Below are 72,089 nucleotides of genomic sequence, written 5' to 3' on the forward strand. Positions count from 1 at the left end.
GGGCTACATCATTTAACCTATTCAATATTATTTATTAGTCAAGATCTTTGCATGTTTGTAGCATACAAATGTGTTCTAGACAATTTCATAGTGTCCTCTTATTTTAGTAATAATAAAAAGGGCTTTACTAGTAGGTAGACGTGGTGTGACCCCCTAGTAGCATCATGGGATATGCCCATGTTAGGATCTACTTCCTTACACTAGGTTATGGTGATTGCCCTCCATTAGAACTCACTCCTCTCAAAGCCTCTTCACTATTTTTGGCATAATTTCTTTGTACTTTTCAAACTATAACATCAAAGGTACATGATTAATTATTCACTAGTTGATGGAAGAAGTGACAAGGAATAATGTGATGGTGTATCGTAAGGCAATGATATTATCCTATTTATATAGAGTTAAGGGAAGGGATTTGATAGTTGTACATTTTAGTTTTATATATTTTTATATTATAAATGTTATGTTGGATTCCATAAATTTTTTTGAATGTCTTTATATGTGAGTTAATTGTCTATAGATAAGGTTAATGGGTATTCGTGGGTCTCATTATAAAGGCAATCAAACATGTAGTAGTCAAAAAATGGTCATTTCAAAGTGTCACTCGATACCTGCAATGTTCTTGCACCAATAGTCAATCACTCAAAAATGTCACTACTTGTGGTCAAATGTCCCAATAGTGGTGCATGAATGGGGGAATTATTAACCAAAAAAGCTAAAAAATGATTAGCTATTAGTATGTGTGACTGACTATTGTAGATATATTATTATTTTTGGAGGGCATCATTGGTATTAGTAATTGTGGGGTCAATGTGACAAATAGGTCACAGTTATGGGACCTCCTAACAGTTACTCACTCCTTTCCCATAATCAATCTTCATGGATAGGGTTAACTTGTTATAGGCATTAATAACAATTATTTATGTTAGTTGATGTCTTCCAATGTATGGGAAAGATTAAATAGTTGAGCACCCTAACTTCATGCTTCTTAAAATCTTATGTGGTAATTTCAAATTATTGTCATTGTTTTACAATAGCTTATGTGGCAATTCCCCTACTTGTACTTAAGATTTCAAGGCCACATCATCAATATGATGACATATCAACATGATTTTTTTGGAAATATATATGAAGGCTAAGTTACTGAGAGGGGAGGGGTGAATCAGTAACTAATAAAACTTAATCCTTAATTACCAATCAATCCTTTATGTGTCTTATGATCTCATTGCATGAATGAATAAATAAAAGCATTAAATCATTCACAACACTTTAACACACTCATTCGCAACACTTTAAGACAAATTTTTAATCTCAAGGTAAGTTTTTCTTCATTCTTCTTAATGGAATATTTTACCTCCTTTTCATTCAAGCTTGACATTAGTTTCTTTAGGGTCTACTCATATATGTCTTTAGTAGTTTTCATAACATTCTTCCATCTTGGCCTAACCTTCTCCATTAAGTCACTCAAAGTCTACTAAACAAGTTGATCTGGGGAATACTTCCAGTTACCCATCTTAGACATTATCATGTCTTCTACTTGCTTCTGCTCCTACAATCCTAGTCTCATACTTTAGTGATCTAAATTTTGTTATGCCAACTCCTGAATCTATTTATTTCAACCTTTCTTGGAAGGTGGGTGGAGGCCATTTAAAGACCTCATCTCCTCCTTTATCAAGTGTCTTCCTAGATGTCCTCCTTATGAACATAGCAGTAGATGGTTTGCTAGGTTTGGTTATAATAACCATACCTCTCTTCTTTATAGGTTCTTCTTCTTTTGACTTATCTTCATCTTCTTCTTTATCATCCTCAATGCCATCACCTTTTCCTTCAGTCAATAGAAGAGTCGAGTTAATCTTCAAATTTGTAATTCTCTCCTTTCCATTGTTGACCACTTGAGAGAGTTTTATTTCGAGTTCTATTGTTGCCTTTGGTTTATCATAGGCGCCAAAGTATGTATCTTTTGGGTCAATAAGCTCATTAATCAATATTTCAATGATGTCCTTGGTTTCATCTATGTTAATCACATAACCTAGAGGCTTTACCCATACAATTCTTGGTCTTACTGCTTGTATATATGTACTTTGTTACTATCAACAATGAAACAAATATCATCTTTGTAATCATCAACAAGTGTCTTAAGGATCCTGAATCTATTATTCATCTTATCCTTGAATGCATCAAACTAATTTTCCATAATACTAACATAGTTTTCTCCCATTTTAGCTATATATTCATTGATTTGATAAAGATTAGGTACCTCCTTCCTCCATACTATTGTACCTTTTGATGGGAAAAAATTTTGCATATCAAAAAATAAAAAAAGTTAAGAGTGAACCAAACTTGCAAGGATTGTTCTTTGAAGTTCTTATACTCTCAATATTCTAGTTGAACTGATTCAACATCAACTCAACCAGGTCAAGTGACAGGTTATTCTTGAACACTTTGTATGCGAAATCCACTGCTTCACATTATGCATTGTTGAGTCTACTTGAGCTATATATTTTGTTCATGATGACATGTATCTCATACTTCAATTCCATATATGTGAAACAATTGATCTTCATTCTCCTTCCATCCCACTGAGCAAGGGTTTCTTTTCTAGTTTGACCTGACTTAGGGTTTTAGTCATTTTAGGTTTTGCCAACATTGGAAGACTAGTGATCCTATGGATCATATTCTTGGTTATCAAAATGGGTTGCTCCAACCACAACTGACCATTATGCATATGGATAAGGATAAATCTTATCCATTTGATTTGAAAATCTCATGGCATGTGTGGAATGTGAGTCAAATCCTTCACTTCAAGATGTTGATGCTCCAATTTTAACACACCATTCACACATAATTCTCTCAGCAACTAATCTATTTCCAATGTTCTAATATCTTGAATAGCACAATGGAAATTCAAAAAAATATTATTAATCAATATTACTTTTGGTGGAATTTGAGATTGAGCTCCGCTCAAATCTATGGTTTTTGCAATAGCCAAACTCAGCTTGAAGTTTAGTGCCTTCCATTCAATGCCTCAAACCAACATATCAGATCCTTTCTTTGATTTGCTACTAGTGGATATCATTTTTCTCAGTAGGGTTTGAGAGAACACAAAAATATTTAATAGTAATTCACAAGTTGCTCGAATGCATTAAGAATTTTTTGTACAAATAGCTCTTGAACATTCATGGTGAGAAATGAATTCAATTTCATCTTGTAATCAATTTTAGTAGCTCCTAACCTTTCTTGGTAGGATCTTGCAACCTGACCTCACTTAGTAACATCTAAATCTAATCTCATTCGATAATGATTGGAATCCTCTTGATTTCTCAATGATCCTTTAGATCTTGAATGTTGATATGGATCCTTCATTCTACTTACTAGAAGTTATTTGAGATGTCTTCTTCATAATCCTAGTTCTAGTACTTCTTTTGAGAGATCAAGTAGAAATACTTGAGTCACCCAATTAGTGAGTGACATGTTCATCATTGCTCAGACTTGCATTCTTAGAAGATTTTGGAATCCCTTGTTGTCTCATTTTTTTTCTAATGTTTTCAGCCTTGGCTTTCTTTTCATCTTCAATTCTTCCAATATTCATACAGTTCTTGGAAAGATGAGCAAGTTTTGTACAAATAAAACAGCTTCTAGTAGCTTCTCTTGTCCTCGTGATGTTTTGCACAATTCATTCCAATGTGTCCAAATTCTCCACAGTAGTAACATCTTTACCAAGTTTTATACTCCCAACCAAATATAGGTTTTAAAATCCATTCTACTAGGTTCAATATCTTAGTTTTCCATTATTAATATTTGTGCCCATTCTTCTTACATTTCTAACATTTTCCTTCAAATTTAGGTTTCTATTTGCATTCATTAGCTCTATGACCATGCTGATTGCAATTGTATCATTTTTCATTGGATTTAGCTCTCTGATTGCTCCAACATTTGTTTGATGTATGACCTATCTTACCATAATGATTGCGAGTAGATCTTTGATTCTTTTGAGTTCCTTGCTTGGATGATTCAATATATATATCCAATTCCTAGTTTTCCTTTTTATCTGTAATGGCTTTTCTCATTCAATTGATTCATGTCTGCTTGAGATTTCATCATTCTATCATTGATTTGTCTTTCTATATTTAGATCATTCTACAATCTTTCATTTTCTAATCATAGATTCATGATTTCTTCATTTACATTGCTGATCTGATCAATGAAATCTGCTTGAAGAAGGGATAGGTGTTGAATTTCATTATTCTTTTATTCTATCTCTTTTCTTATCTTGTTTTTTCTCATGCATGACTTCACACAATCTTACTCATTGAATTTTTTTTTTCTCTTTTCAACTTTCTTACTTCTTTTTGAAGTGTACTATTCTTTTCTAATAGTTATTTGATTGCTTCATTAGCTTTATCTGAATTGCTTTCTGAATGAATGTCTTCAATTATCTTTTTAATGTAGAGATGGTCATTCATTTGGATTGCATGATCTTTTCTCCTTTTTAGTGATTGAGAGAGTTTCTCCTTTTCTTTCTTGAGTTGTCCAATAGCCAATTCCAAATCCAACTTTTCATTTTCAATAACCTTATCAAGTCTGAATACCTCCATAGCCTTTGATCTTTGCTCAAGTTGCTAAACTTCTTTCCTGAGATACACAAAGCTCTAATTCCAACTGTTGGAAATATATATGATAGGCTAAGTTACTGAGAGGGGAGGGGTGAATCAGTAACTAATAAAACTTAATCCTTAATTACCAATTAATCCTTCATGTGTATTTTGATCTTATTGCATGCATGAATAACTAAAATAATTAAAACATTCACAAAACTTTGACACACAATATGGTGACCTAGAAACCTTCCAAATAGAAAGTAAAACTACGGTGGGCATGATACCCAAAAGCTTTAGTACTACAGTATAAAGTTGGCCTATTAAGGCTTACAATGATCACTTCTAATGATCTTCCCTATTAGGAGCAATAAGGACTGCTAAGACAACCTTGCAAAAGGATTTACAAACATAAAATGAAGTATGAACTTGATAAAGACATTTAAAAAAGAGTGTTAAGCATACCTTGTGAAAGGATTTAACTGATCCACCTATTAGGATGAAATAGTGGTTGATCTCTGATCTATAATTTGGTTTACTAAATGAGATTCCTTTGAGTGTGATGATCACCTTCTTGTGATAGATAAATCTTTGCTACTCTTTATACTATTGTAACCTTTGTATTTCACACCTTTGCTCTTCTCTTCTAATTTTATTCCATATATATGTGTGTGTGTGTGTGTGTGTGTGTGTGTGTGTGTGTGTGTGTGTGTGTGTGTGTGTGTGTGTATCTTATTGGATGTGATACAATATGTTACATATATACCAATCCAATTTACAAATCAATAAAGTCGGCTACAATACAAGCTTACAAAAAAATGCACAAGGTCGGTTCAACTACAGGAACTTAGGTTCTATAGAATAGCTCAATGAGGTTCTGATGCTCGCCATCTATTATCAATGCTTGGCATTTTCATGTATTCGGTAGACATAGAAACTTGGTCCATATTGATCACTTCTAACTAATTTGAACTCGGTTTGCACTAGTGACTTAATGAATACTATGAAACTTGGCATATAAATTGAATCACTTGATTCACACTTCATAGCTCGGTCAATATTATCACAATGAGCTTGGTATAAACTGAGTCACTTGGTTAATATTGAGTGGTTCGGTCAACATTAGATTCCCATCACTATAATTGCAAACTCAAGAAACATTGCACAACTTGGTTTGTAATGAGGAACTTGATAAACCTTATGAAGCTTAGTTTACACCGTTGATTATCATCATGGTAGAAATTACTCAGTGCAAACTGAATATTGTCCCTTGAATTTGGTAGTAGCTGTAGAACTCATTAGAGTCTCAAATGCTTGGTTAACTCGATTAACTATATAATATTCTTGGTAGATACTTACAATATGAATAAGTCTATGTCACTAATAACAAACCTAACTACAATGTCAATAGGTTTTTGCAATGGCATCCAAAAATTGAGACTAATACTTATGTAATGTTTTTTTGTGTGTTGATGTGGCATCACATGATTTTTTTATTTTAGATATGAGGAATGAATTTCATTCAATTATGGGTAGTCATAGTCAACAATAAAAACTTTAGAATCACAACTATTGGTCTAATATTATTAAAAATATTGTTGCATTAAATCAACAAGTGTCTCCTCAAGTATTAGGTCATCTCCTCTAGATGGTGATTTGATAACCATGAAGCATTTGTGTGTCATAGTGTTATAAAGTTTGTATAGTTTAGGAATGAAGAGTAACATATGAGTACATTATAGTTAAAATTTATCATAGTTCAAGCACCTAACACCTCATTCAGGGTCAAGGATGAGGTTTGTCAATCGTAGTATCCCCAAATGATCAACACAAAAAATGTAAATAAGTATTTCAAATGCATTGTTTATGGGACTTTCATGGAGTTATAAGTTGTAGTGTCTATTTTGAATTAATAAAGGCTCAAAATTTTTGGAAGCCCTTAGTCCATGTGACAATTTCTTGCAAGGTTTCTTGTAGACACCTAAAATTATCTTATGCTTATAGATGTTTTCTAACTATTATTTTTCTTTATTATTTGAATATTTATTTCATTATTTAATTGATCAACATTATTATTTTTATTCTTCCTAAAATCAATCATGAGATTAGTTAGTCATTTTCATGTTGCATTAATTAAATAATTAATATTAATCAATTAATTATTCTTTAAATAATTGATAATTATATTAAATGTGTATAGCTCTAAAATTTAAATATTTATTCCAAATTATTTTCATTAACTAATTAATTCATTTAACTATACATTAATTTTTAAAAATAAACTTAATTTCAATTTCATCTCATTTTAATTAATTTTATTGAGATTCTATTTCTCTTCAAAATTTTAATTTTAATTGAATTTCATTCAAAAATCAAATATTAGACTTATGAGTTCATTTAAATCATAGAAATATTAAAATCCTTTTCAAATCTAAAATTTGATTTTATCTCAAAATCCCATTTTTGGAAATTCATAGTCTCAAATATCTTAAAAATCTTCTTATTTTTATCTTCTCATCTTGTTTCCCAATTCAACTCACCCTTTTTGAGCTGAAAATGGAAATAAATCTTACTATCTCAAGAAAAATTCCAAACTCAACCTGTCTCTCTAATTCTCAACCATTTATCCTAATTTTCTCATATAGTCTCGGTCCTCCATGCGATCTCAAAAATCTATATAAATTCACCTTATAACACATTTTAAGGATCCTAAGTTTTATGCAAGTTATCCAAGTTATCAATATTATCAATGAATCAAATTCTCAAATCTCTATTTCAAGACACTACAAAAGTTATCTCTAAGTGGGTCACATATATGAGTCCCAAAAAAGTGCAAAGAAGCAATAGATAAGCTAGATAGGAGCTATAACTTTGATTTGATTATTTTGTTTCAATTTATCTCTCTCTCTATGATTATGATCTATCATTTGTAAGGTTTTATGATGGTTAGTGGTTTTACTAATCTTCTTTCTAAGCCTTGTGCATATGAAGTCGATAGATTGAGGAATTTTTCTTACTTATGCAAGAGGAGTTCCTCCTTGTCATTGAGTTAGTTATAGAGGGAATTTGAGTCTTTGATCAGTGGTTGATCCCTTCATCGAGTCACTATAGATCATCTAGATGTCATTTGTTGGGAGAATGCTCTTACATCAAAATTTTGACTACTTGGAAATTTATGCTTTAATAAACTCTAGTAACATGATTATCCATATTTAAAATGCAATAAAATATAATAGTCAAATTTTAATTTTTTTTAAATGGTAAATGATCCATTTTTATTAATACATAAATTTAAACAAGTACAATGATAAATTTAAGCTTGATAAACTAACCACGTTAACCCTACTAGCATCAATTTATATGCTCCATCAACATATATAAAAAGCTTAATCTAACCAAGTTGCTAACCTTACAAGTCTTGTTGGCATTAAGGAAGGTAATTGGTGTTGTTAATATCTTTCAAACCAAAGTATTTTCATTGATTAGTACCCAATCGCGTATGAAGCATGTCATCAATGCCATGATAATGAAAAACATCTACACTAGTCACTGTAAAGGTGAAGACATGACAAGATAGTGTGTTATAGTTACCATGATGATTCATCATTGTAACATGAAAAAGTGGACATGGTCTGCATTGCAATGGAATTAGCATTCTAACAACAAAATAACAAAAAGATGAAAGGATAGGGAAGCTAAGGCTATACCTATCATAGATTGGTAGTGTTACCAGTCTAAACCCTATGACATATCTATCACAAGTTCTTCATGAACTACTTAGATATGCAATTCAAATTTTCAATTCATTGTTTTGGACAAGATGTTTTTTAAAGGTTTTGACACTCAAAAAAGAAAGATAAGCTCCCAGAAATATATTGTTTTGCCGAAAAAATTGTAAGACTATGTTGATTTCTTAATTTTTTGATTAATTTTCTGATGTGATATAAAAACCCATTTAAAAAAAATTCTAAAAATGAATTATTTTTTTTTATACTTTCCTTTTAACATTGCAATTTATCTCATTTAAAAATCTTTCCAAAACTTCAAGTATATATTTTTGTAGATTTTTTTGAAAATATTGTAAGATAGAAACTCTATTAATATTATATTTTGAGTAACTTTAAATATTAAATTTTAGATTAAACATTAAATATGATAGAGTTATTTAAATGTGATAAGAAATACATCATATAATTAAAATTTTAATTTGAATGTTAATTTTTCTTTTATGATAATTATATATTTAAAAAATTTATGTTCCTTTTCAAAGAGTTTTGAACTCTAATTTTTCTTAGAATGAATTTGCTAAACACTAATTTTGATCGCTTTATAGAATGACATATTTAAAACAACCTTGATTTTCTTTGATAAACTGGGTAAATGCAATAATCTTTAAGGGTATGGTTTGCAATGAGAATATCCTTGGAATAGGCATTTGTGTATCCCTATTCTTTTTTTGGGTGCAATAACTTTGAAATGGAAATAGGAACAGGACTGGAATAAGTATTCCAATTTTACCCAAAAAATGAACTTATACAATCCACGAAAATAGATGGAATAGGAATACTTAATCCTATTCCATATATTACTTTGTTAGAAAATATATAATTTCAAGTCTATGCCCTCAACTTTCCCTTTCACTTCCATTTTCTGCTCATTTTTCGACTCACATTCGTTGTAATTGATCCTCCATTTTTATCAGGTATGGAGTAGTGTTTTATTTTTCATTTTCATGATTTTTTGCACTTTGATTTTGGGTAGTGCTTTTTCTATGCTGAATTTGGTGTGTTTGAATGGCTGTGTTTAGGGTTTTCTCTTACGACATTGGCGACAAGATGCTTCTACAAACTTTTCATGGCATTGTATTTCATACGGGGTTTGGTCTCATGGCATTGGCAACAAGAAGCTTGTACAAACTTTTCACGGCATTATGTTTCACAGGTATGTAAACAATGGATTTCCTGAGTCTAGTCATTTTACCTTTTTTATACATGGGATTTTTGTATAAGAGTTTGAATCTCTTAGGTGACGATGTTCAAAAATGAAAACAAATTTAGTTTTTACAAATCTTGAGTGATGTAGGAGCATCCAGAGGTATAAGGGCAATCCTGTGTCACCAGAAAAAAATGTACTTAGACTTAGTTTCTGTTTCATGTCTTTACATTTCTGGATACCAATTTGGCTCAAATAAAGGTTCCAACTCTCATAGTTCAACTATCAGTGCGTTTGAAAATCTCAAAAAAATAGGAGCATGTATTTGGGCCATCATTTTAGTAAACTAGAAGGTGTGAATTGGCCAGATGAATGTAATCATGATTTAGAGCATTCTAGAAAAAGAATCAGGTCAATAGGCCCCACGGTTTGAAAGTTATTGCAGTCTTTCGAGTTTTTGAGACCTAAGAATTCTTCAAAGTTAGGTTTGGGGCATTAAATGATCTTGAAAAGGGTCAAAAAATGGGGGACAAGCTAAGATCATCCATAGGGCTATAGAGCGCTTCAAGACCTTTTTGAAATTGTAAACGGTTCGTCAATCGAAGCTACGGTTCAAAAGTTATGCCTCCCGAAAGTTCGGTTACCATTTTTGGATTCTTCTAGATTTGCACCGACTTCTAACGTAGCTTCTAGAACCTTCTATTTCATCGGTGGATGCCTACTAGCACTTTCTAGAATGTACTCCTAGTCCTTAACCCTCTGAGGTCTATTTAAGGAGATTTCTGGCATTGTAAAAGGTAGTTCGGAGTGGAGTTTGAGAGGAGGTGCTAAAAGAAGAAATATTCTCCAGATTTATGCTATTGTAAGCCCTTAGGGCATGTTTTGAAGTTTATTTTCTCTATACTATTTATACTAGCTTATTTTCTTAGTTAATATAATTTCCCTTTTCGGTTGTTTCCATTCTGTTCTTAGGTTGTGTCTCCATCAAGTGGTATCAGAGAGAATTTTCTTGAGTGTGTAGACAAAGCACCGATTGTGAGGTAGTTTGCACCAGGACTGTGTGGTTGTGGGTTTGAGTTAGAAGATGCCTCCACGAAGAGAGTGTGGCAGAAGGGCTAGAGCTATTGATCCTGAGGAGGTTAGAGCCCTCTAGAGGTAGGTACAAGCATTGCAAGAGGAGCTTCGTAGAGGAGAAAATGTTGCCGTAGGTGACAATAGTGAGGATGACAATGAAGAGGAAGTAATGGGACCTGAAGAGGAAGTTGACAGGGAAGTTCTGAATGCTGTAGAGGAAAGGATTTTAAGGGCCATTACTAAGTTTGGGAAAAGACCTACAATTGATGTATGAGGATATAAGGGACCTAGATAAGGTTAAGTTTGCAAAGGCCAAACTGAAAGGCCATGCCAAAATCTAGTGGCAAGAGATTCAACTAGAAAGACTTAGAAGAGGAAAGGAGAAGATCACAAGATGGGATCGCATGGTGGAAAAATTGAAGAAGCAGTTCATTCCTGTGGACTACGAGCTTGATCTGTTTAAGAAGATGCATGGGTTAAAGCAAGTAGGAAGATCAGTTCAAGAATATAAAGAGGAGTTTTACCAACTCTTGATTAGAGTGGGGCATGCAGAAGCAAATACGGAGAAGGTTGCTCGTTATATTAGTGGGTTGTGACCTATAATCCAGGAGGAATTAAGTCTGGTAAGAATGACCAGCATTGAAGAGGCATAATAGTTTTCCCTACGAGTTGAAGAGAAACTGAATAAAAGGTTTGAAGGAAGACAATGAGGGTGAGGTCAAGGAGGAAGGGGAAGCAGTTGATCATCTGGAGGCCGCAATGAAACCCAAAAGAAAAATGAAGATGTGGGTACTAGCAGGAACAAGAGGAATGAGGGTTTCAACCGCTCCCATGATCAAGAATTTGAAAATTAAAGAGGAAGAGGTAGAAGACATGGACAAGGAAGAGGAGGCTTTTGTGGTACCTATTTCCATTGCAATGAAGAAGGTCATCATGCCTTTGAATGCCCTCAACGACAAGGAAGGACAGATAGGAGAGCTGAGGGGCAAGCTAGGGTTGCTTATGTGGATGAGGATGCACAATCATCACATTCAGAGGATGCAGAAAGAGGAGAGCCCTTGGTAAATTGAAGAGTCCTACTAAGTGGTGAGAATGAACCAGGACAACAGAGGAGTTTGTTCTGTACCAAATGCAAGTGTGAGGATAAATGTTGTGATGTGATCATTGATGGTGGTAGCACTGATAACTTGGTATTAGAAGAGATGGTCTCTAAGCTGAAGCTCAAGAGGGAGAAACATCCCCAGCCCTATCGGATTTCTTGGGTAAAAGATGATCATAAGGTCCTGGTAAGTGAACAATGTTTAGTAAAATTCAAAATTGGGAGTTACCATGATGAAGTTCTCTGTGATGTTATTTTGATGGATGTTTGCCATCTATTGTTGGGTAGACCATGGCAGTTTGATAGACATGCAATACATGATGGACATGCAAACACATACTCTCTGACAAAGGATGGAGTTTTCCACAAATTGAAGCCCATGAAAAAGGAAGGTGAAAAGGTCTGTAGCAGTGCTAGGATTTGTCTTGTTGATGGAAGGAAGTTTTTAGATGGCATGAAACATCAGCATATGTGCTAAGCTTTGATTCCTAGGAAAGATGAAGAAGGTAGTAGTGAAATACCATTTGAAGTTTCAAATTTACTAGGGGAATTTGGAGATATCATCTCTGATAATGTTCCAAATGGATTGCCACCAGTAAGGAAAATTAGTCATCAGATAGATCTAATTCCAAGAGCTAGTGTGCCTAACAAGGCTGCTCACAGGATGACTCCTACTAAAATAGAGGAGCTAAATAGACAGGTTCAGGAGTTGCTGAGGAAGGGCTTGATTCGAGAGAGCCTGAGTCTATGTGCAGTACCTGCAGTAATTGCACCATGGGGGATGTGTACAAATTCTTGAGTTATAAATAGGATAACCATCAAGTACCGGTTTCCTTTACCAAGGATGGATGATCTTATGGACTGCTTGAGTGGAGCTCAGTACTTCACAAAGATAGATCTGAAGAGTGGCTATCATCATATATGGATTTGAGAAGGAGATGAGTGGAAAATAGCCTTCAAGACCAAGGAGTGTCTTTATGAGTGGTTAGTCATGACCTTTGGATTGACGAACGCCCCAAGCACCTTCATGCGGCTCATGAATGAGGTACTTAAGAAGTTCTTGGGAAAATTTGTTATTGTCTATTTGGATGATATTTTAATTTTCAGCAAGACTTTGGAAGAACATTTACTGCATATTCGTAGTGTCCTTGAAAGGCTAAGGGAAGAGAAACTGTTAATTAATCTAAAGAAGTGTGTCTTTGCAAAAAGGGAGTTAGTCTATTTGGGATTTGTTATATCACCTGAAGGTCTCAAAATGGATCTAGAGAAGGTAAAAGGCATCTTCAAATGGCCTACTCCAAGGTCTGCTACTGAGGTAAGATCATTTCATGGTCTAGTTAGTTTTTACAGGAAGTTTATTAAGAATTTCAGTGGTATATGTGCACCCCTAACTGATACAATAAGAGGGGATAGAAAAGAGTTCAAATAGACTGCAGCAGCTGCGAGAAGTTTTGAATTGCTGAAGAAGAAGGCGACTGAACAACCTATGTTGGCACTTCTAGATTTTAGAAAAGTATTCCAAGTGGATTGTGATGCTAGTGGTAGCGCTATTAGGGCTGTATTAAGCCAAGAAGGTAAGCCTATTGCATATTTTAGTGAAAAATTGAATGATGCAAAGAAGAAGTATTCTGTTTATGATCAAGAGTTCTATGCAATAGTTCAGGCCTTAAAGAAATGGAGGCATTATTTATTGCCAAACGAATTTTTTTTGTATACTGATCATCAGGCATTATAGTACCTAAATAGCAAAGGTAAATTGAATCAGAGGCATATGAAGTGGTTAGAATTCTTGCAGAGTTATACATTTGTGTTGAAGCATAGAAGTGGAAAATCTAACAGGGTTGTAGATGCACTAAGTAGGAGATAGTTGTTGCTTACAACAATGCAGGTTGAAGTGGTTGGGTTTGATGAGCTCAAGAATTTGTACCCCGAGGATCCTAATTTTGCTGTAGATAGAACCAAGTGGTTAGACTATTTGATTCAGGATGGCATGTTTTTCAAAGGTAGTCAATTGTGCATTCCAAGGAGTTCCATGAGGGAAAATCTGATTAAGGAGAAACACAGTGGAGGGATGGTAGGACATTTTGGTAGGGATAAGACCATTGCCATTCTTAGAGAACATTATTTTTGGGATCAAATTACACAGGATGTGAAGAAGTTTGTATAGAGTTGCCAGGTTTGTCAAGTTGCCAAGGGGTTTAGTCAAAATACTGGCCTATATCAGCCATTGCCTGTTCCATCAAGGCCATGGGAGGACATAAGTATGGATTTTGTTCTTGGATTGCCAAGGACACAAAGGGGTAATGACTTAGTATTCATGGTGGTTGATAGGTTCTCCAAAATGGCACATTTCATTCCATGCCACAAAACTCATGATGTTGTCCATATTGTAGAATCATTTTTCAAAGAGCTGGTAAGACTACATGGTCTTCCAAGGAGTATAGTTTCTGACAGAGATACTAAATTTGTGGGGTATTTCTGGAGGACATTGTGGAAGAAGTTGATAACAGACTTGAAATTCAATTCCATGCATCACCCATAGACTGATGGCCAAACAGAAGTGGTAAATAGAAGTCTGGGAAATTTGCTGAGATGTTTAGTTGGAGATAAGCCCAAGGGATGGGATTTGATTCTACCACAGGAAGAGTTTTCTTATAATAACTCTGTAAATAGGAGTACTAGAAAATCACCATTTCAAATTGTATATGGGAATAGCCCAAGGACTACACCAGAATTGAGGAAGATAGACCAAGGGGAGAGGACAAGTGCTGAAGCTGAGGAATTTGCTGAACACATCAAGTGTCTACATGAGGAGGTTCAAGCACACATTATCAAGATGAATCAAGAGTATAAAGCTAGGGCTAATGAAAGGAGAAGACATAAGGAATTCCAAGTAGGGGATCTAGTCATGGTGCACTTATGAAAAGAAAGATTTACAGTTGGAACTTACAACAAGCTAAAAATGAAGAAATTTGGCCCTTGCAAAGTTTTGAAGAAACATAACTCAGGCAATGCATATGAGGTGGAGCATCCAGATGGTATTCACATTTCTCCCATTTTCAACATTGCAAATTTAATAGAGTATCGTGATGATGGTGCAGATGAGGAGCTGGTTTTAGAGCCATGTCCAATTCCTGCTTCTAAGAAGGAGGAGATAGAAGACATTCTAGATCATCATGTTGGTAGGAGTACCAAAAACAGGCAGTATGAAGAGTATTTGGTCAAATGGAAAGGATGGCCGATCGAGGACTCAACTTGGATTTCACCAGCTAAGGTTTCCCATTTGGGATTTCCTCTACCATCCATAAAGTGACAGGGTCACTTTTCAATCTACCCTGGGTGTCTGATGCAGGAGCATCCAGAGGTATAAGAGCAATCCTATGTCACCAAAAAAAATGTACTTAAACTTATTTTCTATTTCATGTCTTTACATTTTTGGATACCCATTTGGCTCAAATAAAGGTTCCAACTCTCATAGTTCAACTATCAGTGCGTTTGAAAATCTCAAAAAAATAGGAGCATGTATTTGGGCCATCATTTCGGTAAACTAGAAGGTGTGAATTGGCCAGATAAATGTAATCATGATTTAGAGCATTCCAAAAAAAAAAATCTGGTCAATAGGCCCCACGGTTTGAAAGTTATTGCAATTTTTTGGGTTTTGGAGACCTCCTAAGAATGCTTCAAAGTCAGGTTTGGGGCATTAAATGACCTCAAAAAGGGTTAAAAAATGGGGGACGAGTGAAGCTCATCCATAGGGCTAGAGAGCGCTTTGATATCTTTCCAAAAATGTAAACGGTTCGTCAATCGGAGCTACGATTCAAAAGTTATGCCTCCCGAAAGTTCGGTTACCTTTTCTGGATTCTTCTAGATTTGCACCGACTTCTAATGCAGCTTCCGGGACCTTCTATTTCATCGGTGGATACCTACTACCACTTTCTAGAATGTACTCCTAGTCCTTAACCCTTCGGGGTCTATTTAAGGAGATTTCTAGCATTGTAAAAGGCAGTTCGGAGTGGAGTTTGAGAGGAGGTGCTAAAAGAAGAAATATTCTCCAGATTTATGCTATTGTAAGCCCTTAGGGCATGTTTTGAAGTTTATTGTCTCTGTACTATTTGTAATAGCTTATTTTCTCAGTTAATATAATTTCCCTTTTTAGTTGTGTCCGTTCTGTTCTTGGGTTGTGTCTCCATCATTAAGGTTTCAAGCTAGCATGATCAACCACAATTGAAAAGATTCTGGTGACCCCTGAATATTGTTTGGGAGGTTTAGGAGCAACTTGTTTTATGGGGGATTTTGTAGGAGTGAGATGGGTTTGGCTTGAAATCTCACACTAATGTAGCTTATTAGCTAAAAAATTTTAGAAAAAAGGGGGAAATTAGGATAGCCATCATCATTTGCGGTTAAATTCCCAACATTGCAGTCATCAACGCAAAAACAAAATTGAATGCACATAAATAGAACATTATTGACTTTTATTAAGTACACATTTAATTATTATCACCATTCTAAATTTAATTTCAACTTTTTTCTCAAGTAGAAGATAATATAGATCAAATTTTATGTCAAAGAGCATGTGCTTTCATCACAACAAGCGAATTGTAGTTTACATCAAACTGTCAAAAAAATCTTTTTAATGATTTTCTCCCCTATATATATATCTGTAGTTGTGATATTACTAATAGTATTCAAGTGTGTTGTTTTCTTTCTTACTATAATTTAGAGTTTTTTGATCATTTTGTTAAACATCTGGGCTATCAGCTATAATTTTTCTACAAAATATTTTAATACAACATTGATCTATGTTTATTTGAAAAAAATAGCTTTCTAGAGTGAGGCAACAAGTGTTTTAAAGATCTCATTGGCATTGCATGATTAAGAAAAAAAAGACTAAGTTGGAGAGTGGAGAAATAGAACTTTTCTTTGGAAACATTGTACGATAATTTATGTTCCTTTGTCTTTTAAAAGTAAGGATTTCATCATTAGTTGATTAGCTCATTTTTTCAATTAAAATGGTGAATTTGAGGAACTGAACAACTATGCAATGGGCTGATTAGGTGGCTTTACATCTTTTTTCCTCAAAACTCAACAGCTATGATAAATAGAGGATTTTGTTCAATTTTTCCAAATGACATTGAGTAAAACATTATATATATAAATGTGTAGTTGTTTAATGTATACCTTGGGAAGTTACTTAGAAATATGCTTTTGTTTTATCTCTTGAACATCCCACTTAAAAGAAGCATTTAATCCAAAATGCACTTCATATTTGTGTAAAAGGCATGGAAGCTTTGGAACCTCAATAGGAAATTATGATTGTTCTTCCACCTAAGGGTGTTGGGCTTTTACACTCTACTTTAATGGTTATGTTTGCCTTCATTTGCATTTTTATTGGTAATATATAGTAACTATCAAAATTGAAGTCTTCAAAAACCACTTGCCATCCTAATCATATATTTATGAATCACATAATTTGATTTTGTCCCTATAAATTTTTTATCTTATTTTTACCATAATTACTTATTGCTAAGTTTATGCTTCTTATGGTAATTTTCGTAATTAATGTCTTCAAAAATCCTCACATATCATATGAGATGTTTACTATATCAACTTAATATGATCTACTAAAATGATGAATAGTTTCAAATTTAATTTGGTGATTTAGATTTTTTAGATTAGTTTCATTTTTATTAATGATTGAACTAGATAAAGTATAGGGGATAATTGTGCACTGCAACCTTGTTGCCCTCTCTGAATGTGTGCTATAACCTTTCTTTGAAGTCTTCTCATAGGGGATAATTGTGTTGCCTCCCATTTCCACATTCCACAAACCTTCCATGTATCTATCCCAACTTAAATCAAAATATAATAGCTGAGTGACCTATTTCCTCTACCAAAATCATGCTCCAGCATTCCTTTGATGAACTCAATTCTTGACACTCCCAATTTAGCTACCCCTATATCATATTCAGTCCTCTAACTTGTTTAGGGTAATAATTGTAAGGATAAATAGGTTACATATGGGGAAAATGTGTTTTTATGTTTTTATCTCAAACAATAACTCCTTTATGTGATTATAGGTAATTCAATGGATCCTACTAATGATTTAAAATTTCAAGGAAGTATCATTAGGAAGATCACACTCTTGATTGTTCTTACATTGTTTTGCTTGCCACCCAAGCAATATTCATAGTAGCATCTTATGAAGATGCTAAAATACATAGGCGTAAGCAAAGAAGAGCTACTTGTCCTTTCTATAAACATATTATATATTCCAATGACGCGGATTGTCATGAACAACTACAAATGAGTAGAGGAGCTTTCTTCAAGCTTTCCAATATTCTAAGGGAGAAAGGGAGCATTCAAGATATAGTAAAATAAAATTGGAAGAACAATTGGTCATGTTCCTTCATACCCTTGGCCACAATCTAAGGAATTATAAAATTGGCCATAACTTTGGTCACTCACGGGAGACTATAAGTTGCTACTTTCATAAGGTATTGAAGGCTATCATATCACTCCATAGCATTTACTTTTTGCCCTCTTCTCTAGCTAATCCTCTAGAAATTGTTGGGAAAGAGTGTTTTGGTCCGTACTTCAAGGTACATCTCCTACTGACATGTATTTTATTGATTGAGTCTTAAGTATATTCATATATATTTGAAAATAATATTTTATACACTAGGATTGTATTGGAGCAATCGATGGAACCCATATACTAGTTACCATTGATGTGGAGAAGTAGACAAAATATTGTGATAGAAAAGGAAACTTCTCACACAATGTACTAGGTGTGTTCTTTTGACTACAAGTTTCAATATCTTCATGCTGGTTGGGAAGGGTCAACTATAGATAGTTGTGTTCTTGCTTCAACTCTATCAAGAGCAAATCCCCTACTAGTTCCCCCAGGTATCTTAAATCCTATAATTAAGGATTATATTGTCATTATTGTAATACATAGTTTTTATGTGATTTCTAATCTATAACTTTTCTATCCCTTTGTATAGGAAAATTTTATTTAGTTGATGTCAGCTATACAAATGTTCTTGGATTTATCAACCCTTATCAATGTATGCGGTATCACCTAAAACATTTTTCCAAGGCAAACCCAATCAACAATGCACATGAGTTGTTTAACCACTGACACTTCTCTCTTAGGAATGTGATTGAGTGCACATTTGGTATTTTGAAGCAATGGTTCCCTATCCTAAGGCATGCAACTTCCTATAATATTGTGACTTAAATAAAGATCACGTTATCATATTGCATACTACACAATTTTATTACGATAGAGGATGGGGTTTCAGCCGATGTGGAAATTGAAGATGAAGATGATCGTGATGGGATAAATGGGCCAATCCTTGACACTTATGGGATGACTCCATGAGATAGAGATGACTAGGGAAAATTTTGACATGAAATAGCATGAAGGATGGGGGAGGGTTATAGATCTCAATTTTAGTTTTATTTTACTCATATTGACACTTTTAAATTCAATTTTGAAGAAATAAAATACTTGCATTGACAGTTTATATAGACTGTTAATTCATTAACACTATCACCATTGATTCACCATGTACATTACTCTGATATGCATTATTGTTATACTCTATTTTATTTCTGAAATGACTCTGATATTCATTATAACATGATGTATTCTAGACCATTCCACTGGTGAATAAGTATAATATGATGGAATAGTGGAATATGTGCATCAAACCATCGAATTTTTGTTTCCTTGGTCCACAAAACTCATTCCAATGAACAATTTGTGTATAAGTGTAAAACTAGCCACACATACATGACAATATTAGAATTATTCAAATTACATTAATTATTTTAGTTTTTTAAATTATGTAATATGAAGGTGTATTGAATTCCAAGCAAGTGACTACTAAGGGTGACATGTACTCCATTATGGAATGCTCTTCTTATTTATTATTTCAAAATTCAAACCATTCACTCTGTCGAATGTAATCTTCCAAAACAAAAATATTAATTTAATCTGTGGCTCTGTCCATATATTTCATATTTTTTTTTAGGACTTTAGTCCTTGGATCCTAAAAAATTTAATATCTTATAATGTGGAAAGGAGACCATGGTTATCTCAAAGCTATTTCAATCATTTATAAATTCTTGATTGGGTAAAAGCAGTTCTAAAACCCTTGACATACACTGCAACATTCCCTATGTGTTGGATAACAATGGAGATGTGTGGAGAAAGATTGAGAAGTGTGGAGAAAATTTAGGTCGTAAAACTCCTTTCTTCTTAACACGTTTTATATGCAATGAAACAAAGATGGACATTTGTCTGACAAGTTGAATTTGGGGTAAAACATCTCAGAAGTTACTAGATGTTTAAATCAATTCTCTTGTTAGTTCTAATTTTATAAATTGTTTGAAAGAGGGAAAACCCAATTCAAATTGGGGGTTTAAAGTTTTACTGAGAAGAGCAGCAATTTAAATAGATTTTTTGAGCTCTATGTTTGAAGAGATGAAAATGCCTGTGATTTCAGCTCACTATTTTGCAAACCATAGAGGTGGAGTGGGGAATACCACTTTAGCTTATCAGGTGTCTTTTTCTTATGCAACTGCTCATCCTAGTCACAAAGTGCTTGTTATTGATAGAACTGAGGTAAGTATTTTTAAGCGATTGCTCTTTTTATGTTCACTGATTTGTGAATTGGGCAATATTTGTTGTTTTATATTGAGTTATGATTATTGTTGATAGTATTTTGTGGCTCTTACATATTCTTGGCTAAGTTAGTGACTTCTTAATTGGACATTATGGCTATAGTAGTAGTAGTATATTGATTTATTATGATTGCTATTGATAGTGTTTAATGGCTTTTTTCTGTTGGTATATTGAGTTAACATGATTTTTATTGATGATATTTTATGGTTCTTTTATGTTCTTGGCTAAGTTAATAACTTGTTAATTGGGCAGTTTGGTTATAGTAGTAGATTTATATTGATTTATTATGTTGGTACTGGTAAGTGTTTAATGGCTCTTTTATGTTCTTAGCTAAGTTTGATGTTTTCTAAATTGGGCATACCTTTTTTCGTTGTATTAGTCTATTGAGTTATTTGATTGTTGTTGATGGTGCTTCATGGTTGTGCTATGCTTTTATTAGTGACTCTAGACCTTTGCACATACACTTCTAAATTTTAGTGGCTATATTGTCCATGTGAATGATTTGTTATTGTGCACTCTCTCTTTTGTCTTACAATATGGCATGATTTTTGAATATCCTTTATGCGTTATGCTCGCGATCAGGCATAATATTGAAATCTACATGCTTTGTTGTATAATGGAATTTTGTATAATGCTACTTATTGAAAGTGTACATATTTGAATCTGAATCTGAAATCTACATGCTTTCATATATAATGGAAATCTATATAATGTTGCTTACATGAAAAATGGAATCTATATAATGTTGCTTACTAAAACCTTATGCTTGTGAATAGGCAAAATTTTTGAATCTACATGCTTTCCTACATTGTTATAAATAGGTGATGATAGTGAGACTGATGACTTATGTGCCAATCCTTGCACCAATGGACTTGTTCATATTCATTTTTTTGCAACAATATAATAGCTTCTTATCTTTGAGGAAAAAATGTCTTTCACTAATCTATTGACAACCATACATGAGGAGGTTCATATACCCCTTATTGCCACCCCCACTTCTACCCCTATAGGTACCCTTTTTGTTAGTTCATATAGAATTTCAAAAGTGGTGTGGAGTAGAGAGATGGAGAGAAAACTATTAAACTTTCTCTGTGAGCAAGTTACTCTAGGAAGGAAAGCTGAAGATGGTTTTCATAAAGAAGTGTAGAAAGTCATAGAAAGGAGATTCAATGAAGAGCTAAAGTTAAATCTTGGAAGAGATAGCTTCAAAAAGAAGTTGAAAACATGGAAGTCGGTGTATAGAATAATGAAAGAGTTGCATAATACAAGTGGGTTTGCTTGGAATGAAACAACTCAATGCTTGGATGTCGAGGATAGTGTATGGGATGACCTTTTGAAGGTGATGTTCTCTTCAAAGTTTTTTTCAATTCTAATATCAAATATTTCTCTAATTATTTAATTCTTCCAATGTGTAGAGAAATAAATTTAGGATTGCAAAAGTTTATAGGAGGCAGCCATTCACCTATTTTAATGATCTAGTAGTCATTGTCAGGAATGACATTGCAAAAGGAAATGAAGAGGCAACATCACAAGATATTGAAGATGGTAAACTTTTTAATGATGCTATTGATTTGGATGATGATGAGGGTTTTAATACACCTATGAACATTGTTGTTGATTTAGATGAAGATTTCCTTCAGTCAAATCAATTCACTACATTTGCTAGAAACAATTGTTCGACGTCTACAACTAGAGGGCCAAAGAGGAGGAAGAGAAGCATGGCCACTTCTTTGCATGTGATTTCTGAAAGCATCCATATCATATACGTGTGAGTGAAAATGCCTCACACTATAAGAGTTGATAAAGAGGATATTAAGATAGATGCTTCCAATTTGTTTGCTTCCTTGAAAGAAATCCCTAAACTTAGCTAGGAGGCTATGACTAGGGAATCTGACAGTTTTATACATGAACCAACAATACCTATTTGGTTCTTAGAGATGGATGTAGAGGCGAGAGATGATTATATCATATATAAATTTGGACAATTATAATATTTTTACTAAAACCAACATTTATGCTAATGTGACTCTTTAACATTTATGCTTATATTTGATGGATCTCCATACAAACAACATTGTCGAATATTTGTTGACTCACTTGCTGCTATTATTATGTTTGCATATCCAATCCAATCAATGGTTCCCATGAGTTTTCATCTCTACATTCTATAGTATGCGACGATGATCCTCAATGCACACAATATAATCTTTACTATATCTCATTATTGTGGGTTGAAAACCATTGAAATATTTTACTGTTCATTGGAAATGTTTTGCATTAGCAACATTTCAATATAATTTAGAAAACAATGAATGGATAAGTATTTTTTTTAAAACCTCAAGGATTAAATTGAGCTTAATGGCTTTTGATTTAATAATTTGCAGTGGTATTGGATTCTATTATGTTATATCAATACTTGTGATTGCTTTCAACTAAAGATGTATATGTTTATCATTATTCTCTAAGTTGTTTGATTCTATATTTCATTTTATAATTATAACCAATAAAAACTCATTTTAAAAATATGCTCAACTACATATTTTAAAGTTTTGATCAAGTAAAGTTTGAAGGGCCCAAACCCATTACATCAAAATAACATCAAATCCTTAGCAAACAAAAATAAGGTCATGAGAAGTGACACCTACAAAATAGAACCTGAACTAGAACAAACAACTACAACCAAACAAAAAATTAAAACTAAAAATAAACTAACTGGGCTAGGACCTAAGCATAAACCAGCTACCAAAAAAAATGCCCAAACTCAGACCAAGCCTCTACTAATAGAAACAAAAATAATAATTTATAACAACCACCTCCTACACCAAACATAGAAATTGTAACAACCACACTGAAGCAAACCATCTAGTAGCATCATCATGAACCAACACACAACAAGAACCTAGCATAGACATGCCAGAGGCAACAAAACATCGCCCAAACCATCACCTTTTCAACTCCTTGAGTTGATCTGGTATAGAAAACTTGGGGGACAAGGAAGGGTTAGTCTAACTTCCTCTTCGTAGATTTTTCTTGGATTGAGTCTTCGGATTGCTAATATCCTTCTCCAATTTGTGCTTAACCAAATTATTTTATTAGACCAAATTTTTAGTTTTTTCCCCAAGCTGATTCTAAGTTTTCTTTATGGAAACCATAGCCTTTGACATTTCATCTCTCTCTTCATCCAAAAGAAATTTGTTTTTGATGTCCTCCAGATGTTCCTACTTCTAAAGCTTGTCACCCAACTCCCTACCAACATTCCACAACACTTCATCCCTATGGCTTGATGCCCATTCTACTGATTTTACCTCTACCTCCTCAATGGATTCTAGCCTATTGATCTTCCTATAGTGCATTTGGAAAAGGGTCCACCTGACCACCACTTTCAACCTATTGTAACAAGAGGCCATCTCAACTGAATGTAGGGTAAGACAATCTTGATCAATTGTACCACACTTTTAAAAGTTTAAAGTGTCATTTTAGTAATTGATATTATTTTAAAATATCCTATTTAATTTTTATAGATATTTTTAATAGTTTATATTTTAATGTATATCTTTTACAAATATTGAAGATTGTCTTTTTTTTATAGAGGTCCTTAAAGACCTTTCAACCTTACGAGTAGACCAACACCCCATTGACAAAGATTTTCTAATTTAAAAATATTTAAATGCACATTTTTTTCATCTTTCCAATTTAATGTCTTTAAAAATTAACATAATGCATTTTCCTATTGAGATATTTAAAGCTTATCTATTTATATCCTTTAAAGTAGTTTAAAGTAAATCTAATGGAAAATATTTAGAATACAATGAAAGATTTTATAACAATAAATAAATTTTATTTTTTATAAATTTTTCTAAGTCAAATTCTATGTGTTAATTAGATACCTTTTCGAAAGATGTATTCTTGTAATGAATAATGCATACATTTTTCTTTAAAATAAAATCATTTTAAACTTCGAGATGATAGTTTTTTTCTTAGACATGAGAATTATCATTGCACTATTTTCTTATCATCCCAAAAAATGTAAGGAGATATCCAGAGTAAGTATTTATACTTATGTTTGGAAAAAGAGGGGTAAAAAATTATTAAGACAAAAAGAATTACAACAAGGATAGCTCAACAAGGAACTCTATCCTAATCAACAAGATCATCAAATTCTTGTAATAGATTAAGGGGTCGGTGCCCCCTATCCATAATATTCCAGCCCAGTGCATGAACATAAGCTTATTTTTCCAAACTATCAACAACTCTATTTCATTCACAATGAATGTAAGTAAACCTAATGAACTCAATAGAGGTACAAAAGAGAAGAGTCTAATTAACAATAGTAGCTATTTGCCAGCTAACATCCTCAAGCTCCTATGAAGTAAGAAAGTTCACCACCACTTAGGAGTTAGACTCACATATAATCTTCCACCATACCCTAAAAAAATAAAATTCAACAACATATAAAATGGCTAGAGCCTCCATGAGATTTTTATTATGGAAAATCTTATGCATTGAGAAAAAGAATTTAACTTCACCTGAGCTAAAATGATCCACTCCCCCAATACTAGTAGGTCCTGGATTCCCCCAAGAAGAACCATTAGTGATAATTTTAAGAACTCCATGAGGATGAGGATTTCAATTCCCCTCATTATTCACCTATCCCTTCCCCTATTGATGAGGTTGTTTGGGCACTTTTTGATACCATTGAGCTACAACCCCATCTTGAAGATCAAAATTGAGGTGATTGCATATCGAAAGATTGGCCAAATCAATACCCCCATCTAGCTCACACTTTGCTTGAATAATTTCGTGAAGAGAATGTGTGAAGAGAATATATTGAAAGACTTGTTGTTTCCTCTCCAGCCAAATATGCCAAAGAGTGAATGATGGCCAACAATCCAAGTAGCATGGAGAGGAGAAGCCTTGGTGGAGTCCTCCTCAAGTGGACCAAGAACTTAGGCAAAGTGGAAGCATGCCAATAAGCACAACTACAAGCACTACACCAAAGGTGCCATAACTAAGTAGAAAAGAAGAAATGGAAGAATAGATGGGAGATAGACTCCTTCCCATTACCACACAAAACAAAAAATGAGGGGCCCTAAAATCCATATTTACAAAGATTATCCCACATAAGAAAATGGTTGTTAGCTACTAGCCACATGAAAAAATTTCACTTGGACCAAGAAAAAATATTCCAAACTTGGTTCCACCAAGGGACCTCAACCTCCCCTAATAGTTATCTAGTTATCTCCTGATACCTAGCAAGGATAAAATATTTACCAAACAAGGTACCTCCTCAAGCTAGAACATCTAGTCCTTGCAGAGAGAAATTTTCCCTAGAGGCTAAAATTTAAGAAAGCTCTTGATGATCCACCTATGTGCCTCTAGGTGGCCAATCTAAAGATTTCTACCATCTATAGCCAACAACAAGTCACAATTAATAAGAAGTCTTGTACTGAGCCACTTTATCCCATCTAGCAACAAGAAAAGAATCATAGAGAGTTTGAAGATGAGCGTACATGGATAAGATGGAGTAAAATCCATCCCAAGCATTAGACCAAAACAACTACTTTGAGCCTCCATTATATATCCAGATAAGACCCCTCTTAACTAAATGAGCGCCATCCTTGAGAGTACACTGAACCATAGAGTCACAACCTTCAAGAGGAAATGCAAAAATAGACCACAGATCAACATCTCTAGAATATTTATGAATAATAATATGTGCCCTGAGTTGGAACTTAAAAGGTTTAAACTTTAGAATAATAACCCTATTAGTAGAAAATTTAATAGGGAAATGATCAAAACCCCTCAAGTCCAAAATTTATGAAGAGAGAGTAAGGGCGTCACTAACCTACAAATAAGAGACAAGAAATCTAATCAGATGTCCTGAGATAGAACCAACCTTAGTCCTTTTATTATTTCAAGTATAGAAACCATTAGATGGCTTAACATCAAAGAGGTGCAAAAGAGTTATGTGCTAACATAGAAGAGCAGAAGAAGGTCCCAATTGAGCCAAATCACTCTACTTGTCCTCCAAACATAAAATGGAATTGAAGTCTCTAGCTGACACCCAGGGATGAAAAGGGTGAAAACTTCTAACATACTGAAGATGCCTCCAAATTTCTTCCTTTCCAAAAAAATCAATAGGTACATACACATTAGTAATCATGATCACCTCACTTGAGTCCAAACAAGAAGACACCCAGCCAAGGGGAGAATTTTTTTGTAGATCCCAAAAATAGCCAAACCATCAATACTTCCCATAGCTCCAACACATTGGCACTAACCATAAGGGAAAATGCTAGAGGCATATCAGACCATAGAATCCATAGAGAGCTTAGTCTCTTGGATACAAAAAACATCATGAGAATGATCAACTACTAGATTTTGAATACCCTTTTGTCTAGGGATTCTATTCAACCCCCTAACATTCCATAAGAGGATAATCATCATTGAGGAGAATGGGAAAAATGAGCATCCAATGGTTTCAAAGACCCAAACTCTATCAATATATCTCTTGTGAGTTTAATCTTCTCCTATTTAGTTTTGTACCCACTCCTTCATGGAGGAGTAAAGTAAACCTACTTTTTAAGGCATCTATGCATCAACCCCAAGGGGAGAGCAATTACTAGATGCTAGCACATCCTTAACCAAGTCATCCAAGACAATCTCATTATCCTTAGGCACCACAGGTGTCAAGTATTTATACTTATTTGTTGAGTTATATTTTTTGTGTTTTCTTTCATCTTAGATTTTATATAAATTTATCCTTAAAAATCTTTGAGCTACTCATATATTTGGAATTTAGGATAAATGGATAGATCTTCGTTACTTGTCTATTTTAAGTGTTAAGTGAATTATTAAGTGTTATGCATAGGTGTTAGGTTGTCTTTGCTTCCTTCTAGTTAAATGCATATCCATAAAAATCTAAATAAATAGTAAAGACAATGCAATACATTAAAAATGGAAAAGAGAAATGCTAGGATAGACATTTCAAAAAATTCACAATCTATTTGACAACTTAAGATTACCTATAGGAAATATGACATTATAAGTTGTTAAAATCCCTATTTTATAGATTTTATTTGTATACTTATAACTTAATATGATTAGTACATATGTGTGTATATATTAATTCAATATATATTTACATATACAAAATATAATCTATATTAGTAAGAGAATATATATTCTAAAATAAGAGGATATTTTGTGCATGTATTTCATTGATACACTAAAAATGTTTATTCACTTCAACTTCTCTCTAATTCTGATTTTCCTAACAATAAATGGAAGAGTCTGATCCAAGTGTTATTGGAATTTTTGACATGTGCAATTGAAACTAGAAACACTAAAAACAAGTTAAAAATTATAAAAAAGAAAAATTTCCTTTTATTATTTAAGGTGCAGCTCTCTGTGTTGATGATATTTTAATTTTTTTAAGGGGGATATAACTACAAAATCAGTGCTTTTTTATATCACATCCCAACATAACATAGAAATTTGATTCCACTTTTATTATTTTTGCACATATAGACTTCAAAAATAACATTGATTGTGCATATATTTATGAAATGTATTTCATTAAGTTCCCTATCAAACATTTATGCATCAAGATGCATATTGAGAAGTCATCATTTGGTAACCTCAGATGGGAAATAGTGTGTGATCTCATTAGAGATGTTTTAGGAAAACCATTTTTAGCCTTCATAGTCAATTTGGAGACTTATGAGGCCAGATGGCATATGTCAGACCACTTACCATAGAATTGAACTATTAACATGCATGCTTTCAAAAATATTATAATTATTGATGACATCCTTAAAGCAATTATGATGCTAACAAGTGCTAGTACTCCAAGATGGGAAATTGTCGATGTCATAATTTAAACTAAAGGGTTTTTGGAAAAGGTGTTTAGTTTTACATACCAACACTGTTTTGGAAAGGTAGTGGAGAAGCCGATAGGTTAGATATAATGGGTAGATTCATGCTATCTATCAAAATATGATTTTGCGCACAATATTTACCACATTAAATATTGTGGATATTGAAAGGGACATTGCGACTCTCATAAATTATAGTATCCCCTAAATAATTAATGTAATGAGAAAGAATATTCATTATACTTGTGCTACAAGTTTTGAGATGAACTTTTAGATTTTTCTTGGAATTTTATTTTCATCCTGACTGACCATTTTTTAAAAATAAAAAATTTCTAATATATTATTGGTAGTGAGATCAATCAAGTTGACTCTAAGTGATGGGGATACAACCCAACAAAAGAATGGACACAATAGAAAAGGAGAATTATATTAACTGAGAAAATAAGCTAGTACAAACAGTGCAGAGAAAATAAACTTCAAAACATGCCCTACGGGCTTACAATAGCATAACTCTGGAGAATATTTCTCCTTTTAGCACCTCCTCTCAAGCTCCAATCCGAACTGCCTTTTACAATGCCAAAAATCTCCTTAAATAGACCCCAGAGGGTTAAGGACTAGGAGTAAATTCTAGAAAGTGCTAGTAGGCGTCCACCGACAAAATAGAAGGTCCCAAAAGCCGCGTTAGAAGTCGGTGCAAATCTAGAAGAATCCAGAAACGGTAGCCGAACTTTCGGGAGGCATAACTTTTGAACCGTAGCTCCGATTGACGAATCGTTTACATTTTTGGAAAGCTCTCAAAGTGCTCTATAGCCCTATGGACAAGCTTCACTCATCCCCCATTTTTTGACCCTTTTTGAGGTCATCTAATGCCCCTAACATGACTTTGAAGCATTCTTAGGAGGTCTCCAAAACCCGAAAAACTGCAATAACTTTCAAACCGTGGGGCCTTTTGACCTGATTCTTTTTTTGGAATGCTCTAAATCTCGATTACATTCATCTGGCCAAGTCACACCTTCTAGGTCACCAAAATGATGGTCAAATTGCATGCTCCTATTTTGTTGGGATTTTCAAATGCACTGATAGTTGAACTATGAGAGTTGGAACCTTTATTTGAGCCAAATGGGTATCCAAAAATGTAAAGACATAAAACAGAAACTAAGTCTAAGTACATTTTTTTTTGGGTGACACAGGATTGCCCTTATACCTCTGGATGCTCCTGCATCAGACACCCAGGGTAGATTGAAAAGTGACCCTATCACTTTATGGATGGTAGAGGAAATCCCAAATGGGAAACCTCAGATACTAAAATCCAAGTTGAGTCTTCGATCGGTCGTCCTTTCCACTTGACCAAATACTCTTCACACTGCCTGTTTCTGGTACTCCTACCCACACGATGATCTAGAATGTCTTCTATCTCCTCCTTCTTAGAAGCAGGAATTGGGCATGGCTCTAAAACCAACTCCTCATCTGCACCATCATCATGATACTTTGTTAAATCTGCAATGTTGAAAATGGGAGAAATGTGAATACCATCTGGCAGCTCCACCTCATATGCATTTCCTGTGTTATGTTTCTTCAAAACTTTGCAAGGGCCAAATTTCTTCATTTTCAGCTTGTTGTAAGTACCAACTGGAAATCTTTCTTTGCGTAAGTGCACCATGACAAGATCCCCTACTTGGAATTCCTTATGTCTTCTCCTTTGATCAGCCCTAGCTTTATACTCTTGATTCATCTTGATAATGTGTGCTTGAACCTCCTCATGTAGACGCTTGATGTGTTCAGCAAATTCCTCAGCTTCAACACTTGTTCTCTCCCCTTGTTCTATCTTCCTCAATTCTGGTGCAGTCCTTGGGCTATTTCCATATACAATTTGAAATGGTGATTTTCCAGTACTCCTATTTACAGAGTTATTATAAGCAAACTCTGCCTGTGGTAGAATCAAATCCCATCCCTTGGGCTTATCTCCAACTAAACATCTCAGCAAATTGCCCAGACTTCTATTTACCACTTCTGTTTGGCCATCAGTCTGTGGGTGATGCGTGGAACTGAATTTCAAGTCTTTTCTCAACTTCTTCCACAATGTCCTCCAGAAATACCCCACAAATTTAGTATCTCGGTCAGAAACTATACTCCTTTGAAGACCATGGAGTCTTACCACCTCTTTGAAAAACAACTCTGCAATATGGACAGCATCATGAGTTTTGTGGCATGGAATGAAATGTGCCATTTTGGAGAACCTATTAACCACCACGAATACTGAGTCATTACCCCTTTGTGTCCTTGGCAATCCAAGAACAAAATCCATACTTATGTCCTCCCATGGCCTTGATGGAACAGGCAATGGCTGATATTGGCCAGTATTTTGACTAAACCCCTTGGCAACTTGACAAACCTGGCAACTATGTACAAACTTCTTCACATCCTGTGTAATTTGAGGCCAAAAATAATGTTCTCTAAGAATGGAAATGGTCTTATCCCGACCAAAATGTCCTGCCATCCCTCCACTGTGTTTCTCCTTAATCAGATTTTCCCTCATGGAACTCCTTGGAATGCACAATTGACTACCTTTGAACAACATGCAATCCTGAATCAAATAGTCTAACCACTTGGTTCTATCTACAGCCACAGGTTCTTTACAAGCTTTCCATGCTTCAACAAAATCAGGATCCTCGGGGTACAAATTCTTGAGTTCATCAAACCCAACTACTTCCACCTGCATTGTTGTAAGCAACAACTGTCTCCTACTTAATGCATCTGCAACCCTGTTAGATTTTCCACTTCTATGCTTCAACACAAATGTATAACTCTGCAAGAATTCTACCCACTTCATATGCCTCTGATTCAATTTACCTTTGCTATTTAGGTACTGTAATGCCTAATGATCAGTATACAAAACAAATTCCTTTGGCAATAAATAATGCCTCCATTTCTTTAAGGCCTGAACTATTGCATAGAACTCTTGATCATAAACAGAATACTTCTTCTTTGCATCATTCAATTTTTCACTAAAATATGCAATAGGCTTACCTTCTTGGCTTAATACAGCCCCAATAGTGCTACCACTAGCATCACAATCCACCTGGAATACTTTTCTGAAATCTAGAAGTGCCAACACAGGCCGTTCAGTCACCTTCTTCTTCAGCAATTCAAAACTTCTCGTAGCTGTTGCAGTCCATTTGAACTCTTTTCTATCCCCTCTTATTGTATCAATTAGAGGTGCACATATGCCACTGAAATTCTTAATAAACTTCCTGTACAAACTAACTAGACCATGAAATGATCTTACCTCAGTAGCAGACCTTGGAGTAGGCCATTCCAAGATGGCTTTTACCTTCTCTGGATCCATTTTGAGACCTTCAGGTGATATAACAAATCCCAAATAGACTAACTCCCTTTTTGCAAAGACACACTTCTTTAGATTAATTAATAGTTTCTCTTCCATTAGCCTTTCAAGGACACTACGAATATGTAGTAAATGTTCTTCCAAAGTCTTGCTGAAAATTAAAATATAATCCAAATAGACAATAACAAATTTTCCCAAGAACTTCTTAAGTACCTCATTCATGAGCCGCATGAAGGTGCTTGGGGCATTCGTCAATCCAAAGGGCATGACTAACCACTCATAAAGACCCACCTTGGTCTTGAAGGCTATTTTTCACTCATCTCCTTCTCAAATCCATATCTGATGATAGCCACGCTTCAGATCTATCTTTGTGAAGTACTGAGCTCCGCTCAAGTAGTCCATAAGATCATCCATCCTTGGTAAAGGAAACTGGTACTTGATGGTTATCCTATTTATAGCTCGAGAATCTATGCACATCCTCCACTCTCCATCCTTCTTTGGTGCAAGTACTACAGGCACTACACATGGACTCAAGCTCTCTCGAATCAAGCCCTTCCTCAACAGCTCCTGAACCTGTCTATTTAGCTCCTTTGTTTTAGTAGGAGTCATCCTGTGAGCAGCCTTGTTAGGAAAACTAGCTCCTGGAATCAGTTCTATCTGATGACTGATTTGCCTTACTGGTGGCAATCCATCTGGAACATTATCAGAGATAATATCTCCAAATTCCCCTAGTAAATTTGAAACTTCAAATGGTATTTCACTACTACCTTCTTTATCTTTCCTAGGAATCAAAGCATAGCACATACGCTGATGTTTCATGCCATCTAAAAACTTCCTTCCATCAACAAGACAAATCCTAGCACTGCTACATACCTTTTCACCTTCCTTTTTCATGGGCTTCAATTTGTGATGAACTCCATCCTTTGTCAAAGAGTATGTGTTTGCATGTCCATCATGTATTGCATGTCTATCAAACTGCCATGGTCTACCCAACAATAGATGGCAAACATCCATCGAAATAACATCATAAAGAACTTCATCATGGTAACTCCCAATTTTTAATTTTACTAAACATTGTTCACTTACCAGGACCTTATGATCATCTTTTACCCAAGAAATTTGATAGGGCTGGGGATGTTTCTCCCTCTTGAGCTTCAGCTTAGAGACCATCTCTTCTGATACCAGGTTATCAGTGCTACCACCATCAATGATCACATCACAACATTTATCCTCACACTTGCATCTGGTATGAAACAAACTCCTCTGTTGCCCTAGTTCATTCTCACCACTTAGTAGGACTCTTTCATTTACCAAGGCCTCTCCTCTTTCTGCATCCTTTGAATGTGATGATTGTGCATCCTCATCCACATGAGCAACCCTAGCTTGACCCTCAGCTCTCCTATCTGTCCTTCCTTGTCATTGAGGGCATTCAAAGGCACGATGACCTTCTTCATTGCAATGGAAATAGGTACCACGGAAGCCTCCTCTTCCTCTTTGATTTCCAAAGTCTTGATCACGGGAGCGGTTGAAACCCTCATTCCTCTGGTTCTTGCTAGTACCCTCATCTTTATTTTTCTTTTGAGTTTCATTGCGGCCTCTAGATGATCTACCGCTTCCCCTTCCTCCTTGACCATGCCCTCTTTGTCTTCCTTCAAACCTTTTACTTAGCTTCTCTTCAACTCGTAGGGAAAACTGGTATGCTTCTTCAACGCTGGTCATTCTTACCAGACTTAATTCCTCCTGGATGCTCGGTCGTAACCCACTGATATAATGAGCAACCTTCTCCTTATTGGCTTCTGCATTCCCTGCTCTAATCAGGAGTCGGTAAAACTCCTCTGTATATTCTTGGACTGATCTTCCTGCTTGCTTTAACCCATGCATCTTCTTAAACAGATCAAGCTCGTAGTCCACAGGAATGAACTGCTTCTTCAATTTGTCCACCATGCGATCCTATCTTGTGATCTTCTCCTTTCCTCTTCTAAGTCTTTCTAGTTGAACCTCTTGCAACAAGATTTTGGCATGGCCTTTTAGTTTGGCCTTTGCAAACTTAACCCTATCTGGGTCCCTTATATCCTCATACTCAAAGTATTCTTCCAGTTCATTGATCCAATCGATCAACTCATCTGGTTTCAAATTTCCCAAAAATATACCCACTTCAATTGTAGGTCTTTTCCCAAACCTAGTAATGGCCCTAAAAAGCCTTTCCTCTACAAGATTCAGAACTTCCCCGTCAACTTCCATTACTTCCTCTTCATTGTCATCCTCACTATTGTCATCTATGGCAATATTTGCTCCTCTACGAAGCTCCTCTTGCAATGCTTGTACCTATCTCTGGAGGGCTCTAACCTCCTCAAGATCAATAGCTCTATCCCTTTCGCCATGCTCTCTTCATGGAGGCATCTTCTAACTCAAACCCACAACCACACAGTCTTGGTGCAAACTGCCTCACAGTCGGCGCTCTGTCTACAAACTCAGGAAAACCCGCTCTGATACCACTTGATGGGGATACAACCCAACAAAAGAATGGACACAATAGAAAAGGAGAATTATATTAACTAAGAAAATAAGCTAGTAAAAACAGTGCAGAGAAAATAAACTTCAAAACATGCCCTATGGGCTTACAATAGCATAACTCTGGAGAATATTTCTCCTTTTAGCACCTCCTCTCAAGCTCCAATCCAAACTGCCTTTTACAATGCCAAAAATCTCCTTAAATAGACCTCAGAGGGTTAAGGACTAGGAGTACATTCTAGAAAGTGCTATTAGGTATCCACCGACAAAATAGAAGGTCCCAGAAGCCGCATTAGAAGTCGGTGCAAATCTAGAAGAATCCAGAAACAGTAGCCGAACTTCCGGGAGGCATAACTTTTGAACCGTAGCTCCGATTGACGAACCGTTTACATTTTTTGAAAGCTCTCGAAGCGCTCTATAGCCCTATGGACCAACTTTAGTCATCCCCCACTTTTTGACCCTTTTTGAGGTCATTTAATGCCCCAAACCTGACTTTGAAGCATTCTTAGGAGGTCTCCAAAACTCGAAAAACTGCAATAACTTTCAAACCATGGGGCCTTTTGACCTGATTCTTTTTTTGGAATGCTCTAAATCTCGATTACATTCATCTGTCCAAGTCACACCTTCTAGGTCACCAAAATGATGGTCAAATTGCATGCTCCTATTTTTTTGGGATTTTCAAATGCACTGATAGTTGAACTATGAGAGTTGGAACCTTTATTTGAGCCAAATGGGTATCCAAAAATGTAAAGACATAAAACAGAAACTAAGTCTAAGTACATTTTTTTTTGGGTGACACAGGATTGCCCTTATACCTCTGGATGCTCCTGCATCACTAAGACCATTAAGGAATTTTAAAATAATTCCATGATTTGGTTTATAAAAGAAGTAGGGAATTTTGAATAGTATGTTAAGGGCACAAAATAATCAAAGTCACATTTTTTCATGAAATATATATATTCTTGAAGAAATAGAAAATAATTTATTAGAGGGTTTTGATTCATTTTTTTTGTAGAGTGGAGTGTGTGGATATAAAGCTTGATTATCGAAGGTGAATCTATAAATTGAACTCTAATAGCCACTACAAGCATGGCATTAAAAGGTTTCTTAGTCCTGGTGGAAGTATATTCAAATTGTAGAATGGGTATAACAAAGAGGAGCTTCTAAAAAATTAGAATGATGTTTTGCGTTAAAAATGTTTAGAGTAACTAAGAGGGGGAGTGAATCAGTTACTCGAGGTCAATATGTACCACTTGAAAAATTAAACAATAAACACTTCACTATTTTTCTTATCCTATTGTTTCTTGGTCTATACTATAAAACTATCATAAACATAACTTGCATTGCATAATGAAAATATAACCAAATGTAAACAGAAAAAGTATTCATTATAGTTTTGAAACTAGAATTTTACATGGAAACCCAATTTGGAAAAAACCACCACCAACATGTCACTTTTTTTTTAACTCTTTCAAAGTGAGATATGTCAAGAGAAAACCCTTTTAAAGGTTACAGAAACCACTATTAAATGTGACTTGGTTAAAGGATTTAATCACCCTATTAGGAGTGACCTTATAAGAAGACTTTCATTAGTCCATTTAGAATGTCAACTAGTTGAAGGATTTATACAAACTGTTAAGTCTTCAAATGACTATTAGGTAAACCTCTGTTAAAAGGATTTCAATACAAACTATTTATAATGACTAGAAAGAAATTAGTAGGTTATGATTTGTATCATTACAACTCACTTTTGGAGGTTTAGATCTCTATTTGGTCCTTATGTTGGTTTACTAATAAGCCTTCCACTGACATCTTTGATCTTGATTTTCTTAGACACCCTTCCAGAAATAAGTCCACTCTTCTCATCAACACTGAAGCCTTCCAATCTAATGTACTTGTCAATACAACATCATATCTACAAGCTTTCTCTATTAGCTTAGCATTCACTCACACTCATGCATTTCTAATCAACCTTGCTCTGTATGCCTCTCTTCACAAACAAGCTTTTCACATACACATACTTGCACTCGTCCCCTAGCACCAATGTTTTGGCTCTGTATCTCTCTAAATAAACAATTTTTTCTTTACCATTTTCTACATCCACCATAGATGTTACAGTTTATGATCAAAGTCAACTTGATTCATTGTATCTATTCATCTTCTTGATCTACTTCTAGAAACTCCTTAAGAATTCAACTATTAGGTCTTTACCTAATCCTTGCCTTGAATTTAATGATGCAACTCATCAATATTATCTTCAACATGGTTTAGGTCTCTTAAGAAATCAAATGATTTATCTTGATCTCATGATTTCCTTGAATTCATTCTTTACTATTACTCAACAATCTCTAAATTTTGGCACTTATTCATCACTAAATACTTAGTCACTGTAAATCTTTCTAGCTTAACATTAGCTATCTTTGTTAGTCGATGTTAATTCTCGATCAACACTAGATTTTATTGGCACTGACTATAGCTTAATTGACACTATCATTACTTCGCTCTTACGATATTTCATACTTTTTCTTGGCTTTTTTCAGCTTTCTTGACAAAAACAATCACTTTGCTTTATCAAAATCTCTCTAAGAAAATGTCCATTGTAACTTCATTTTCATAACTCAACCTTTCCTCTAGGTGCTATTATTATGAGCAACTTCTCAAATCCTCTTCATCAATCAAATAGATATGACATAAGATTAGGTAGCAACATGTCTCATCAATAGATTTGACATCAATCACAACAATAAGTGTTCCAATTGTATGTTTCCACCAATCCCCCTCTACAAAATTGATGTAAAAATCTCAAACATATTAATAGTAATTGTAGCTTAGTTACCATACAATCCAAAATATTTTGTTACTGACAACCTAATTCTTCTTTTTTAAATTGCTCTCTTTGAAATTTCTCTTGGGAATACTTGCTCCCACTTTTCGTAATCTCTCCTTCTATAAATTGTCTAAATTTTTCTCTCTAAAATTTATCTCTCTTACATAATCTCTCCCTCTTTGACAACAATGCCAAAGACATGTAGCTGTTTTAGCTTCAAAGTCTTCATACATCTGAATTATGTAGATTTAGCATGTATGGCTGGTATATGTCATATATCTATGATTGATTTATTATGTTATACTGAATTTTCTACCTTAGGCACTTTCCAAAGTAGAGTTGTATCACATTGTCGAGTAGGGGGTTCTGATTAGTATATGTCATGTAATGCACCTTGCTACTTAAGTAGCTTTGATTAGGAGAATCACCCCTAGTTTACCTCTGAGATATTCATGAGAAGCTTTAGGTAAGGGTTTTGTGAATATGTCAGCAATCTATTCCTTGGAATTCACATATTCTAGCTTCACTTCTTTGTTGTGAACTAATTCCTCAAGTAGTGATACTTGATAGCAATGCGTTTTGTCTTATTGTGCACCACTAGATTCTTTGAAATGTTGACAAAACTTGTCTTATCATAATAGATAATTGTTGTATCTATGATTTATTATTTCATACCTTTCAGTAATTGTTTTATCCACATAATATTTGAATAGTTCATTATAGTTACCACATACTCAACTTTAGTTGTAGATTGGGAAATATAGTTATGCTTCTTTCTTTTCCAAGACATCCATCTCTTTCCTAGAAAGAATGCACCTCCACCAGTACTTTTTCTATCATCAATATTTCCTTCCCAATCTAAGTCAGTAAAAACCCTTAGTTTAAAGTTATCATTTCTTTTCTAATACAATCCATAGTCTTTTGTACCTTTCACATATCTCATTATCCTTTTCACTACCATCGTGTGATTCTCTTTAGGATTTTCTCAAAATCTAGTAACTATCCCAACTACCAAAGCAATATCTAGCCTATTGTGTACCACATATTGCAATTTGATAATCATGGATCTGTATAGGGTCTAGTTCATATTAGATGAATCATCAATCCTAGATAGATTATTTCTAGTTGACATATACATTCACTAGCCTAGAATCTTCCATAATAAAAGTCTTTAGTATCTCTTTGATATATTTGGATTATGTAATGAAAATACCAAACTTCATTTGACATACTTGTAGTCCAATAAATAATTTGATTTCAGGGTATGTGCAAGATCATGGTGTGCCAAAAAGTGGCGATCTGAAAAATATGTAGTTCTGAAATGCCTCAAAGAATTTCAAAATCTATTTCCACTTTTTTCCCACCCATCTCGATACTAAATGAAAATAATTAATACCTTTATAATTCCTACTATATCTTTCAATACCAACCTTATATGGTCATCTTTAAAACATCCCAAAAATGTGTTTTTGGCATGTTCTTATGTGTTTTTTACGTCAAGCATGTAGCTGACGACTTTTTTTTAACTAAAATTTGATGTAATGAAAAGGGTTTCTTAAGAATGTTCTTAGCTTTTCATAAATGTAATTTTTGTCAAATTACAAGTTCAGTAATTAATTATTACTTATTTTCTAATGGAGTTAGCTACAAAGTGCTGATTGACATACTGGTTGAAAAATAGCTATAACTTTCAAACCGTATAAGATTTGTGAAATCCAAAAGATGCGTCACATTCTATTCTTTGAGTAGTATAATAAATAAAAAAAAAAACCTAATTTTGATTTTTTTTGAACTAGTTAAGGTGGTCAGACACGAGAGTTTTTTAATTCTGAAAATAGTATAGTAGAAAATTCATAATTAATTATTTATTTGGAATAAAAATTGCCAAAAATATGTGCCACATCCAGGCATGAGTCTAATTTTTATATCTAAAATTATATTTAAAATAATTATCATTTGATTATGATTAAGGTGGTCAGACATACACCTACTTTTTATTTTTTCCCTAAAATTTTTGTAGTACTGCATTAAAATCCAAACTTTTGACCAATCAAGTAATTTTTTCTCCAGATAAGGCCTTGTAGTTTAGAAACTAGATTCAATTTCCTACAAATTATTTTCTTACAAATTTTTGATATAAAGTCTAGAACCACTTTAAAATTATGTGTCAAGTTGACATAACCCTGATTTGTTGATTTTTCACTACCACTTAAGGCCATAGTTTGGTACACCATGATCCTGCACATACCCTTCACTAAATGTAGATATTTTGAATTCCTTCTTCATTTCATCAGCAAATTATTTTCCTAAAGATTCTTTTCCTCCAAATATAATATCATAGGTTCATCTTGAAAACTAATCTCAAGCTCATTTTTTCTTCCTTGCATTGGTTCTGATTTAGGTTTTGCATGCTAGGCATTTTCTATCTAATGGTTGGCATTGCCTATCTAAGACTCAGCATATTTAGTCTGCTGCTTAGCACCCACTCTCTACTACTCGACAATTTGTATTTATATTCCATCATTTCATGTCTGATAGGAATTTACAGCTTGACTTGTCTATTCACTTTGAATGTTGGGAGAATCATCATCCACGTAGATGAATCTATTGTAGTCTTCGAGTTCTTCATTACATGAAGTGCCACTTCTTTCTAGAAACTCACCAACTCTTACATTTGCATTTTCCACAACTTTGTTAGTGTTGGAATTTAAACACTTATAAGTGTTTCTTCTAGTGGAATAACCTAGAAATATGCCTTTATCTCTTTTTTCATCAATTTTTCTATTTTTGTTACCTTTTAGTATATAGAATATATTACCAAATATTTTGAAATACTTAACGTTATGAGCATAACCATACCATAGTTCAAAAGGTGTAGCATTTGTACCTTTCTTGACCTGTACTCTCTTTAAGGTATAAAAAAATGTAGTAACTACTTCTCTCCAATATTTCTCTGATACATTCTTCTCCTTCATTAATGTTCTTGCACAATCCATTATTGATATTTTTCTCCTTTCAGCTATTCCATTCTAAGGAGGGGTCCTTGGTGTTGACATCTGCCTTTTGATTCCTCTATCATTGTAGAATGTATTGAACTCATGTGAACTGAATTCACCACCTCTATTAGATCTCAAACACTTTAGAATCATCCCTAGCTCTTTTCTAATTCTAGTTAAATACAACTTAAATAACTAAAAAAGCATCAGATTTAGCTTTAAGAAATATCATAGTCATCATTCTAGAGTAGTCATCCACAAAAGGAATGAAAAATTAATTTGAATAGTAACTTTGAAAACCAATGGGTCCACATAGGTTAGTATGAACTAATTCCAAAATATCATTATTAGTCTTTCCTAATTAACATTGTTCACACATAGCATTATTAGGCTTCTTTAGTTTAGGAAACCCACTTACTTTCTCCACCTTACTAATAGTCACCAAATTGTCAATGTTTACATGACATAATATTTTGTGTGATAACCAAACATCTCCTTGTTGTGCAAACAAACATTTCTCATTTGATAGCTCTAGATAGAATAAGTTACCTCTTGTCTTCTTACCAATTCCAATTAGCTTACCATCACCGTCATGTATCCTAGCCTTTGTATTGTGGAATTGAACATGCACCCTAATTTGTTCAGCTTTGAAACACTCAAAAATTTGAAGTTAAGTCTTCGGCCCAATAAACTTTGTCACGCGTTATCTTGTTAGTCAGTTGAATAGTACCTTTACCTTTTCTAACACATGGAATATCATTACCAAATTTAATACATTCACCATTTTATGGACCAATATCTTCAAATTTATCTTTATCACCAGTCATATGATTGGAACATCCACTATCAATTATGCATCTCTCACTTTTGTCAACATAAGAAATTAATGTAGTTTTTCCATCTTCATTAGAATCTTCTTTAATAGCAACATAGAAAACTCCATCATCATTACTCTTAGATTCCTTATCACTCTTTTATTCAAAAATATAACAAGATTTGTTACCTTTAGATTCCTTTCTTCTCTTGTAGTCTTTGTCATCTTTTCTTCCTTTGTACTTGTTTTCCTTCCTTTCATCCTTTTCATCTCTATTAGGACATCTAGAAGGAATATCACCAACTTTGTTGCATGAAAAACAAATGATAGGTAATTTACCTTTGTATTTACCTCTTCCTCTTCCAAACCTTTTTTCGATGAGGGCTTCAGGTTAATCAATCTTGTCAATAAAACTATCACTTTCACTCTTCACATGCTTTCCTTTCTTCTTGCCAAGAACTAGTTGTGACTTCAAAGTAAATTCAATAGTAGCATGTGTATAGTTATTAAAATTAGACATCTCAAAATCACTAAGTCTATCAATTACACCTTTTAAGGCCAAATTGTTACCTAATGTGCATCTTAGTTCTTGGATTGCAGATACTCTAATGGAATAGATAGGGAGTAGAGTCCTCAATACCTTACTTATCACTGTTTCATCTTTAATTTCTCCATTTGTACCTTGAATAATGTTAAAAACCTCTTTAACTCTTTTTTAGTATTGTACTATGTTCTCACCTTCCACCATTCTCATGGCATCAAATTTACCTCTCAAGCTTTCTAATTTTTCTCTTAGAACATTGTCATCATGTCCATATATGGTCTTCAATTTGTCCCACATCTTCTTTTTATTGTCATAATCTTTAAGGTCATCAAACTTGGCATGGCTTAGGGCTAAAGCAATCTCCAACATTGCAAAGTTATGTTCTAGCTTTTGATTCAGTTTTTTAGCAGTCAGAGGAGAAGTTGTTACCTTTACATATTCAGTATCTAGAAAATTGATAGCAAAATTACTAATACTAGATATGTGCAACTTCACCAAGGCCTACCATGCAGGAAAGTTCTCTTTGTTCATCTTGGGTACATCTCTCTTATTAGTCATTATCTTTATCTTTAAGTACATTCAAAAATTTCTCTCTACGCACTGAGCTCTAATACTAAGAGGGGAAGTGAATTAGTTACTCATGATTAATATGTACCACTTCAACAATTAAACAATAAACACTTCATTGTTATGTTTATCATGTTGGATCTCGATCTATATAATAAAAGTTTCATAAACATAACTTGCATTGCATAATGAAAACATTATCAAATATTAACACATAAAGCATTCATCACAGTTTTGATACTAGGATTTTACATGGAAACCCAATTTTCAAAACCCACCAGTAACATGTCACTCTTTCAAAGTGAGCTCTATTAGGAGCCATCCCTGTTAAAGGTAATCTAGTTAGAGGATTTAATCACCCAATTAGGAGTGGCCTTGTAAGAGGAATTTGATCATTCCATTTAGAATGTCACCTAGTTAAATGATTTACATTGACTATCAAGTCTTCAAATGCCTATTATGTCAACCTCTATTAAAAGGATTTTAGTACAAATTATTTACAATGACTAGAAAGAAAACATTATTTTTTGATTTGTGTAATTATGACTCACTTTTGTAGGTTCAAATATTTGTTTGGTCTTTATGTTGGTTTAGTGATAATCCTTCCACTAACATCCCTAATCTTCATTTTCTTGGATAGCCTTCAAGAAATCAGCCTTCTCTTCCCATCAACCCATAAGCCTTCTGCTCTAATGTGGTTATCAATGACAACATCATATTAGCAAGATTTCCCTATTAGCTTCACATTTACTCAAGCTAGTGCATTTTTGATCAAAATTTATCTATATGCCTCACTTCACATACAAGCTTCACACATGCACATACTTGCACTCATCCCTTGGCACTAATTGTTCAACTCTATATCTCATTAAATAGACAATTTTTTTTTTACCATTTTCTACATCCATCGTAGATCTTAGGGTTTATAATTAGATTCAACTCAATTCACTATATCTATCCATCTTCTTGATCTTCTTCTTGAAACTTCTCTAGAATTCATCTATTAGGTATTTACCTGATCCTTTCCTTAAATTCAATGATCCAACTCATCAATCTTATCTTCAATGTAGTTTACATCTCCCAAGAAATCAACTAAGTTAGCTTGATCTTACAATTTCCTTGTATTCATTCTTATACTATCAGTTATCCATGTCAATATTATGGCACTCAAATATCACTAAAATACTCAATCATTGTAAAGCAGTCTGGCTTAACATCAACTTGCTTTCTCATTCAATGCCAATGCTTGATCAACACTAGATTTTCTTGGCACTAACTATAGCTTGATTGACACTATCATTACTTAGTTTTAACTGTATGTTATACTTATTCTTGACTTTTCTTAGCTTTATTGACATAAACAATCACTTTTCTTTATCAAAGTCTATCCAATCAAATAGCCATTGTAACTTCCTTTTCAAAACTCAACCTTTCCTCTAGGTGCTATTGTTATGAGAAACTTCTCAAATCCTCTTCATCAATCAAATAGATATGACATTTAGATTAGGTAGCAATATGTCTCATTAATAGATTTGACATCAATGACAAAACAAAAATTGTTCCAATTGTAAGTTTCCAATACTTTTGATGATCTAATGATAAATTTAATCACCCGCAAGGGAATGTTCAATTGGTTATATTCTCGCATTTTCTTTATTTTAAATCATTTATATTGTATTAATTTTAATTTTCCTCTTTTAATTTTTCATTCATGTCTCAATCAATGTCAAAACCCAAAAGTAATGGGGTTCTCTCCTACATTAAGGAATTATTCAATACCTTCACAATATGCATATTGTAGTGACCACTCAGGGTATCTCTAGCAGTAATTTGATAGAGGATCTCAATTAGAGCCTAAGAATACTCTTGTCTAGACAGTTATTAAATATGTACCCACATGGTTGGGCAACTAGCATTAAACCCCATATAAAATATAAATACAAGCTACTTTGTATTGAGAATCCCAAAGAGAAACTAATTGACTTGTCATTGGATTACTAATTCTTGATATCAATTGATTTGTATTGTACCATAGAAAATATTATTGCTAAATCCCCTTCTCTATCATATAACCGCTATTTTTATCCCTCACAAATACCTTGGTGATCATGTCATCTCTTAGAATATTTCCCCTTTTTCCTCTTTTAAACTCAACCCTTCCATTGAGTATGTGGATTTAGGTCAAATTGGGAACAAGGTAGATGGGATACATAACCTCTATAGAGGACAAGATGAAATTTATATAAATGGCTTATTCCAAAACTATACACTACAATGAGAAAGATCAATAGGATTGAAGCTATTTAAGCAGTGAAAATTTAAGGGACTAGAACCTTAGTAAGGTTGATGAAATTATGTGGGGAGTGGAAGAGGATTTTTTGATCAAGTTGGAAAATTGGAAAATTGAGGAATCATTAGAAATATGAAATAAAATATCATACTCCCTTAGAGGATGAAAAATGTGAGATAATTTGTTCTCTAGAAAATAAAAAAGTTAAGTATTCTTAGTTGAATAAAAAATACTTCATTTTTTTGCATTCAACAATAAAATCATGGAGAACACTACCCACTCTTTCACCACTAAATAGGTCAAGCTAGGGGAACAAAGGGAGAATCAAAAGAAAAGGGAGAAAATATTATTGATAAATATCATAGAAAATGGAGGTACCTCTTCTAATATGGTAGTGTATACTCCTAAGAGTACTTTTTCTCTAGATGTTATAAAGGAGCTTAAACAAAAATGGGAAGTGGTTAGTCTTCCCTTATTGAAGTTCTCATTTCTTTTCCTATTTTGCATTGTTGTTGTTTCTAGAAATTTTGCTAGTGGTTTTTTAATTTTTTAAATGGTTCAACTAACTTTTCTTATTTCCTTTCAATCTAATTGTTAGACTTGTTCTTTTTGTAATTTTTGGGTGTAACCCTTACCCTTATTGTCTTGTGTCATTGGACTAGTAGACTTTTTTCATTAACACGAGACCATTACAAGTAACCTTTCATGACATTTCAATCTTGAAATTTAGCTTCCATCATGCAAATATTTATTTATCAAAATTCTATATTATCTCTCTTCTTCACTCTAAGAATCTCCTATATGCAAATTTGTTCACTAAACCTCTTTATTTATAGAAAGATCTTGTCTTATAAGAACATGATTTGTAGCTAGCTTCTTTTTAAAGGAATTTACACCTTACCATGTTGAATTGCAAGTCATTAATCCAATTATCTTGTGATAAAATACATCTAGATGATGAGGCTAAATAGGTTACAATAATAGACCAAGAGGATTATGAATGATGCATATAAATGCAAGGAATATATCACAATGGGGGTGATCCACAACCTCTACTAGCCACTTTTAGTAAATAAAAATATATATCTATAATTATTTTATGAGTTTTTGTAAATTTTAATACAAATAATAATATATAGAACATACATAAAGTTATTTCAGCCATTATAAATTAATGAACTTAGTATATCTTAAATGTTGTATTTAATAATGGGAGAGTAAGTTCTAGGGTGGGGGGAGGTGGCAAGGTGAATCATCACTTCAAACTTTTACCTTTATAATATTTTACCATGCATCCATCTCATAACTTAACATGTAAATTGAAATATGTAACCATTCATCACATCCAAAGCATGAAATAAGTTAATAGATAACACATAAGATTGTGGTTACCTAGAAACCCTCCGAGGAGAAGGTAAAACTAGGGTTGGGTTGATAGCCACAAATATTTACTACTACAGTTGTAAAGTGTGGCCTATTATGGCTGCAATATTTTGATCATAACATCTGATCTACACTATCAGAGATCTACCATGTTAAAGTCTTACAAAGACTATTAGGTCTCACCTTGCTAAAGGATTTAAACTCACAATTAAGTAAGAACTTAGTTAAGAGATTTATAAAAGCCTGTTAAGACTACTCCACTAAGAGATTTACGTAGTATCAACTATTAGAATAATCTAATACCTGATCCTTCAGTTAGCACCTTACTGCTTGATGTCATATCTCCTCTTTACTGGTTATCTCTTAATCCTCATAATCAAATCTATCCTCTCTAACCTTTCACTTCTTGTTGTTTTCCTTCTCAGACTAATTCTTCATTGCAATAATTTGTCTTAGCCATCTTCTCCATGCTTCTTATAATAAAAAATTCATGTTTATTTCAACTAAAAATGGTTTACATATAAGTTTGTGCCATTACAAACATTGATGACATAAACTATTCACTTGACATCAATAGGCTCTAATGCTTCTCCTTCATTCTACTCTATATACTAATACTCAGCTTCTAAATAGCTTGACACACTATGTTTTCTCGACACCTGAATCACTCGACACACACTGTCTACTCAGCACAACTAGTTCTCAACACTAATTGTCATATTACTCAGGATTTATTGTGTGGAGTCTTATGCTTAGGATGCTTTGTTCACTTGGCTTGAACTAATCACTCGGCTCACTTTGTTCACTCAAAATGCACTATGCATTCAACTTGCTGTATTCTCTTTTGAATAATGACTAAGTGTTTTAGCACTACCTTGTCAAAATCATAATGAAATTAACAATATCCCTCTTTGACATGAGTGTAAAAAACACCTTTTCATGGCATATGCATTCCTTCATGCATAAGTTAGACAATGTATCTTCTCTACTCGACTTGTATGCAAAAACTCCAAAATTTCAAAATTTGCAAAAATGTTGAAGTTACCTTACTAATTTTACTTCCCTTAAGTAAATGCTTCACTTTTTTTCTATGAATTCTCCTTAGTAGATATCTTCTTTCAAGAAATCTTAAGAATTTTCAAAATTGATATAATCCCCTTTTTGACACTTATGTCATTTAGGTGGTACACTTATAATGTGTTTATCAAAAAATGGCTTGTGCACTTGCATGATTATTCCCAATGCAAAATCCTAATTATCTCTTGTTGCATCTAGTGTTTGAATCTCAATTTCTAGTCTAGCATCCATATCAACTAAACCTTCATGAGTAGAAAGATGGGAATCTTTCTGAATCAATGCTTCTTCTTGTGGTTGTTCCTTGTATAAAACTTCCATGTTTGGAGTCAACATGGATTGTATGTTGATCAGAGTAGATCTAATATTTGCATCATTTTCCTATAGCTTGGAAAGCCTTCTCTATATTAGTATCAATCTCTGAAAGTAATTAGTTAGTTGGAGGAGATGTCTATAATGAATTTTCAATTGATTTCAACTATCCTTGCAACCTTTCAATTGATTGTTGAGTCTCTTGGGTAAAGGGATCAACATTGCATAGTTTTGTGTTCAAAGAGTAAATGTGAACCAAAATTGTCTCCACATCCTCTATCTTAGTTGTTAAATCAACTTGACTAAGTCCAATGATACATGATATCTTATCCATAACTTTGGTGTAAAACTTTTCGCTCAAACCATTCCAATAACTTAATATTGGTCTCTATATCTTCATCTTTTATCTTGTCAACCATATGGACAAGTTTCTCAATAATAGGCCTATTAGATAAGAAACTAAGAGACTAAAAGAATCAATGAATATCTCTTTGATTTCAGAAAAAACTTTCTTTTTCTTTTGCTCTCTCCTTAAAATTTCTTTCCTTTTCTTGCTTTGTAGAGCCTCTTGAAGAATCATTTCTTCGAGTGTGATTTTTGTCAAATCAAATGTTGGTAATACAATCACCTCATCCAAACTTACATCCTTAAATGATGTAGCATCAACACTTTTTGGCGTTGTTTAACTTGGCCTTGAAATCTACAATGGAGTAGCTTGTGTACTTAGCCTATAAAGAGATTGACTGCTAGGAGGCCATGTAGTGAATGGTAAGGTAATAAGTGTCTGAATTGCTACATGTTCCTCACTCTCAATAGTCATCTTATCCTCTTTTTTCTTCTCATCCTCTTGTTGCTCTTCATCCTATTATTCTTCACTAATTTTTAGTGGCATAACTATTGGATTTCCTTCCTCATCATTTCTCTTTTCATTTCCCTTTGCATCAACTTCCATAATAAATGGTAAAGTTGAACTTAATAGATTTGGTAGTGTTATAGCTTAGGTATCTAATTCTATCTCTTTCATCTCAATAACAATTTTTTACATTAAAGATGGTGCTTAATTTAGCTCTTCTTCCTGCTCAATAGTTACACTATGAATTGTAGTCTTTCCTTTTGGCTTGGTTTCTTTCATTTTAGCAACACTTGATGGTACTGATGATGTATTTTTTTGTTGTTAATTCTCATTGGATGCAACCTCAACCTATTGAGATGCATCAATCCTTACCAATATAGGATTTGTGCATAGTAGAATAGTGTTGGTGGATTCCTATTGCGTTAACTTTATGTCCTCCTCACTTAGTGGACTAACATTTTTTGAAGAGTTACCATATATGTCTTCAATAATTACAGACTCTTGCTCTGCATTCGAGGGACTAGTGCTCAAAACTTGAGCGTCTTGTGCATTCTTCTCAGCTATGTCATCCTTTTCTTCTTTTGTAGCTATGTTTTCCTTTTCTCATGTTGTTGTTGTGTCATTCTTTTCTTGGTCTCCCTTCTCTTCCACAGCTTTGGTAGATAACCCATAGATAACTTATCATAGTAACTTGCTATGGGTTACCACCTCTTTGTTTTTCTCTACATCCTTTGTAATCATTCTTTCATCAAGATTAGGCATGACTATGGCTAAAGTAGCCTCTCTTTTTTTTCTTCTATATCTACACAGAACTTCAACTTTTGCTCAACTCTCTCATATAGACTTTTAAGGATAGAGCTAGCAATCTCTAATGGAGTTGTATTAAATGTGGCCATCATATCATAAATAGCCTCTTCTATATTATTCTTATCCTAACTCCCTAACTTATCAAAATTAATGTGTAAAAAACTAGATAAATTAGCATTGGTCTTTACATTTTCACATAAATTGTCAATGTAAGATGAGAGATTGTGGCTTACCACTTTGAATTGATTTAAGTCATCTAATTTTGTCTTCTCATCATCTAAGTCACCTTGAGGTTTTTACTTTTTCCTCCACTTCTTAGCAAGCTGACTCGGCTATGCTGTGACACTTTCTCTTTTGCCTTTTGTCATTGTCTCTTTGGCTTTTGCACTAGAAACCCTTGTGCTAGACCTTGTCAAAGGTGCAAGTGGATTCTTTACAGTTTTCATTTTTTTTTTCATTGGTTTCTACATTGCCTTCTATTGTGCTTTTCTCTTCTTTCTAGTTTCTTCAGTTTCCTTCTCAGCATCCTCTTCATAATCATCTTTATCCTCACCTAATCCTTGATTTAGTTCCAATGGTGCTTGGCCTTCTTCTTCTTCTTCTTCTTCTTCTCCTCCTCCTCCTTCTTGCCCAAATTTTCTTTTAACTTTTTCACCATCTTGTTTTTATTTCTAATGACTATGGCAATTTTCAAATGTATGGTGATCCTGAACTTGGCCTCATCATAATTCTCAAATTGTGTAGCATCTTTATCAGTTTCTTCTACCAATAATGTAGTAATAGCTATTGAAGCTTCATCAATGTTAATTTCATATGGTAAAGGCCTTAATCATCCTACCCTTGGAATTTTTGCATGTACATATGTGTAGTTAGCATCAACTAGTAAAAAAAAACATCATTATAATGTTGTTCAACTAGTGACAAAGGAATTATTGACCTCTTCTTCATAGACTACTTAAAGTGTTCAAAATAACTAGTCATTACTAGTTCAAAATTATCCTTAATTTCTCAATGAGCTCTCCTATATGTTGAGTAAAAGATCTATGCTAAATGTAGGAAAAATATTTTGCACATAACAAAATATGCAAATAATAAGTGATCAAAACTTACACGAGGAAATATCTTCTTTCCTGATGGCTTTCAAATTTTTTGATGGTTGATGAAGTTGTAGCTCAGCCAAGTCATAGCTATGATCTCTCTTCACAATCTTATAACCTAGGTCAACTAAAATGCATGACATACTATTGAATCAGCTCAACTGGTAGAATCTATGTTCAATCACTCTTACTACAAACACAATAATAGGGTCGGTGATGGTGTCAATTGAGATTTCGTGTTTGTTCCACATGGCTCCAATGTTCTTTTCAATAATTTCTTTTGCATCCCTCTTCAATGTCTTCATCCAATCTAGGGTTGGATACCCTATGGCTCTATGAATGATCCTCTTAGGTATTTTGATTGGTCCACCTTCTAACCAAATTTGATTGTCATGAATTCATCTCAACACAATCTTAATCCATTATGTCTTGAACATTTGAGTGAAATCTAGGGAAAGTGTGAACCCTTTACTCTCTACAATCTTGTTTTCTTCTCTCAAAACACCATTCTTACACAACTTCTGGTAAGTTTCTCTTATTTCTAAATCTCCAACCTCACCTACCTCATAGGTATAACAACATCGTCCATCCTGGATCATTAAAACCTTCATTGGTATCATAGATAGTGCACAACATGGATCCCCTTTATACACAATGTCAGGAATGGCATAGAATGGAAGTTGTCTCACATCATTACTAATTAATTGAACATTAAAAATTTCCTTCTCTTTCCTAGGTTCTATTGAAGAACTTGTTACCATCTTGACTCTCTAAGGTTTACAAAACATGAAATAGTGTAACTTAGCACAAGTTAAATATCTTTTAAATCCATTGAATGATATCAAGTTGCAGTAGAATCTAATTTGCAAATGCTCGAGTCTTCTTTCACAAATTTTCTTCCTACTTTTGAAACTTGGGTAAGTGCAAATGACTCAAAAAATTGAGCATATAGCCTTCAAAACCTTGCATTTAATGCTTAGTACATATACAACTATTCATTAGGTCACTATAGGGTTTTCTAGTATGCTTATCTATCATAGAGAGCTCAACTAACACTACCATACCTTCATAAATCGGCAATAACTACAAGAATTTCAATGCTCGGTAGCAACAAATAAAGTAACAACACAATATATTTTCTCTTTGTTCTAATCACTTTATTACATCTTAATACATCCTGATAGATCTTTTTCACTACTTAAATAGTTCAAATTGATGCAAAATATATCATTTAAAATGTTAGTTCCACACATACCTTTGATTTCCTGATTGCAAGTGATGTGATCACCTGATCCATTGGGTGAAGTGACCTCATCTTGGCTTGATGTGCTAAAATCTTCTTTTGTTTTCCATGTCTTGTTCATCTGCATCTTTGTAATGCCCTGCTTGGAGATCCATGGAACAAGGATTCAATTCAAGCCAAGATAAAAAAAATTCCTAGTATGAATGGAAATGAAAATGTTGGACAAGGATCACAAAGATCACAATGGAAGACTTCACCAACAATTCAAGCAACTGAAAAATCTCAAAACACCACAACCAAATAGAATGACAAACTATGGAAGATGCACAACCAAATTTGAATCAAAACATCTCAAATTAAAAATGAAATTCCAAAGGATTGAAGAAGACCTAAGAGGGTAGATGAAACACTTTCAAAAAAAGTTTGGGTCAAACCGAAAAGTGCCAACTCTTTACCTAGACAGGTTTTTATGAAAACTAGGTGATACTTTTAATCAACACTATTTGATACTTTCAAGTACTATACGACCTTTCACAAGAAGAGATGTGATGCTTTTAAGGTTTGGATGACACCCCTCAAGAGGGTGTTTGATACTTTAAAAGTATCATATGACACTTCTTCAAAGGGGGTGTGATATTTTAGAGTATTGAGCGACATTTCTCCATAAGAGGTGTGATACTTTTCAGTATTGCACAATAGAACTCCTTTGTGCATGAAACACTTTATAGTATCACCCCATGCTGACAAAAGGTCACCCAAGAAATGAATAAAATGGTCCAAGGATAAAATAAAGAGTAAAACTGAGTTCTGAAACTCCACATCAAGAAGTACCAGATCTACATAGATCAAGGAACAAACACTTGAGTGCATAAACAACAAGTGGCCAAGAACAAGAAAGAGGAAAATTTACCCATCTAAACAATAGTAGTAAAAAGGAAAAATAAAAAAGGAAATATTGTAGTGTACTAAAATAACATTGCAATAATTATACATAACGTCACAATGAACAGTACAACCAAACTAAGTACTCAGTTCCTCTCAACCATAATAGCATCATAAGACTATTGTGGGCCCTAGCCATCCCCCACACGTAACATCCAAAGCTACTAATCAAGTCATTGGTACTATCATATAAGGATGTGACTACTAAAAAATCCTATAAACATAAGCATAAGAAAATATAACATGTTAGAAGTAAAGCATAAGATAATCCTACAAATATGGATAACATCATCTATCTAATGATAACCATCATAATAAGGAAATGCATCAATAACTAACATCATCTAGACATGATATACAAGCATTCTAATGAAAGCATAAATCACAAGAAAGCATACTCTGGAACTTGAAGTACCAAGTGAAAACATCTAGAAATGGTTGCACTAGGATAAAAGACTATCTTTGTACACTGGTTCCTAGTAGTGGTATAGGTAGCTATGCCTCCCAACTATATGGAACCTATAGGTCCACTCCCATCATGCTAATCAAGATAATGATCCAACCACAAACACACATAACACAAATATCCATGGTTAACACTCACGCCAGATAGTATGATGACAAAAACCAAGAACATAGACAATGCATAAACTACAGGTCTTGGTCAGACACTCAATGGGCTATTAAGTAGGGGTTGACACCATGCATATTTGCTTGGCATTACCAAGCCCAATCTAGTATTGGCAACTGAACTGCCCAATAGGGAAATTCACACTCTGGGTGGCAACTCTTCCCAATGGAAGGCACACAATCCTGACATTTTAATTATCTTAATTTTTATTACCATTCACACATTTTCATTTAGTTATCAGTTGTATTAAACTTCCTTTGCCAACCAACAAGAAATAGTCACTAGGTTGCAAGATAGAAGCCCCACCATGTGCTACCCTACCTTACCCATGCTCATCCAATGATGATTATCGATAGGCATGCATATTCCCAATGCAACCCCAATGATCATAACTTCAGGAAAGTCCATGGAAGATTGAGCGTCAAAATTTACCTAATAAATGCACATGCACGTACTCATGTGTGGCACACCACTATCATGAAGATCATAGCATAAGGACTAGATGAGGACATAAGAAAAATATCACTCCACTAAAAACAAACTTGGGAGGATGAATTCTACATGAATCCAAAGAATGATAAAACCATACATTATGAAATCACTCAACTAATCTCAATCTAGGAGTATGGATTTTACATGAATCCTAATGATGCAACAAGACTAAACATCATGAACTCACTTAATTGGCCTCAATCTAGGAGTATGGATTCTACATGAATCTTACTGTCCACAAAACAATAATAAGAGCCCAAAACAAACAATAAAATGGGCATAAAATCACTTAACTAAACACAAAGTTGAGGCTATGAATGTGATACATATCCCAATGCAAACATAAAAGTGCAACAATGGTTTGACTAACATCCTACAAATAATCCAATCCAACAACCAATATCATGCCAAGAAAACTTGAGAAAACTAGGTAGCACACAAATTGAGGCAAAAAACCTCAAAACTCAAAAAATTTGAAATTAAAATCCATTTGGTCTTAGGGCACAAAAGCCACAAATATCAAATAAAAATTGGGTTTGGAGTGCGTATACAAAAATAGCTAGCATACTATGGAAAACCCCAAACCCTCATCCTAAAAAAAAGGAAAATGATCATACTTGCCCAACCGGGTAGAGCTAGCATAAGAAAATGGAGGGGAACACTAGTTCTCAGCCTCTGAACAAATGGCTACCAAAAAAAAGACAAAAACAAAGCATAAACAATAAAATTGGAGAGCCCTACCTCATAGCCAAAAGGGAAAAAAGGGAATTTGAACCATAAAATAAAACGCTCATAGAAGTAGTCAAAAAATTTTGCAATCCAAGGTTTCCCCGAGCTAGATCCAACGAGACCAACCTCGCAATGATCCTACACCCACAACTCCCCCAATGAACAAAACAATAAATCCTCATGAAGATGATTTTGGGTTTTACTCTGAAACTCTCTAACTCAAAAGTGAGAAGTGAGGAATTAAATTTCTTTTTGGATACTTATTCACTTTTTGATTGAATAATAAATTAGGGAAAATAACTAGCCAACCTAGTTAAACCCTGAATCAACCCAAATGAAAATAGGTTATTCCTATATCTATGGAAAAGCTATCAGAAATTAAAATAAAATAAAATAATGCCTGAACACCCCAAAATCATAGAAATTTCCTTACTAACTTTTGCGATAAAGAGAACCTCTAAATGACCAGACATGCTTATTGGTCTAATCACATAATAAAAATGAGTTCAGATTAAATAATCACCAAAAGGATTTATTAAATAATTAAAATAAGGATATGTCATCCATACAAGGATGACATTGGTAAAATATGAATGGTTGAATCACTAACTCGATGTGTCACTGCCAAGTATATAAATCCTGCACACTAAACACCATTATCAAGTGCAATTGCATATAACAACATATCCCAAGCAATAAATGCATTAATAACCTAATTTAACTATTTATTCAATTATATTTAAATAATCTATTTACATCACTTGCATTCATATATATCATAGTGAAGCAAGAATGAAGTAAATAACCATAGCATTAAATCCATCACATGACATAATTAGAGATATTTCCAAATATTGGATAACCAGATATCATCATAAAACACACTATCATCTCAAAATGGCATCATCATGCAATATGATCAACTAAAAAATATAGTAGTCTAACATCTATGATACTAAAATCAAAGTATAACAACTGACCCTCAGGTCATCTCAATGTAAAATATAACATGAGTAAAAAATATCTCTTAGATCAAAATATAACAAGGTAAATATCCGTAGCACATAACCAATGACTCCAACATGGACAATCCATTTATAATAATTTAAGCATTAAATAATGGTTGTTTAAACAATAAGAAAAGGGTGCTTTAAACACAAAAGTGAATAGAGTGATAAACATGACTAACCGCTACTACAGGAACCTAGTCCAGTGTAGCATGGTAATAGTACACAATTCAATCTCTGGACACATCTCAAGGTAATCACAGAACAACATCATTATACGACATCGATCCTAGTAACCACTGGCACAAACCTCAGTGAACCATAAATCACATCATAATCTCATAAGTCAGCCATAAGCATAACTAAAGTAACTAATATAGTAACATAAATTCAATCACCACAAGGATGTAGACCACTTATGGTCCCAATCATGATCCCTCACCAACCAACCAAACACACCAAGAGTAAAATCAAAACCAAGCAATAGGCATGAATCATTGACTCCTTCACAAGTCCAAGCAAATCAATCCCACATTCTCAAACCATTTTTTCAACCCCCATATAGGTTTACCACAAGATAATAGGTGTCACACTATCATCAGGTCCTCCTATGTGCTAGGAAAACCCAACTATAGTGTGTACGCCCTATGTGAAAAATAATCTCTCCCTATCCCACCATCCACCATCCCCTACTCTCTCTCTCTCACCCTACTCTCTCTCCTCTAACATCCCCTACTTTCTCACTCTCACTCTCCTCTCCCATCTATCACTCTCTCTCTCCTCTCCCATCCCCTACTTTCTCTCTCTCGGTCTCCCTCTCCTACTCCCTCTCCCACTGCCTACTGTCTCTCAGTCTCTCTCGCCCATCCCCTAGTCTCTCACCCTCTCTCCTCTCCCATCCCATATTCTCTCACTCTCTCTCTCCTCTCCCATCCCCAACTCTCTCTCTTGTTCTCCCTCTCCTACTCCCTCTCCCACTACCTACTCTCTCTCTCTCTCTCTCTCTCTCTCTCTCTCTCTCTCTCTCTCCAATCCCCTACTCTCTCTTGCCCTCTCTCCTCTCCCATCCCCTACTCTCTCTCTCTCTTATACACCCCATCCCCCCTCTCTCTCTCCCTCTCCTATTTCCTACTCTCTCTTTCCCATCCCCTACTCTCTATCTCCACTCTCCCATCCCCTACTCTCTCTCTCTCACTCTGGATCTCCCTCTCTCACTCCCTCTCCCATTACCCACTCTCTATCTCTCATCCCCTACTCTCACTCTCTCTCCCATCCTGTTCTCTCTGCCAACCCTACTCTCTCACACACTATCTCCCATCCTCTACTCTCTCTCTTACAAACACACTCATCCCCTCCTCTCTCTCTCTCTCCCTCTCCCACTCCCTCTCCCACCACTTACTCTCTCTCTCACTCTCTCTCTCCCATCTTCTACTCTCTCTCGGGCTACTCCCTCTCCCCTCTCCCATCCCCTACTCTTTATCTTTCACACACACACTCCCATCTGCCCTCTCTGTCTCCTCTCCCATCCCCTACTCTCTAGATCTCTCACACACACTCCCATCCCCCCTCTCTCACTCCCTCTCCCACCACTTACTATCTCTCTCTCACTCTCTCTCTCCCATCCCCTACTCTCAATCTCTCTCTGCCATCCCCTACTCTCACTCTCCCTCTCCCACTCCCTCTCCCCCTACCTACTCTCTCTCTCTCTCTCTCTCTCTCTCTCTCTCTCTCTCTCTCTCTTTCCCATCCCCTACTATCTCTCTCTCTCCCATCCCCTACTATCTCTCTCATCCCCTACTCTCACTCTCTCTCCCATCCCCTACTCTCTCTTTGTGACCCCTACTCTCTCTCTTACACACTCTCCCATCCCTCTCTCTCTCTCTCTCTCTCTCTCTCTCTCTCCCACACCCTCTCCTACTGCCTACTTTCTCTCCCATACCCTACTCTCTCTCTTTCACACACACACACACATCACCCCTCTCCCACTCCCTCTCTCGCTTCCTACTCTCTCTCACTCTCTCTTTATCTCTCTCTCTCACTCTCTCCCTCTCTACTCTCTCTCTGACACCCCCTACTCTCTCTCTCACACTCTCAAACTCTCTCCCATCCCCTACTCTCTCTCTCTTACATACATTCCCATCCCCCTTCTCTCTACCTCTCCCACTCCCTCCCCCATCACTTTCTCTCTCCCATCCCCTACTCTCTCTCATGCTACTCTCTCTCTCCCCTCTCACATCACCTACTCTCTCTCTTTCATACACACACACTCTCATCCCCCTCTCTCTCCTCTCCCATCCCCTACTCTCTCTCTCTCTCACTCACACACTCTCATCCTCCTCTCTCTCTCTCTCTCTCCCACTCCCTCTCCTACTCTCACTCTGTCTCTCATTCCCTATTCTCTCTCTACCACCTTGTATGAGTTCTCTCTCTCTCACTCTCACACTCTCTTCATCCCCTACTCTCACTCTCTCTCCCATCTTGTACTCTCTCTACTGCTCCTACTCTCTCTCCTATCCTCTACTCTCTCTCACACACACTCCCATCTCCCCCTCTCTCTCTCCCTCTCCCACTCCCTCTCCCACAACCTACTCTCTCTCTCTCTCTCTCTCTCTCTCTCTCCCATCCCCTACTCTCTCTCTCCCCTCTCCCATACCCTATACTCTCTCTTTCACACACACACACACACACACACACACACACACTCCCATCCCCCCCCTCTCTCTCTCCTCACCCATCCCCTACTCTCTAGATCTCTAACACACACTCACATCCCCCCTCTCTCCCTCTCCCACTCCCTCTCCCACCACCTACTCTCTCTCTCACTCTCTCTCTCTCCCATCCCCTACTTTTCTCTCTACCACCCCTACTCTCTCTCATGTCCTACTATCTCTTACACATACTGTTATCGCCCATTTCTCTCTCCCCTATCCCATTCCCTACTCTCTCTCTATTTCACACACACACACACACTCCCACCCCCCCTCTCTCTCCTCTCCCATCCCCTACTCTCTCTCTCTCTCTCACACACTCCTATCCTCCTCTCTCTCTCTCTCTCTCTCCCACCACCTTCTCTCTCTCTCTCTCTCTCTCTCTCTCTCTCTCTCTCTCTCTCACACACACACACACACACACACACACACACACACACACACACACACACACACACACACCCATTCCGCCCTCTATTCTCTCTCTCTTATTCGATCTCTATGCACTATTTTGGTCTTAATAGTGCATGTACACTAAACTACACTTTCTCTATTAAGACTCAAATTTAAAAAAAAATTAAGTTGCATGCATGCGCTATTTAAAGCTTTGCATTCTACCAAGCCTAAGGCTTGGTTTTTCCTTGGGGATCCAACCCAAAGGTTTGGAGTCTGTAGACTAGTCTGAGACATGTTTTTTTGCAAACATTCAAAAAATGATATATCTTTCATGTGTGTTAGCCTTCAAGTTTCCTCATGGTTGAGCATCGATAAAATCAGGTTACATGACATTGTAGGTCTCTATGTTAGCTATATAACCATATAATTTATTTTTTATTTGAACTATTTCAAGACTTTCAACTATAATTTCTTTTGAATGTATGTCCATTTTTTGTCAAAAACCAACATGTGCTAATTGGGCTATAAATTTTACCTCGTTCATCGAATTTTGCAACAACTTAGTTTTTTAGAAACTAGACTCCATTCTACATACTTTGAAAAAAAAAAAAGGTTTTGATTTTAGATTACTTTTCAAACATTTCTAAGGGGAGCACATAGATATTTCACATTTTTGGAATGTGTCTAATTAAAAAAAATCATTAAAAGAAATACAGATTATAAAATTACCCGAAAAATCTGGGATAAACTACATAGTGTTAGGTAACTTTTGACCAGAGTGATTAAAGATTTTTTTTTTTTTAAGTTAGAATTTTAGGGGGGCCACACTTTTTACTGTGTTATTTTTTTTTTGGAATAAACAGTACCACTTTTTGTAGCCCCTTTTTTGAGGACCTAAAACTAAACCAATTTGAAAAAAAAATTAGTAGTTTAGAAACTAGATTCAAAGGACTACTACTTTTGTTTTTGTCATATCTGAAAATTTTAAGCATAACTATCTTCAAATTCTTGTTGAAGTTTAGAAATTTTTAATTTTAGAAAAAAGGTGTCCACTTATACCCCCTTTTTGTCACCACGACTTGGTGCACTTACCCACTATGGCATTCCCCTTTCCACTTTCCATTGTTAACCCATTTTCAAAGGTGTTTGATATGTTTTTTTCCAAGAAGTCATCACTTTCAAGTGGCATTGTAAGTGAAGTTTTTTTCATCTTCCCTTCCTCCTAAAAATCTTCAACCTATCTCCCTTAGCTATAGATATTCCCCATAATAACTAAGTAGTATGTGTTTTCCCATTCAACATAGTAGACAACATTGTTGTTTATTCTCACTATTCTATACTTGGGCTTAAAGCTTGTCATCATGATTAGTATGTATAGTTTTATGGCATCATACTTGTTGTTGGCCAAGTTTCTACAAAATTGGAATAGATGATGCATATTTTGGTATAATTTTTTTTTTTTTTTTTTTTTTGAACTTTATATTTGTGATTTTTTGGTGGATACCTAATGAAGACTATTCATCTGAAAAATTGTACTTTGTATCTCACTTTCATGATTGATGAAGTTGCTCTTTATATCAGCTTTCAATATTTTATGTTGGAGCATGCAGTCAAACTAAAATGGTAGAATCTACTATTGTAAATCAAAGGAATAATTATATTCTTACAGAAAAAATGGAATGTTTATCACCATGTTGAGATATTTTGAATTCTCTTAAACTTATAGTTCATATGAGGCTTCATAACTCAGGACTTTTCTTCATCACATTTGGCCAAGTGGAATGTTATATTTCTTGTACTATTTCTTCAACAAAAAGAGAAAGGAACAAATACATTATTTGTGGGTTGTGCCCTACTTGAAAATATTAAACAATGTTTAACTCTCTTGCATCCATTTTTCCATGGAGATAAGCAACAATACATTGCAAAATTACCCCTGAAAAAGGACAAACCATCAAGCAACCTTTCTCTATGAATAATTTTCCCTCTTAAGATTTCTTTTTCTAGAAACTAAGGTTGATGCATCCCTCAAGCATGCATTAAAATCCTAATATGACACCTAGGCGATGAGTAGTGTGCAAATTTAATGGTAGTTTAGTGCAATCATATGTTTGATCATTCTCCCTTTTCAATTGTGCTTTGAGTAAGGAGTTGGGATATTTGGGTTCCATATTTTCCACTTCTGTTGGCTAAATATTATGAGTGAATACATGGTAGAGGCCAATAATGGCCTGATTTTAGTAAGTGTCCCTGTTGAAGTGCAGGTGGAAAAGAGCTTAGCTTGTTGCTCATATAATGAGTGCCTATCCTTGAATATCCAAGGATGCTATACAAAAATTTGTGGGTTGAGGTGTTAAAAATATTGAAGACTACTTTGAGCTCCTATATTGTCACTAATCACCTTGGAAAAATAAACCATGTTTTTGTCAAACATGGATGCATAGGAAGAGAGAACTTGAAGTTAAGAATACACACAAAAGGATGGAAGAAGCATGATTTTATCCCAAGATTGAAAGCTAAAATCATTTAACTACTTGGCATGCTTTTAGATATGAAATGGTTCCCAACAACCTAGATGATCAGCCTACTCAAATTATGTTGAGTAAAAGAGCCTATACCTTTCTCTATATTTACTACTCATTCATTCTTATTTTCTTACTTTAGGGCCACACATGAACTATAGGACCAAATGTGTGAGTTTTATCTTCACAATTTGGTAGTCCCTTACTATTTTAACTAGAATTCCTTAATTATTGTAGGATATGTACAAATCAAGGCTCTTGTAGTTTACCTGGGGAATGAGCAAGAAAATGAAAAGTCACATCACACATACCAAGAAAGGGAGAAGTTTGCAGATGAATGGGTTGATTTGACTTACGAAAGTAAAGAGGATGAAGGGTTTGTCCAATATAGAGCAGAGGACTATCCAAGGGTCAAATAATTGGTAGCTATGAAAAGTAGGGAAACAAAGGAACATTGTAAAAATTGATGGTGTGAAATTACCCAATAACTCAAAAGGGAGAAGCCTCACTAAATCTACAACTATATTGCATTAGAGTCTTGTTCATCATTTTTCCCTTCACACAAAAATTGCCATATTTGAATTTAAATGAGGTAATGTTCACATATTTAAAAATTCTAATAAAGTGGGGTGCAAAAATATTTCATACTAAGCTTTAGGTTATGTTTTTTTTCCTAAGTGACTGTGCACTTTAATATTCTATATGCCTACAACTTCCCCCTTGTCAAATCTTTTCATGATCTATGCTTGTTGCTATGTTGCTATGTAGAGTTGCATTGACCTTTATTTCATATGACATAGTGATGGCTTGGTGGACCACTTCCTATTAGAGCATGTCAATATTTTTTTGGTTTCTCATTAGCTAGGGTAATGACTATGCAAGGTGTGGGCCAGTTCCTTCAGTGCACCTTAGTCAATGTCAGATCCTTTATCATCCATGATTGTTGCTATGTCACTTTGCAGAATTGCATGTTCTTTATATCATGCAACAAAGAGACATCATGCCACATGTTTGTGTGGATTTGAGTTTCTTTGGTGGGTCATCTTTTGACTACACTAACATGTCAATGTTGTGTTATGTGGGTTGTAGGGTGACAAGGTGATGAGTTAGATTGACCTAAAGCATGGTATGAATTTCATTGGCCAATCCTCTAACATGTCAAGGTCATGGGCCACATGTTCTTAGTTTTACTTTCTACCATTTGATGCAAACAAATCAAGGTGATCACTTTGTCACTTTCGGGAGTTTCTTGATCTTTAATCATAGATTGACAAAGTGATGAGCTGACATGCAATATGGTGGGTCCTATCCTTTTGTGGGCTGTGATGTGATGTGGAAAAAGTGTCAGACAAGTTAGAAAAGGACCATGTTTCTATTGGTCGGTACACTAACAAATTTGGTTTACCTTCAAGCTAGTCAGATGGAGGAAGATCAATGTCTCTCACTTTTTTGCTATAGGAAGTTGCTTGATCTTTAGTCATAGTGACATACCAAGGTCTTACCACATGTGTCAGTGGGCCCAAGTTAAGTTGACATTGTAGTTTAGGTTGATAGTATCATAAACCATCATGGTTAAGTTTGAAGGTGGTGTAGTTAGTTAAACATGATATGGTCAAATGGGTGAAGACTCCATGAGGTGGAAAAACTAAATAATATGGTTGGTCCACATGGAGGTTTTTGGTTGCTTGACTGGGTTGACCTATTGACATTACTAATTTTGTAAGCTAGAAATAGGAAAAGATTGGGTTTTCTTGCATGATCTAATCTTTTCAATCAATTTCAACCACTCTGGAGTTAATGCTAAGTTTTAATAGTGCAAAGGACACTCTTCACACTATCTGATCATCCATTTTGAGGAGTTTTAGCATTGATGGCATTTCTTTTCTCCTTCAAGGTTTCTTCCAAGTCAAGGTTTTATGATTTTCATTCATCTATAAATATACAAAATAAAATTTAGTGTTTGGGTTACCTTGATTATTCCCAAAGCACTTAATGGAAGTAGTTGTGGAGTCACTTCAATTGGAAATATACCAGTTATGCCTAAGCTATAAAGCCAAATTTTGTAGTTTTTGTAAGGGTTGATCTTTCTTTGATCCTCTAGTATTGCTTCCATTCATACTAGTATAATTTCTCATGCCTCTGAGCCATTGTAATTCTCTATTGAGTCTCTTTTAGCCATTAACAACTGTGCAAATTCTCTTTGCCTCTGGTTAATGTTTTTGTCCATATTTTGCAATTTGCATGATTGTATCTACTTTTGACATTTGAATGATATTAAATGAAGAACCTTCCTATAGCATTCTTTTGATATCTGATCTACTTGTGATTGTTGAATTAAGAAAAGTTTGAATCTATATTCTTTGAAGTCGACCTTCTCCGGAGACTCAACCTCATAATTCAAGTCCCATATCCTGGACGTTGTTTTGATGTTTCAAAAGGTTGTACTTAGGTAAAAAATTTGGACAAGGGTACAAATTTTTTTGACAATAAATCTTGGGTAACCATTTATGTTAAGGCTACATTGGACAATGAGGTCAATTGGTTTCCACTCATCTTTCATCCTCACTTATGTGTCCAGTTCCACACTATTCAATTAGAAAGTTAGTGGATATGGCCAAGGAAAGAGAACAAAAAGAGGAGATAATAAGTCAAAAAGGTTTTTGTATGATACAAGACATCTCTCAGACTATGTATAAAGTCTAGTTTTGCCAAGAGTTGGTGCATCAACAAATACACATGTGATATACTTCAATTCTGCCTTGATTTTTGATTCACTAATTTGTTGCAACAACTATCTACTATGTGCTATTTTAGAGGAATAAAGTGAATCACTTGATGATGTGCAAAGGTTACTCATGAGTTTGAGGTTACATCTCCTCAAGAAATAACTACTTGAGGCAATGCAATTCTCTTGTAGTTAGATTCATTTAATTAAGAAATATTTTTTTAAAATTGTTTTATGTGGAATAACTATTATGATTAGTGATATAATATAGTAATGAAGTTAGTAGTTAAAATTAGAGGTTAATTGTTGGGTAGCCATTTGTCATTTTGAACCCCAATAATCTATAAATGCTTATCCCCCAACACAAATGAATGTTGGAAATAGATTGAATGCATGTGCCTTAAGTTTGAGGAAATAAGGAAAGATGACATGGTGATTTTTGCTAACTCTAATTATTGGATTGAAGATGATTCCAAAAAAAGTGAGATTTATCCTTGATATGGAGCCCTCTACAGATGTCATTGGACTTAACTATTTCTTCGACACATTGGGTACTTCCAAATGTTCATTAAGAACTTTGCATAAAAATCCTATTGGCTGGATAAATTGACTTGAAATGGCAAGCCATACACATGGGAGATTGCACAAGGAGAGGCCTTTAAGGAGCTCAATGAAAGATAGTGTGTATGCCCATTTTGGCATATCTTAATTGGGATAAGGATTTCTATGTTAGACAAAAAAATTACAATAATAATAAAAAGATAATTTCATGGAGAACTACTGCACAAAACACAGAGAAGATAGATAATGCACAAAACTCACGAGATCCTACCTGTATTTGATGCTAAACAACAACTGTAAAACATGCAAAATATTTTCTTTTCTTTTGAAAACCCTCTTCTCAGAAATTTGCTCCTCCAAACCTTGGTATCAAGAAATGAACTCTAATTTCCTAATAAAAAGTTTTTCCCCAATTTAGGGCTTTGATTGTGCAATCACACAAAACCCCTTTTCCTTTATTATTTTAATTTTATGCACAAAATTTATGAAATTTAATTAAAATAAAAATTAATATATTAATTCTTTTCTCTCTCTTATTTAATAATGAGACACTTTTAATTAAATATTTATTAATTTAAGTAATAAGAATATTTAGAGTTTATTATAAAAATGAAACTCCTAAATAAATTATTATCAAAATAAATAAATATAAATAAACCTAAATTAGAACTTTAATTAAATATCTTATATTTTATTATTTTATTTAATTAATTAAATATAATTAAATATTGAAATTTCCTTTATTAAATTTTCATTAAATTAAATCATTAAATACTCTTTTAGTTTGATTTAATTATAACTAAAAATCACAACAGACCCACAAACCAAATACGAAAACTCAATTAAAGGACCAAGAATAAAATCCAACTCCTAGGTCAAAATCATGAATTCACATCACTTTACAAATTTGGAAAAGTAAACAATTCATATACTTGGCCTACTTTGTAGGAAAATTGGCTTAAGTTAGGTTTTGGACTCAAGAATTATCTCTCCACTTTTACCAGTGAGATACTACGATAGGGCATGCTCATTCTGGCAATTAAGGGAAGTCAATGCCTAGTACCTACAATCTACATAAAATTCATACATGTACATACACATATAATCTAAACTAAATAGGCAATTATGGGGAGTGGTGCATTGTGTAGATCCTAACTAGTAGGTGACTATGATTTCCTCCCTCAACCACATTAGCAATGTCAATCATAAAGTAAAATTGACAAGTACACCATACACATGCAAGTATGTGGTAAGTAACCATAGAACTACATATTAATCATTTCTCTAACTATAATCATGAAATAACTGAAATCACTATATGAACATACAAATATCATCATCAAAAGGATAATTATAAACACATTAACTAATTAAGTATAGGTCATCACACAAATCAATAGAGTATGAAATATCCTCTAATCAAATCCAGTAACCAAATACTACTACTCGTAAAACATAATCATAAAACTAACCTAAAATAATTCAGCAATCCAACAAGAAGAAATCAACTAGGGGTTAACATTACATTATGTGCATATAATTAGCTTTATGTTCATAAAATCTATAATAAAATTCAAATAATTTCCATCTGTTATATTTGATGTCATGGATATTTATTAAGAAACAATGAATTTTGTAAGTATGTTTTCTCTAGAATATATACATACATATATATATATATATATATTCAATAAGAAAATTTTGTTCTCCAAGAAACTCACATGATAATTATTTTTGGAATATGGAAATTAGTAAGACATATTTAGATATCATCAAACTTTTTTGTGATGGAAGGTATGAGTGTTGGAATATTAAATGTTGTACTCGTTTGTCCCTAGAACCAAACACTCACTTACCACCCCTGATGACCTACACAACAGCCAGAAAATTTATTATGGGTAAGTGAGTTTTTGAAATTTGCAAATGAAGGGAAAAATATTTGGCAGAAGACAAAAAGGAATGCCTCACTATTTTATTCGATCAGTTGAAGAAAAAGAGATCAGAAGAGAAGAGAAAGAAGAAGAAAGAAATTGATCAATAGATCGAATCATTGCAGAGATAGAAGGAAGTGTTTACGTACCTATAGATGCACGTGTTTCTTCCCGTCATTCTATAAGTTCATAGTTTATTGTGTGGTTCAACCTATGAAGCAGTGATTGCTCCAAGTGCTATTGTATGTAGCCATTAGAGATACAAGTTTAAAGTTTAAGCTTGAAGTTTCATTAGTTTGAAATTTTAGGGTTATTATAGGATTTTCTAGTTGTAGCCAAATGCTTCCAGATTTTGTAATAGTTTGAATTGAAGTTGAATAGAAAGGAAGTAGACATATGTGAATCCATTGTTCTTCCTTATTCATTGCATTTGTGAAAGTTTATTGTTGAATAATTTAAGCTTTGGCTCTTTGGTTTTAATGGTGGTAACATTTACATTATAAATTCTATCACTTGACATTGTCTTTGGTAGAAGTTCTCTCTGTAGTTTAAGCTAAGCTCACTTAGAATCCATTGGTGCCAAGTTTCCCTTCACGTCCTGATTTCACTTAGTACCTTCATGATTGGTGAAAATTTTTATGGTTCAAGTTTTAATTAATTTTTTTATTTCTCTCACATGTTATCAGAGCTTTGAGGCCCCACATCTATAGTGAGTTAGGGAAATTTTTCTAGGATATTTAACATGGCAGGAGATATAGGAAAAATATGGCAGCAACCACCACCCTTCAATGGCAAAAATTATGATACATAGGCAAAGAAGATGAAGACCATAATAGTTGCAAATGATTTATAGGAGTTTGTGATTAATCGGTTCAATGATGTGACAGACCCAACTTAGTATGATGCTCTCAAAAATGCATAGAAGATTCAGTTGAAAGCATCAAGGAGGAACAATGCTAAGGCATTAAGTATGATTGAGGTAGCAATAACAATAATTATTTTTCCTAAGATTGTAGCAGAAAATTATGTAAAGGAAGCATGGGATATCCTTGAGAAAAACTTTAAGGGGATTGATAAAAATTTGCATAGTAAAGCTACAAAATATTAGGAGGGAGTTTGAGAACCTTTAGATGAAGGAAAATGAATCAGTTGCAGATTTTAGTTCAAGGACCTCCAATGTGATTAACCAACTAAAATCAAATGGAGAAGACTATCAAGAGCAGAGGATAGTGGAAAATATATTGAGGAGTTTACCTCATAAATATGACAATTTGGTCATGACCATAGAAGAGGTAAAAGACCTCACTATTTTGACAATGGATGAGTTGATTGGTATTCTTCAAACCTATGAGCATAGGATCAACAAATCTACATATTCTTCTTCCCAAGAGAAAGCATTCAAGGCTCAATCAAATCCAAGGGGAAGAAATGTCTTAGGTAGAAACTTGAGAGGTAGAGGCCAAGGTAATGGAAGACACAGAAATGTTGCAACAGAAAGCTTAGGAAGAGCAGATGGAGCAAGTAGCTCACAAAATATTTCAAGAGGAGGTAAAAAAAACTAAAATTCAAATAGAAGTAATGTAGAATACTACTACTATCATAAATATGGGAATTATGCAAATGAATGCTAGAAGAAGAAAAATGATTAGTTAGGAAAAGGAAATGTGGCTAATGTGAACATGGGAAGTGGAAACAATGCCACTGCCTTCATCATGTATAATGTTGAAGGAAGCCCTAAAGTTGGTAACTCAAAAGTGGATGTAGCAACCAAATGAGTGGTAACAAAACTTTGTTTTTATTTATTAACAAGAGTTTCAAATCTAAGATTAAAATGGGTAACAATGGAACCCTACCAGTAGTGGGCAAAGGATCTATAATGGTCTGCACAAAGAAAGGTGAGAAGAAGGAAAGACAAAATGTGTATTTTGACCCTGGTATGAAGCACAATCTAATGAGCATTGGTCAGCTCATTCAACATGAATAAAAAGTGCTGATGGAGAATGACAGGTGTGTCATTCATGAAAAGGATGGGAGCAAGAACTTACTTGCAGTAGTTCAAATGAAAAAAAATAGAATGTTTCCCTTGAGGATAGAGACATGTTTCTCATCTCAAGTTGGTGCTGCACCTCCCACACAATCAGCTCTAAGGAGTGTGATTGAAGACCCTTCATGGCTATGGCACCTCAGGTATGGTCATCTTGGCTATGCTAGTTTGAATTTTTTGTCAAATAAAAGAGTGGTAGAAGATTTGCCACAAATGGAAAATTCATTTGACAAGTGCGAGGCTTGTATTTTGGGTAAGCAACATAGGCTTCACCTTAATTCTAGAAATTCTAGGAGGGCTAGACATCCATTAGAGTTAGTGCATACTAACCTAGTTGGTCCTATGCAAGTTACTTCCATTGGGAGGAAATACTTATTTTATGACATTTATTAATGATTTCAGTCATAGAACATGGCTTTATTTTGTGAAATCTAAATCTAAAGAATTTGATAAGTTTCTTGAGTTCAAAGCCTAGGCTAAAAGAGAATGTGGACACTATATCAAGGTCCTAAGATTAGATAGAGGAGGGGAGTATACCTCCAATTCTTTTAAAATTTTTGCAATAAACATGGTATAAAGAAAGAGCTCACAGCCATCTATACACCACAGTAGAATGGAGTGGATGAAAAAAAGAAAAAAACCATTACTGAAATGACAAGGAGCATGATGAAAGAGAAAGGTCTTCCAACTAAATTTTGGGGAGAGGTTGTGGCAATAGTAGTTTACATAATTAATAGGTGTCCTACAAAGGTAGTCTATGATAGAATTCCAATGGAAGCATGGTCACAAGGAAGATGGATAGTTGAACACCTAAGGGTGTATGGATGTGCTGCATATGCACATGTGCCTAAAGAAAAAAGACATAAATTGGATGACAAAGGTGTGAAGTGCATCTTCACAAGGTACAACTCAGAATCAAAGGCATACAGATTGTATAACCCTTTAAACAACAAGATGATTCTCTCAGGAGATGTGGAATTTCTTGAAAATCAATCATGGTACAGATTGACTGATGAATTACGGGGCACCTCAAGTAAAGTGTCAATTATGAGTGAAGAGGATGCTAACAAACAAAAGGAGTAGATAGAAGAAAAGGCAATTAGCCTCAATCATTGTCGAGCTCCTCTAGGCATGACTGAGTGTCAGTGCCAAGTAATAGTGAAGACCGAGCTAGTCAAAAAAGCAGTAGTAGTGAAGATTATGATCCCACATTGTCTTCCCTATTACCAAGTAAGACCAAGAGTCTTAGGGAGATATACCAAGATGAGAGGTATGAAGATTATGATGATAGTGTTAATTTTTCATTATTTCTCATAGTGATCCAATATATTTTGGAGAAGTTGTTAAGGAGAAGAAATGGTGTAAGGCCATGGATGAGGAGATAGATGCTATATAAAGGAATGAGACATGTGAACTAACTAAATTGCATCCCAAAAAAAAATTGATTGGAGTGAAATGAGTCTACAAGACCAAATGCAATGCTAAAGGCAAGATTGATAGACATAAGGCAAGGCTAGTAGTCAATGGATACAAACAACAATATGGCAGAGATTATTATAAAACATATGTTTTAGTTGCAAGAATGGAAACCATGTGTGATGTCATAGCAATTGCAGCTCAATAAAAATGGAAGGTATTTCAAATGAATGTGAAGTTTGCTTTCTTGAATGGTGTATTGAAGGAAAAAGTTTATGTTGAGCAACCACCTGGTTATAAAGTTGTAGGTGAAGAACACAAAGTATATAGATTGAAGAGAGCTCTTTATGGGCTCAAGCAAGCTCAAAGGGCATGGTACAGTAGGATTGACTCATATTTGATGAACAATGGCTTTAGCAAAAGCAATGGTGAGCCTACTCTATACATCAAGGTAGAAAATGGAAATATGTTGATTGTTGTCTTGTATGTAGATGATTTGATTTTTATTGGTAATGACAAGGCTCTAATTGGTGAGTTTAAAGAGGCCATGAAAAATGAATTTGAGATGACAAACCTTAGTCTCTTGAAGTACTTTCTAGGCATAGAATTAAAAAAAATGCATGATAGAATCTTCATCTCTCAAAAAAAATATGTAGGGCAGATATTGGAGAGATTCAAAATATAAAATAGTAAGCCAACCCCCACACCAATAGCAATAGGTCTAAAGTTGAGTAAGGAAGACTCTAGAAATAGAGTGGATCAAACACTATACAAGAGTATGGTTGGATGTTTAATATATTTGACTACAACTCGACCAAACTTGATGCATGTAGTAAGTTTGATTTCTAGATTTATGGAAATACCAAAGGATTATCATTGGCAAGTGTGAAAGAGGATCCTAAGGTATGTGAATGGTACTAAGGGATTTGGAATTTTGTATACTGCAAAAAATGAATTCAAGTTGGTGGGTGATATAGATAGTGATTGGGCTAGAAGTCTAGATGATAGGAAGAGCACTTTCAAATACATGTTTCATATGGGATCAGGTGTAATTTCATGGGCATCCAAGAAGCAACCTATTGTTACTCAATCTATAGCAGAGGCTGAATACGTAGCAGCAAATGCAGCAACATGTCAGGCTATTTGGTTAAGGCAGATTTTGATAGATTTGAATGAAAGACAAGAGGATTTAACTGCAATTTATTGTGACAAGATCTCCTCAATTGCATTGTCCAAGAATCTAGTCTTTCATGGGAGAAGCAAGCATATTGAAATCAGATATCACTTCATAAGAGAGATGTTGGAGAATGGAGATATCAAAATAGAATTTTGCAAGTTTGAGCAGTAGCTAGCAAACATATTTACTAAGCCATTAGGCATTAGAAGTTTTGTACACCTAAGAGAGTGTCTTGGTGTAGTTGATTTGGACCAGTAGTGATCCTTGATTGTTTGGCTCGGGACAAAGGGGAAGTGTTGGAATATTAAATACTGTAGTCATTTTCCTCTAGAGCCAAAGGCTCACCTTCCACCCCTGATGACCTACATAATAGCCATAAAATTTATTATCTGTAGGTGAGTTCTTCAAATTTGCAAATGAGCGGGAAAATATTTGGCAGAAGACGAAAAGGAATGTCTCATTCTCTCATTCGATTAGTTGAAGAAAAAGAGATTAGAAAAATAGAGAAGGAAGAAGAAATAAAGTGATCAACAAATCTAGTCAGTGTAGAGACAGAAGGAAGTGTTTTAGTGCCTACAGTTGCATGTGTTTCTTCCTATCATTCTGTAAGTTCATAGTTTATTGTGTGGTTCAACCTATAAATCAGTGATTGCTCTAGGTGCTATTGTATGCAGCCATTAGAGATGGGAGTTTAAAATTTAAGGTTGAAGTTTCATCAATTTGAAATTTTATTGTTATTTTAGGGTTTTATGATTGTAGCCAAATGCTCCGAGATTTTGTAATAGTTAAAATCAGAGTTTTATTGTTGAATATTTTAAGCTTTGGCTCTATGGCTTTCATGGTGGTAACATTTATGTTATAAGTTTTGTCACTCAACATTGTTTTTGGTAGAAGTTCTCTCTGTAGTTTAAGCCAAGCTCACTCAACATCCATTGGTGCCAAGTTGCCCTTCATGTGCCGAGTTCACTTGGCTCCTTCATGTGTCAAGCTCACTCAGTACCTTCTCCTGTCACTCAACTTCTATTGGTGTCGAGAGAGATCTCACTCGGCACCTTCATGAGCTGAGCAAATTTTTAGGGTTGAGATTTTAATTTATTTTTTTATTTCTCTCAGAGTGAATTCAAGGATAATTAGGGGTAATTTTTTGTGCTATAGAGGAAACAATTTGTATATCCACATTTAGAAATTAAAAATGTTGAAGCAAGCTTCATGTTTTCGAACTACTATCATGTCTCGCCAAAGTTTAGACTCCCCTCATCGAATATTTTGCCAAAACGGTCACCGAAATAAAATTACAAAATTATTTCTGCATGTTGGGATTATCCTCTTAAAACACATTCAAATTATTCAAATGTGAATGTAAAAATAAAATAAAATTAGCAATGAAAACATTCAACCATAAAATCAGCCACTACATAAAATAATAAGAAAAGCCCCAACTCTAATTTAGCCATGCCTCCTCCAAATCAGCGGCACTAATGTTGGCAATTTAAAAATTGATAAGATTCCACTTTCCAAAAAGAAATCTATGTATTAACAAACTGAGAAGCTGTCGTTTCATAGCATAATGGATTGTAGGAGATGTTTCATCGATTATGTGAGAGTTTGTTTGGAGAATTTTTTGAGCAAAATTCTGCTGCAGGAGTTGTGAACCGAATATTTAAAATGTTTTTTTTTATATACAATGGTGGTATTGGGATGTTGTTTCTCCCTTCCTCTATCTCTTATAGTTTTCATCATGGCATATGCTTCAGACATGAAAGATGGTACTCGCATTGAGAATTGGAAAAACTCAGACAAAGTAGCAAAAGTTAAATTGGAGCCGCTTCATTCGTCCCTGTAAATTGGAGCCTCTTCATTCCTCCATATAATTGTGTCGAA

This window comes from Cupressus sempervirens, chromosome 3 (genome assembly GCF_028749045.1).
Source record: "Cupressus sempervirens isolate cs-2001-9-10 chromosome 3, ASM2874904v1, whole genome shotgun sequence".
Classification (NCBI taxonomy): Eukaryota; Viridiplantae; Streptophyta; class Pinopsida; order Cupressales; family Cupressaceae; genus Cupressus; species Cupressus sempervirens.